The sequence below is a fragment of the Nuphar pumila genome, chromosome 5 (assembly GCF_984573655.1).
Source record: "Nuphar pumila chromosome 5, dmNupPumi1.hap1.1, whole genome shotgun sequence".
Lineage (NCBI taxonomy): Eukaryota > Viridiplantae > Streptophyta > Magnoliopsida > Nymphaeales > Nymphaeaceae > Nuphar > Nuphar pumila.
In genome coordinates this window covers 50,720,618-50,788,899 of record NC_143253.1, presented here as the reverse complement: position 1 = coordinate 50,788,899, position 68,282 = coordinate 50,720,618, and the positions used below count along the sequence as shown (strand labels likewise).

General features: G+C 36.5%; 3 protein-coding genes and 1 pseudogene across 4 annotated transcripts in view; 2 read left to right on the top strand and 2 right to left on the bottom strand.

Annotated features, from left to right (window-relative positions):
• The window catches only part of LOC149837575 (putative membrane protein At3g27390), a 17,485-nt pseudogene extending 3,602 nt beyond the window's left edge, over nt 1–13,883 (top strand). Inside the window, exons 6-12 of the transcript XR_016432234.1 lie at nt 4,288–4,573; nt 4,760–4,866; nt 5,085–5,260; nt 5,306–5,467; nt 9,911–9,970; nt 10,087–10,310; nt 11,844–13,883. The product of XR_016432234.1 is annotated as a putative membrane protein At3g27390 (transcript). The remainder of the gene's footprint in view (nt 1–4,287; nt 4,574–4,759; nt 4,867–5,084; nt 5,261–5,305; nt 5,468–9,910; nt 9,971–10,086; nt 10,311–11,843) is intronic.
• Nucleotides 13,414–14,784, bottom strand: CPSUFE (chloroplast sulfur E). Its single transcript, XM_090006130.1, has one exon. The coding sequence runs from the start codon at nt 14,607–14,609 to the stop codon at nt 13,578–13,580; it is 1,032 nt and encodes a 343-aa protein (XP_089862256.1). The 5' UTR covers nt 14,610–14,784; the 3' UTR covers nt 13,414–13,577.
• Nucleotides 14,785–41,453: 26,669 nt separating this feature from the next.
• On the top strand, nt 41,454–44,400 carry LOC149837573 (fructose-bisphosphate aldolase, cytoplasmic isozyme 1). The gene is made up of 2 exons (XM_090006129.1): nt 41,454–41,554; nt 43,190–44,400. The coding sequence occupies exons 1-2, from the start codon at nt 41,527–41,529 to the stop codon at nt 44,233–44,235; spliced, it is 1,074 nt and encodes a 357-aa protein (XP_089862255.1). The 5' UTR covers nt 41,454–41,526; the 3' UTR covers nt 44,236–44,400.
• A 3,156-nt stretch (nt 44,401–47,556) lies between these two features.
• On the bottom strand, nt 47,557–48,015 carry LOC149837572 (uncharacterized). The gene has a single exon (XM_090008065.1). The coding sequence runs from the start codon at nt 48,013–48,015 to the stop codon at nt 47,557–47,559; it is 459 nt and encodes a 152-aa protein (XP_089864191.1).
• Nucleotides 48,016–68,282: the final 20,267 nt, after the last annotated feature.

Genomic DNA, 68,282 nt, shown 5'->3' with positions numbered 1-68,282 from the left:
GCTCAAGTAGACTAGCTTATCATTTGTATGACATGTTGGGTTAGGAGAAGCTAATATAGGACTTGCAACTACCTTTCCATGTACTAGGGTTCCTCTTAAGTTTCTCTATACGAAGGCCTATGCTTGAGGCAATTCAAGTACCTGAAACCTTGTCATTGCTAGGACCTTGATCTGTATGTCTCAGCTGTGGTTGAAGCCATGTGCAAACAAGCTGCACCAAAGGTCAAGAAAATGCAATAGAGGTCTTAATTCAACAATTCTCAATCTCATATTTGTTGATCATATCACCTAGTATAAGAAGGATTTGTAAGAAAATTGATATGTAAATGTTTTGGATCGGGTCTGGACAGACCCGGTCCATTTTGTAAAAATTATGTAAGATGTATTTGTATTAAGGGTATTCTGGTAAAATACCGAACCCTAATGTTTCATATAAATACTAATGAAATAGGAGGCAGCTACACACAGCAAAATTGGGGATTGCTCCTTTATTCCAACTGTGTCTTCTTCCTCTTCTCACACCTTACTGCAGGTTTTCAGAAGGGTCCAGTTTTCTTACATAGTGTCAGAGCCATCAGGTTCTTCATCCAGTTAAATCCTAATCAGGTCTGATATTCCTTCTAATCCCCTTTTTCTCGATCCCTCTCCTTTCTTTTAGTCTTTCTGAAAAAGGATCTAAAAAAAAAGGATCCACTCTTTTGATATTTTCCCCAAGAACCCATGTTTTCTCCGTTCTTGTTACCTTCTTCCGTAAAAGATCCATTCCTTTGCGTCTTTCTCTCTTTGATCTCTCTATCCTGAAATCTATTTCTCTTTAGATCTTTCTGAAAAAGATTCATTCTTTTAGATCTCTTTATTCTGCCCTTTTCATATCTTTTTGAAAATGCCTTCTCCTTGGAACTTCCATATCCACGTTCCCTTTCTGTTTCTATATTCAAAGAGGGAAAAGCTTTAATCTTTCAAATCCCTGCTCTTCTTTATTTTCCTTAATATTTTCCTTTGTATCAAGAAAGAGACATACATATTTTCTAAAATCGTGCAAAAACGTGATCTTGAGAATCATGCCCTCTCTTGGATATTTAGAGTAGCTTGGGTGCTGTTCATCCTCTGAATCTCAGTTTACAACCCTACCTGATTAAAAAAAATGCGTGGGCTTGGTTTCGAAGCTCTTTTATTCATAGAATGAAAAAGAATTACATGACTCTTGCAAACTTGACAACTGGAACACAATGTCTTATTTAAATCATGACTCAAACTTTTTCTCTGGAATCAACTTGCTAGCGGCAAGGTGTTCAATAAATTTGATGTTACAATGACCCAATCTACTGTGCTAAAGATTGACATTATTGACAAGACTAACTGTATAAGCAAAGGACTTTTTCAGAACTGATGTTGAAGAAAAAGAGACACTTTTGCAATGAATTTTCTTGGAAGACGTACATGTTCCCACGTCGCTCCCCTTCAGTGTACGTTGTCTTCATGCGAAGATCCTTCACATACACAGAGGAAGGAGTGAAAACAACGCAAGAATTAGTATCATCAACAAGTTTGAAAACAGAAACAAAATTTTTCTTGATGTTGGGTGCACAAAGAACGTTAAAAAGTTTAATAGCTTTAGACTTAGAGAAAGGAATAAAAACATTTCTAACATATGTGATGGGGTGTTTAGCACCGTCTCCTGTGATGACTTGCCCTTCCCAGAATATGTAACTGGTCTAGAAAGCTTACCTGCATCTCCAGTGATGTGACTAGCTGATCCAGAGTCAACGTACCAAACTCCTTGATCGTTTTGTTTCATATTTAAGGAATTTATTGCAGCAACTAATGCATTCAAATCACTCAAGTTTTTCTCTCCTCCAGCATGCGGCTGATTCATATTTTGTCCAACTGCATGCCCTTTATGATAAGTAAAGTTATCCTCAGTATTATAGGCCGGATCATCTTTGTGATAACAATTAGCTTTCACATGGCTAGGCTTTCTACATATGAAGCAAACTGGAACACGCCTGCCCCCAATGTTAACACTATTTGAATTTGGAGCATTAGGAGAGGGCAAAATACCTCTGCCTCCCTGATTTTCTGCTCTTTCTCGGGCACGGCCTGCTCAGTAACCTCCTCTTCCTCTTTCTTTATTTGCCCCCATAAACAACACCTCATGAGAATCTTGTGACCACCTAGAGTCTCTGGTAGAATTCTTGAGATTCATCTCATACTGAAGTAACCATGGTTTGAGATCTTCAAACGACAGGAGAATAGGAAATCACTGTAATGTCGTAGAAATAATATGATATTCCTGCCCCAAGCCAGCTAGGGTCTGTTGAACCTTGTCACGATAAAAAACAATCTCCCCAACCAATGCTAATTGATCAGTGATCTCTTTCACTCTGTTTAAATACTCCAAAATAGTTGAGGAACCTTTCTTGAGACTCTGAAACTCTTTCCTTAGATACATAACTCTAGATTCTGAGATTTGAGAATATGTCTTGGCTAAACTATCCCATAGTTCTTTAGCTGTGCAATCATCTGGAATTCCAATGAGAACCTCTTGTGAAAGGGTAGATCTTAGATAGGCTACAACCGCTTGATCCCTTTTTACCCATGACACATACTCAGAAGTTTTAACATAAACTACGTTCACTGTCCCTTTGTCATCTCTTTGCTCCTGCATAATCAACTCAGATGACATTTTAATCAAACCATCAAGATGATCAGACAAATCATGTCTCCTGATAAAAGGGATAATTTGCCTTTTCCAGATCAGAAAATTATTGTTGTTTAATTTTTCTGAAACAAGCTGGGTTAAGAAACTAGAGGACAACATGGACTGTGAAGTATTGATATCCATTAGAAAGAGACGAAATTACAGCAATATATGATGAACAAATATTATGTTCAGCAAACAAAAATGATCAAAGGTAAAGGCCGACCCAACAACAATATATGATAGACAAATATTACCCAGGACCAAAAAAAATGATCAAAGGTAGACTGGTAATGATAGACACACCCTGAGATATGGACAACAATGATTAACTCATAAAATTTTCAGCAGAATTTCTGTTACAGTCCAGATCACGACTCAAAACAGTTTCTCGATACCAAAGAATACCGAGGATCCTGAAACACAACACAGGACTGATAACGAATCAATTTCAGTCCAGCCAAAACAGATTTAAGAATGCAACCAGTTTCCAAATAGTAGATGACACAAGAAATTCAGATTCACGACACAAAAAATGATTGCAACACAAAATCGAATTCACGACAACGACACTAGAAATATAAAGGGGGAAAAGATCTGAAAGTCAGATTCACGACAAAGACACAGGAAAATTATAAGAGGGAAAGATCTGATTCACTACACACCAAAAACAACTACCCAACCAGTTATAATCACGTTACACAGCTTGCATAATGATGATCAGCCCAATCGAACACGTCGAATCATGCCCAATCACACACCAGGCTCTGATACCATATTAGAGTTTCAAGTATTACCAGATCAGACCTGCAGTCGCTCGTTGATCAGCCTTGCAGAGGTTCCTTTTTCTTTTCAGCAGTGTCTTGTTGGTTCCTCTTTTAACGAGAGAGAGAGAGAGGTCCAGAATGTGTTGTGCTGCAGCCAGGCCCTTCACGTGTAATGTCCTTTTATGTTACAATCAGATTAGGGCTGCAATCCAATGACTAAACAACCCTCAATAATATAACTTAATTACATGGTATGTTTGGATTTTGGATCCATATCCGATCCAAACCCGAAGCCATAAAATGACGTCTTAACAAAAACACTATTATCATTTAAAGCAGTTCTCAGATTGCTTTTCATGCAAGTTCAACAATTGTGTTCTTGAACTTGCAATAAATATGTTGGTGATGTTTTCCATGCTCTTTTGCATTTATGTATCTATTCCAGGCTTCCAGCAACTTAAGCATCGGTCTTCGCATGAAGACCATATTTGATTCAGAATTCCATCCCTAAAATAAATGCTCTCAGCTTTTGGTGGATCAGAGTTTTTTTTCCACAATTTTGATGTTCTCAGGTGCTGTTTGTCATTGGATGTTAGCATATTTTGTTGGGGTTTTCTGCCACATCTGATTCTTGTCAGTCACTATTTTGTGTTATCTGAATATATAGTCATATGATGGTAATGAAGGGCATTTTGAGCATGACCATATGATGATCGTGAAGCATTTTGAGCATAACTATCTCCTTTTAACACAATTTTCATACTGGATTTGTTTGTCTTTCGTCTATTGGCAACTGAATTATTTTCATCTCCTTTGAAGATTGCCACGGCTACCAGGTATTTTTCTGGTTAGTCTGCTTGCTTTGATCATAGATGTCCCAATGATAACACTTGTAGCACTGTCCAAAAGTCCATACATGCTCCTGAAAGGGTGGCTGCGGCTATTGCAAGACTTGATGGGCAGAGGACCTTTTCTGGAAACTTTTTGTGTACCATTTGCTGGTCTTGCTATCATACTCTGGCCAATAGCAGTATTGTGTGCATTCATTGGAGCTGTCCTTGCTAGCTTCTTCATAGGACTTTATGGGGGAATTGTTGTTCATCAGGTATATTCCATCTCAAGTCTGCTGCTATTATAATTCCATCTGATACCTTGTTTCCTGCTTCAGTTTTATTTGCCTATTTGATTTAGTCACTCTTAGTGCATCTTGAATTGCCTGTTCATCTGTACGTCATCACATTTAAATGTATTCAACTTGTTCTTATTGCAGTGATAAATTATTGGACTTCAGGAGAATTCACTAAGGATGGGGATGTCATACATTGTGTCAGCAGTAGCACTGTTTGACGAGTATACCAATGATCTGCTCTACTTGAGGGAGGGATCTTGTCTGCCCAGGTACTTTTTCATAGTATAATTTCAATAGTTCTCTGTTATTTTGCCGCTAAAAGCAAACATTAGTTAACAGATGACAAGGACCTTAGCTTGCAACATATGGTAAACAGGAAGATCATATCCTTTATTGTCTATTTCCTATCGCTTGAAAATATCTACCTTGATATGACCAAGATACGTCTATATGCCTGATGCTGTTAGTCAATGCTTGTGACAGCCAGGCCTAAATATCAGAAAAATGTGGCACGTCATTCTGGATTACTTGAAAGAAGTATGTCTCTTGACAAGAATGGGAATGAAACTAAGAATGAAAAATGTTCTCATGGAGAAAAGTTGGCTTCACTGCGATCGAGAACTCTCAGGGATGTTGAACTGACACCCATGCAGGTAATTGCTGGCACACAACTTGGTTAATTTGCATCTATTATATATCAATACTCAGCAAACTGTATTGTTTTGAATGCTCAGTTGTGGGATTGGCTTTTTCAATCTTGTGAGACGAATGGTAGATTGCTGGTCCAAAATGGTTTGATCACTATGCAAGATATCGAGGAGTGTTTTCGCAAGGGAAGGTGCAAGAAACTGACAATTAGGCTCCTTGCTTACTGCTGTAATGAAATGGTGGTCTTCAACAAATGCACGAATAACTCACAAACAAGTGTCTATTGGAGACACTACAAGCATGACCCTTGAAAGGGTATAAAAGGAAGAACACTTGAAAAATAAATAATACTTTATTCAAGAACAAAATGCTTAAGAAGCGTAGTAATTTACATTGAAGGGGTTCACCCCTATATATACAAAAAAAGTGGAAGAGAGAGGAGAGCTCATTTTGAGCTCTCCAAAAGAGACGTTGGACTCTAGTCCAACGTCTCTTATTATAGCTGCTGGACTACAGTCCAACAACATTTATTATAGTTGTTGGACTACAGTCCAACAGCTATGAACTTGACTGGATCAAATATCTAGTTTCTATTGAACTAGATGCTAAAAAAGAAAATAAAGAAAAATAGAAAAAGAAAATAATAAAAGAAAATATAATAATATTAAATATATATATATATATATATATATATATATATTACAATTTACATTTTAACACTCCCCCTTAAACTTACGGTACAATGAGCGAAAGTTTGTCTAAGAGGAAGTGAAATCTGGGAGCAGCGAGAGGCTTGGTGAAGAAGTCTGCTAATTGTTATTCTGATGTAACATATGGCAGATCAATGGTTCCATGTAAGTATTCCTCTCTGACATAGTGACATTCCATCTCAATGTGTTTAGTGCGCTTATGAAATGTTCGGTTGCTTGCAATATAGATCGCACTTTTGTTGTCACAGCACATCTTTGAAGCTTGCGTTGCTTTAGCTCCCATATCCGCTAGCAAGCGTCTGATCCAAACAACCTCCATAGTGGTGGTTGCCATGACTCTGTATTCAGCTTCGGTGGAGGAAAGAGAGACTTTCTGCTGCTTCTTGCACCTCCACGAAATTAAGGCTTCACCTAGGAACACACAAAAACCAGTAGTTGAGTGTCTATTATTGGGATCACCTCCCCAGTCAGCATCAGTATATGCAATTAAATTTAATGAAGATGAAGCAGGCAAGAAGAGTCCTCGTGAAAGAGAGGATTTTAAGTATATAATAATACGCAAAATCGCTCCCATGTGCACGGAGGTGGGAGCATGCTGAAACTGACTGACTGTATGAACCACATGAGTTATATCTGGCCTAGTAATGGAAAGATAAGAAAGAGCTCCAACAAGCTGTCTATAAGGAGTAGGATCATCAAGAAGTTCTCCATCATCAATTTTCATTTTAACATTGACAACTTCTGGAGTGTCTATTTTCTTATCATTTGTAATTCAAGACCTGAAAACGATATCAAGAGCAAATTTAGATTGAGATATCAAATACCTCCGAGGGGAATAAGCAACTTCAATGCCTAAAAAATATCTTAATAAACCTAAGTCAGTCATTTCAAAGTGAGTTTTAAGAAGAGATTTGATATTTGCAACTCCCTGTTTGTCGCCTCCGGTGATGATCATATCGACCACATAGAGAGAAGAAGAATAATGATGCCTGCATCAGATTTCTTAACAAACAAAGCAGTGTCAATTAAAAAAGGTTGAAAACCAATATCAAGCATAACATGACTAAATCGGTCATACCAGGCTTTTGGAGCCTGTTTAAGACCATAAAGAGCTTTTTCTAGACGAAGAGCTTTACCTTTAGGGATACTAATACCAGGTGGGGCTTCTATGTATACTTCTTCAACGAGATTCTCATTCAGGAAAGTATTTTTGACATCTAATTGAAAGATAGACCATGTTCTAATGGAGGCCAAGGCTATTAAAGTTCTAACAGTGGTCATACGGGCCACATGAGCAAATGTTTCTTCATATTCGATGCCATACTCTTGGGCATATCCTTTTGCTACTAAATGAGCCTTATATCTTTCCAGGGTCCCATCACTTTTGGTTTTGACTTTGTATACCCACCTATAACCTATAGGTTTCTTACCTGGAGGGATATCTTGGATCGTCCAAGTATTGGCCTTTTCTAGTGCATCCAATTCTATTTTCATGGCTTCTATCCATTCTATATGATTTTTGGCTTGAGAATAGGATGATGGTTCAACATATGATTGTATTAATGTAATGGCGGCCCTATACGTGGGTGAAAAAGATTCATAAGACACAAATTTTTCTGGAGGTCTAGAGATTCTAGGTGTTCTTCTAGATGAGACTTCAGAGTATTTTTGTAATGCACATGGAAGATTTTGCTCTCTACATCTTGAATATTGTAGACTAACATCCCTATGGATTTGCTCTTCATTATCATCATTTTCAACAACAATAGGACTTTGATCATTGTCAAGGTCACATCCAACATTACATTCATTGGATTTTGAAGTTGGATCAATTAAAAACGAGTATTCAGTGACATCCTTGGATTTTTCAAATTCAAAGAAGCTTTCTTTTTCCAAAAAAGATACATTTCTTGACACATATAATTTGTCATTTTGAAAATCGAAATACCTGTAGCCTTTTTTATTATCAGCATATCCTAAAAAGGCACATGGGATTGCACGAGAAGAGAGTTTGTCATTTTTGTTGGTGAAAACAAAACATTTGCATCCAAAGACTCTTAATCTAGAATAAACTGGAGTTAAATTAACAAGCTTTTCTATTGGAGTTGTATTCTTTAATGAGGAAGATGGCATCCTATTAATGAGGTAGGTGGCAGTTAGGACCGCTTCAGCTGAGGTTCGGTTGAGGAGGATACCCCTTTGAGAAGAGGTTGAAGGATTTCCATCAGTTGAGCCATAGACACAGGTGCATCTTGATCTTTTGACTCGGATTCAACAGATGCAACTCTTTTTTCTTCTCTTCTTTTTAACTTTGGACATTGAGGCCTATAGTGCCCCGGTTCATGACAATGATGACAAATAACTTTTCTTTTATCAAAGTCGTCGTTTTGCCTTCCAAAATGAGGCGGCTTGTAAGTACGAGTATGATTACCCGGTCTAGATACAACTAAAACTGAGTCATCATCAACTTTTGGAGTACTTTTTCTAAGTCTATTTTCCTCCATAGTGAGCTCTTCTATAGTATCAACAATAGAAGGAATTTTTCCACGATGTAATAGGGCCGATTTGGTGGATTCAAACTCCGGCCTTAGACCATTCACAAATTGATAGAAATGTTCCATATCGAGTTGCTTTTGGCGAAGCTCGATATCTTCGGCACAATGCCATTTGGGCTCAAGAAGAGCCAACTCTTCCCAAAGTTCGGACAACTCATTATAATATTCTCGAATAGTTTTCTCTTTTTGAGTCATTGTCCGAACTTTGTCTTGTAAATTGCATACATGTGCAATATCTTTAAGGGAATACATGTTTTTGAGGTATTTCCAAGCCTTATCGGCATGCTCAAACTTAGCTAGACTAGAGCATTTTTTAATGTCTATGCTATTGATGAGCCATGACATAATTTTTTCATGCCCTATCCTCCACTCTTTTCATTTCTTTTCATAAGTGGTTAACGCCTTACTCTTCTCTTCTTCTGTTAGAGGAACCTCTTTATCACTCTCTTTCTTGGTAAGAGATAGTTTAGGTTCTAAATCGGAACCATCCACTATACCCTATAAACCTTTTCCCCAAATGTGGTGCTTCATAATCGAAGCCCACATTACATAGTTAGTATCATTTAGTTTCATAGGAATGATGGTGATCTTATCATTGTCATCCATCTTTTACAAGGGTAAGAGAGGAATAAATAGGAGGAGAGAGAGAGAGAGAAAAAAAAATAAAAAGAAAAGAAAAATAGTAGACAAGGGAACAAGAGAGGATACAAAACCAAAACTTTTTGTAGCACAAGTTCGCCTTTCTTCAAACAAATCTTCTTGAGCCAAGAACAAGGTGATGAAACACCTTTTGTAAATGTGGCACGAAAATCGAGGCAGAAGCACTTCAAGATCTAAGGATTTCGTAGCTCTGATACCATGTAATGAAATGGTGGTCTTCAACAAATGCACGAATAACTCACAAACAAGTGTCTATTGGAGACACTACAAGCATGACCCTTGAAAGGGTATAGAAGGAAGAACACTTGAAAAATAAATAATACTTTATTCAAGAACAAAATGCTTAAGAAGCATAGTAATTTACATTGAAGGGGTTCACCCCTATATATACAAAAAAGTGGAAGAGAGAGGAGAGCTCATTTTGAGCTCTCCAAAAGAGACGTTGGACTCTAGTCCAACGTCTCTTATTATAGCTGTTGGACTACAGTCCAACAACATTTATTATAGCTGTTCGACTAAAGTCCAACAGCTATTTGCACAGTCAAGTTCCAACAGGAACTTGACTGGATCAAATATCTAGTTTCTATTGAACTAGATGCTAAAAAAGAAAATAAAGAAAAATAGAAAAAGAAAATAATAAAAGAAAATAATAAAAGAAAATATAATAATATTAAATTATATATATATATATATATATATATATATATATATATATATATATTACAGTTTACATTTTAACAACTGCATCCTGCAGTGCCTTCTTCGATCAGTAAAGTCTGATGCATCAGGCTTGCTTCTCTGTATGACATCCTTTCGCTGGCTGAAAGACTTTAAATTGTAGTCTTGCTTTATTTTATTATATATATGCTTCAAGTTGCTAGTAATATAAATTTAATGAAAAAATGTATTGTGACAGCTGATGACATGGAATTGACTCTATTTAACTCCTCAAGGGATAGGTTCTTGAATGATTGGTTTCTGAGGCCGTTACTTATTATGAAGGACCAGATCGAAGGACTCCATCTTGATGACAATGAGATAATGAATTGCAACAGTGAAAAGCTCGAGGATTGGAGCCAGGAGTGTTTTCCAATCTGATGACAATGTGAGGAAGGCCCAACTACAGGCGATAGTAAGGCGGTAAGCAAGTTATGAATGTTTTGTTTTGACATTAGGTAATGGACATATTCTTCTTTTCTGATGAGGTGATAGATAGCGACATTCAATGAGCATTCAGAATTTTAATCCTTAAATAAAACTTGGCATATGTTCACATGAACTAGAATTATGTACATATGAAATTCAAAATATGACTTATGAAATAATGAGTATTCATTGGCAACGTTGAGGAACAAAGAAGCATGTCATCTACCATATCGTTGTACATGTCTATTTTAGTTGGGGATTCTGCGTACAAGTGATCTACAACTATTATATATACTATGTGTAATCATGTAAGTGATAAATAGAGGAGGATGACTTTCAACTTCACTCCCAAATGAATACTTACCTGAGTATATGAACATTTTTTGCTATTTTTGGTTTTAAATTATTTGTTTGTGATCTAATTTAATGACATACGGAGAACAATAGATAATGTTTTTATAGATGGTTTTGGTCATATTTATGTTGCATGATGGTGGTACATAAAAAAAATTCACTGAGTTTTCTGTTGTAGCAGAATTTCTGCACAGAAGTGAGTTGATGGTTTGCACACTCTGCTGTCTAAGATCCAGAACTTCAACGCTTCAAATGTTTGTAGGAGACTGACGTTCAAAATAACCATTTAATTTTGTTGTTTGATTATTAAGCGGAAGAAAGTTGCGTATGATGGGAAATTTCAATGATTGCCAACCTAAGCATATTTTAAATGCGTCTGCCAACAACTATTTTATAAGTGTATCTCACGGAAAAAAATTCCCCCATAATTTTGATAACCAGATACTGAAACAGTCCAAACAAGAAATAGCTTGCCAGTAGTGATTTCCTATGAGGTTGAAGCAAATACCATCAATGGCATTTGAGAGAGAACCTTTTTCTCCTGGGCAGGCATTTCAGGTCTTACAGGGATTTATCTGGATCAGCATTTGTAGCTTCTCACTTTCCATCTTGATGCAAAGCAGGAACAGCACGTGATCTTGTCTACGGGATCCATCTGTATGTATTTTCAGTGTGTATTTTTTCTGTATTTAGGTCTTTGTAGTGGATGTTGGATCTATACATAGCTCCAATATTCGAATTTAGAAACATGTTAGATCTAGGATTGTTTCCAGCTAGATGTTTATCCAGATAGGAAGACTGAATTGCTTAAGATTATGATTTTTTTCATCTATAAATTGATGAAAAATCTAGGGGTTTAAGAGTGAATTTGGGAATTGAATTGTAAGTTAATTTTCTTTTATTTATTATTTTTTCTAGAATTTCCAGTTAATTTCTTGAATTTTCATCTTTTCTAGATAAGCTAATTTTCATAGCAGTGCTTGAGTACCAGATCTGCAGGTTTTCAAGAACGACCTTCCTCAAATCCCTGCTCACATCTCTATGTATTTCTTTATGAACATGCATGATCTGTCGGCCCTGAAATCTTCTTGGAAAGCATACTTTTCTTTTTTTTTGTGCAATAATTACATCACCATATGCAGTTCTTCTCTTAAAAAGTAGTGCTCTCTCTAGATTGCAGGGAAGAGTTGGTTCTTTATCAAGAATGCCAACCTTCAGGCGCGGCTTCCACGATTTTGTTAGAACACCATACCTAGAGGTCAGTGGAGGTTCAAGTCTCAAACACGAGCCCTGTAAAACCTCAACCAAGAACGAGGAGCAAGAGAGTGGGGCTGGCCCAGAGAACAACAGACCTAAGGGTGTTGATGCAATTGTGTAGTTTACATTTGTTGTAGATTTGTCTTTTTTTTTTGCTGCAAACAGTTTGGGGCCAATGCCATGGGCATCAGCTGCGATGTTTTGGCTTAATGAAAATTTCGGTACTGTGCTATTTCTTACACGTGCATGACATAATGTCATTAGAGGGTTGTGCAGCTTTATAGTTGATACAGGAATATTGGTAAACTAGGGACTCTTAGGCTCTTAGTTCCCCAGCATCTACTGGGTCAGAATCTGTAGGTAGAACCCGGGATGGCATTTGGCTTTTTTTTCCCTCTTTACTTTGAAAAGAAAATAAACACCCGACATGGGTCAGGGGCCAGTCATCCTTTATTGTCATACCACCTAAGTTGTTTTGGTCAGATCTGACCTTGTAAATGTTTAAATACAAGATTCGTTTAGTGAATCTTGATATTTGAATTGTCAGAATTTAACCTGTGTGTGTGCAGGGTTTTCTGGCAATTCAAAAATCATTAAAAAAAAAACTCGTTTTTCCTTTGTTGAAAAAACACAAGTGAAGGTTGGACCTATTATGTCATCGATGTTAAATTCTTTTAAGAGGCCAGATTTGATCAAAACAACTGGCAAATTTGATAAAAAAAACAACTTGCAACAATGAGATCCCATGATGGATACGTTGATATAGTATGAGTTTAGCGATGTCTGGATCCAACCACGGGGTGCTGGGGGAGGAATGGGTTGGAGGCGGTTGTACAGTTTGAAAGAGCCTAGCTGCTTTCAGGACTTTGAATTCTCATCTTTAGTGGTACTTTTTATCATTGCACCAATCAATGGCTCTTCATATATTACTTTGGAGAAGGTGGCCTTTAATGTGGGATAGAATCTTTCAGTGTGATGGAAAGGAGAAAAAGCCCATTTCCTTCGATGCAGAGAACCAGCTGCCAGGAATACTTCCAGTAGAAGAAGGTTGTAGGTATTAAATCTAGTTCTTAGTGAAAGTACAAAGGGGGAGACGGTCTCACCTCCTTTCCTAAGTGCACAAACAACCTACCTCCTCGACATCATTTATCCAAACCATGACCAAGATAGATAGTTTGATCAAGCTTTTACCAATCTCAGCTACCAGTGACTATTTACATAGGCTCAGCATGGCCAATTTCACCCCGTGACACTAGAATTCATTGTGGACGATTTCCCACGATTGAAAGAAACCATATCAAGAAGCTGGGGTTACAGAATTTGAGGAACAGCAAAGCACACTTCATGGCATAGCAGTGATATTAAATGAATAAACAGAAGCATGTTAGCCGATGGGATCTCAATCAATAGCAGCCACATAAAATCATAGAAGAAAGAAACGAGTTTCTCGTAGTACCAAAAATTTGCTCTCTGTTCCACAGCACCATTGCACAAGTACCAAACTCGAAATTCTTACCATATATGCTTTTCGATTAACCACTATACAGCTCTTCATAATAAATAAGAACAAATGCAAAGGTAATCAAAGCAAGGGAAAAAGAAAAGGGTTTCTGAATATCTTTTCATACTGATCTGCCAAAAATAATGTGTTCATCCTTCATCAATCTCAGATGGGGTCTTTGCTACAATCGACAGCGCGTGAAGCCCACTCCCCAGTTCGTCCTGCAGAAGGTCGTACACGATCCGGTGGCGCTTGATCAAACTCTTCCCTTGGAACTCCTTGGACACAATCTTCAGATTGAAATGGGTCTCCCTACTACCCCCAACTCGACTGCCCACATGGCCAGCGTGAAGATGAGAGCAATCTTCCACCTCCAACTCAACGGGATCAAGCCCTCTCATCAATTTCTCTCTGATCCTATCTGTTCTACCTAAGAAAGGACACGCTTCCCCCTCAGGCCCACCTTCATCCACCTCCGAATTCACGTCCTCCCCTTCATCACCCACCACCAAAGCTCCATTAGTCCCCGAATTCGCGGTCGCGCCGCTGCCTTCTTCGCGAGCCGAGAGCCCCTGGGACTCCATGAAGAGCTCCAATGCCTTCCTCTGCATCAGCTTCAGCATGTTCAGGAAACCGTTGTTCCTCGAAGGGGTGAGGCTCTGCTTCAGCCCGAGCATCTGGATGAAATCCGGCGATACCCTGACGATCTCCGACGGCGGGTTGCCGGAGAACGCCTCGACGAGGAGGGCGGCGAGCCCCTTGGTCAGGACGGAGTCGGAATCGGCCTCGAAGAGGACGTTGCGCCTCTCCTCGTCGAGGAAGGCCCTCACCCACACCTGGGAGACGCACCCCTGTACCTTGTTCTCCTGGGTCTTGAACTCCTCGCCCAGCGGGCTCAGCTTCTTTCCGTAGTAGAGCAGCTGCTCGTACTTCGCCCGAGGGTCTTTAACAGTCTCGAAGAGCCTGATGATGTTTTGGAGCTTCGGTGGGAGCTCTTCCACCGATTGGAGGCAAACGGGAGTTAATGGGGAGATAGGTTTTGCGGGGTTCTTTGGTGATGATGATGGCGAGTAATATGGGGTTATGGAGATGAATCTGCCGGTGAATTTGATGGGTTTTTTTAGAGAGAATTTGCCGGGGATGGTTGGGTGGAACACTCGGAAGGAAGCGTAAATCGACATCTTCTTCTTCTCTGTGTTTGGTTTATCTCGATTGTATCAGGAGAACTGGGATGATGGGGATCCTAAATTTGAAGATTCAAGATTGAATCAGAAGGGGCGAAATGGATGGGTTTATGGATGCAGAGGAGAGGAGTGGAGGGGAAATCGGTTGAAGGGAAGTGAATGGGGAAGCCTTAGCTTTAGGGGAGCCCTTTGTAAGTTGATGAAGGAAGGCGAGCCTAGTAGACCCACTTGGCCAGGGAAGCAGATCAGGTCATGCTGAACATGAGCGTTTTTGCTCATGCTGACATCGTGGCCATCCGATTTGCATTTTAAAAAACTCAAAAGTCAACAAAACCACGTGGCATTCATCCAAAATGCAAACAGACGGCCACGATGTTGGCATGAGCAAAAACGCTCATGTTCAGCATGACCTGATCTGCAAGGCAGCCAAGGCCATCCCTTGGTATTGTCAAGTAGCGATGTCAAATTTGGCTTTGAATCGCCACCTTAGTCTGACTTGATAAGCCTAAGTAGTCTGACAAACTTGGAGGTTGGGGTTGGATTAAATTCTCTTGGGTAAGAACCAGCTTTAGTTGGTTTAGATCTTGGTCTAACAAGACCAAAGCAGAACCTAGTATCAGACTGTGTTGTAGTGGATTGAGTCTGGTCAATTAGAGCACAGTCAGGGGAAGGACTAGTTTGCTGTTCCCAGCTGGGCAAGGGCTCGGTCTAATGGGTTTGGGGCTGCACATGCAGCTGAAACATTTAAGGCACGTTTGGAAGCAAGAAAAAATCTCACAGGAATTTTTTTTGCTTATGATAAGTTTTGATATGATAACTTTTCTACATGAGAAATTTTCATTTGTTTGTGTAGCATGAGAAAAACAGAATGAAAAATGTGAGAAAAATAAAAGGGGCGGTGTCAATCAGCCCAGAGAGAGAGAGAGAGAGAGAGAGAGAGAGAGAGAGAGAGAGAGAGAGAGAGAGTTGTGGATGAATGGTTGCTCTAATAAAAAAAAATTATAGATTTTTTTCTATAAAAAACCACACTTTTTAGAAAAACTTTCCTTTCAATTTTTTTTCCATTTGAAATGGTTGGAAAAGTTGTCATTTTTTTTTCTACTTGCATTTTTCTTATCATTTTCTAGCTTCCAATGCCCTTAAGGCAAAATCAAGTATGTATAAAGCTTAAGCTCACAAAGTTTCTGATTACCCCTTCAATTTTCTTCTTTAGTTCGATTGAATCAATTGACCATAACTTTGTTTTGTAAGAGAGGTTCTAAATTCATGATTTCATGAGGTAATTTGCTAGCTTTACTTAACCCTATTGTTTTAAAGTTTGCCCTAACAAAACTCATGAAATATAATATCTTGATTCAAACATGGATAGGTGCAAGGTGAACGAGACTCAAGTCATCCCCATACAACCAACGGGGGGGTTCTGCTTGTTTGGTAGGAGCAATTAGGGCACGTCACCTTGTGTTGGGACATTGAAAGTTCAAAACCCAATGGTACCTTGTATAACTGGTGGGGGTCTGCCTAACCCCAGCTTGCTTATCAAAAAAAAAAAGGTCATGCCTATACAAGTTCAAAGATGAAAACACTAAGGTGGTGTTTGCATCACAAGATAAACACTACACAAGCAGAACGCTAGGTGTTTGTATTGGACTTGTGGCGCACCCTGTGTAACACTTTATAAAGCGTCTGCACAGGACAAGCTTTGTCCTGTCCTAGATACCACACGCCCTGTGTATCAAATGTGAGACGGCACCCAGCAGGGACCTGTCAGTCCCTGCACATGTGTGTCCGGTGTATCAAACACGCTACAAGGGGCCCCATTTTTTTACTCTACTGGCATTGAGCACAATATAACATTGCAAACGGGTCGGATTCAGTAAGGGTTTTTCGCAAACTTTAGCTGTCCCATTCAATCCGACTCCCCAATGTATTTTGAGATCGGAAAACCCGAACCGTTTGCATCCCTAGGTGTTCTAAATACTGAAGAATAGGTGGGTGCAACATCCTAGGGGTACAACCAATCTTCAGCTCACACCATACACTGTGGATTGTCCATATCGAACCGCCGATAATTAGAGCTTTCTGTGGGAGCTCGTTTGGATGCAACCACTTATCCAGAGAAACTTGGATAAAGTGGAGCATCACATTGTGCACTAGAATGTAATATCCAGCTGTTTTGCAAATGGAACACTGGATTGCTCGCGCCCATAGGGTCTGACAACTTGAATTCTTGGAAATTGGCTCCTTGTTTGAGTTTCAAACACGGAGAAACCACCCCAAGCATGAGACCTAGCCGTGCTGGCTCTGCCTGCTGTACTTACAGTCACTGTCCTAACAGCATAAAACTCAGTGGGCCACGATTTGGCTTGCGCAAGGGGTAACACTTTCGTCCTTGTAAAGACAAAAAGCTAAGCTTTTCCACAGGTTGACCAACCTACAACCCAAATCAGGAAGAGACGTAGCAACTTCAAAGATTTGGAAATTGGAGTACAGTAACGGAGTTCACTTGAACCAAATAAGTTCTTAACTCAAGGAAAGTCCAATTGATTAATGCCTAACATAAAAATATTGGCAATAAATTGAGTTTATTTTTATAAATTCGATAGATCATGAAATTTTATCAACTAATATCGCCCTCCAATTGTGTTTCCAATAAAACACACCAACTTTTAACAATTTATGAATATTTTTGAAGCCAGCCAGTTTTTTGTTTTTCACATTTCATGTTTTGGATTTTTTGTTGTTATGGAGATTTTCTTTTTCCAAAACTTGTGAGATTTTCACGGCTAAAGGAATCTCATATTTTGACCATAATTTTAAAACCCATTGACTTGTCACTCGGCTCATCCATCGTGACTCTTTTGGATCATGTTAACCTTATATTTTATATAAAATATGTAAATATATGTATATACTATGTATATTTTATAAAATATTACTAATATAAAAAAGACCATACTATATGGGTAATTTGACATGTTTTCCTAAAGCTCTTTAATTTTCGATATTCTACCCATCTCCAAAATCACAAATATCTGGATGTAAAAAGTTTTTTTTACCCTTTGTAGATGCGAACTTTCTCCCAAATATGTGACTAGTTTTTGCAGATTAATCTATGTTCTCATAACTGTATTTTTTTGATCAGATGTCGAAAACTTGTATTTTTATAGTCATTGGACTGGAACTTTTATGTTTTGAGTTAGAACCAAAAACCTCTCTAGGATTCCCGTTTCTGAGTTTCAAAATTGGAATAGATGCACCCTCTAGGGTTGCACATTTTTTGTCTATTCTATGCTATAATCTGGCCATATGTACAAGAAATTCAGAAAAATAAAAGAGACAGCGTTAACTTTCTATTGCCACCAAGATCACCTTAATCTGATGAACAGTTGAAGAGAAACATCATCTGAAAGATAGATTGTTCTTTCTAAACATGCAAACAACGAACATAAGTGAGGATAAGGAAGTCCACATATTTTTTTTTGTGAACTTCATGAAGTTTGTATAAAATTTTATGCGAACTTTCTATTAAACTTGAATAAAATGAGAAAGTCTATATATATTTTATGCATGGATGAAGATGTCTATATATATTTTATACATAGATAAGGAAGTGTGCGTATATTTTATGCGAGTATTAGGAAGTTCAGATATATTTTATGTGTGGATGAGAAGATCCGTATATATTTTATACATGAATGAGGAGGTTCACATATATTTTATGCGAACGAGGAAGTCCACATATATTTTATACATGGATGAGAAAATCCACATATATTTTATGCGAGGATGAGAAAGTTTGCTTATATTTTATGCGAGGATGAGGCTGCATATATTTTATGTGAATATGAGGAGGTCCATATATATTTTATGAAAAAGACCACACGTAGTTCACATAAAATATATGTGTATCCTCATATTCATATAAAATATATGCAGACTTTCTCATCCTCATAAATATTGATTATTTTTTGCCTATATTTTATGTGAGCTTTGTGATGTCCACAAAAAAAAAAATCTGTGAATCTACCTTTTAGAGAGGGTGCAATGTAGTCGAAAAGTTTATCTTTCAGAGGACGTTTTATCTCAAACCGTTCATTAGATTAAGGTGATTTTGGTGGCGTTGGAAAGCTAACACATCGATCTATCTATTTTATTATTATTTTTTTAGATTTTTGGCACAAGTGATCAAAAAATAATATAGAATAACTGGGCTTGGCATAACCGTGCATGGTAATCTTCTTTTCTTGAAGCATTTTTGGGGATGTATCTCAACACTCGTTCATCATTTTTCAGCGATTTAGATGTCGTTGGAAAGGCATTTCTATCTAATTTCTTTGTTCTTTTTGTGTCTTTTTGGAATCCTTCATTTTTTGGATTGAAACATCCTTTGAAAGATACATTGTTTGGTTGTTTCAGTTTGTAGAGCATGCTTCTATTCTTGTGTTGAAACTTAAAAATGAGAACTCTAGAAGGGTTTTTGGTTCTGACTTAAAACAAAAAAGTTATAGGCCTGTGTCTCATCTTTATAATGACTATAAAAACTCAAGTTTTTGATATCTGATCGAAGTGATACATATATGAGAACAAAGACTATTTTACAAAAAAATAGTTACATATTTGAGAGAAAATTCACATATATTTAGGAAGTCGGCATGTGCAAGGGTAAACATGACTTTTAAAAACAAGATATTCATGATTTTGGGCATGAAGAGAATATTGAAAATCATGAGATATTTTAAAAAACATGTCATTTTTTCCATTACAGTACAATCATTTTCCATTACTAATATATTGTGTATAACATGCATTATATGATATTTTATAATATATTTAATACATAATTTTATTAATATATAGATAATATTTTTTATGTATTATATACATAATATTTATATTATATTTTATATAATATATATAATTATATATATAACTCAATCGAGTCAAGTCATGACAAAACTTGGCTGAGTCATGCTAAGCCAAGTCATCCCATGACTTGTCAAGTTTTGTTCATTTTCAGGTCATTTGTTGGTTTGACCCAATAAAGAACCGAGTCAAACTAAGTCAACCGAGTCACTAGGTTGACTCTATGAGTTTTTAAACAATGATTTTGACTGGGGTGCTCTACTTTGGCTAGAGAAGGATGTATAATAATAAACCTCCATGGCTACTAAAGGATGTATAAAAATAAACATTCATGTTTTGAATTCGAGTAGAGAGAGAGAGAGAGAGAGAGAGAGAGAGAGAGAGAGAGAGAGAGAGAGAGAGAGAGAGAGAGAGAGATGCGGGGCATCCTAAAGATCCGAACATTGAAGAGAAGTTAGATCCAAATCCAACTCACCAGACCCGATCCAAGATGTGATCTATTGCAGATCCAATCATGCAGGACTATTTGAGTCAAATTGGATCTCCGAGAACCCAAATCTATTTTGAATGTCATATTTCAATTTCTGAGATATTTTGCATTTATCTTCTCAGATATTGTATTTTTATTTTTTTGATTCTATTTTGTCAAATTAAGAAATCATATTAAATATTTTTTTAGGTGTCAAACTCTGTGAAATCAGATAGTTCTAGTGCCCTGTAGGATTTCTTTTGTGGTACTAGAGGGTGTATGGGGATCCAAGGTAGTTTTTATTTTTTATTTGCATTTTATTTTAATGCATTTCAATGTGGATCCAAATTTCAGCTTATTTGGATCTTGTCTAAGATCTAGATCGATAAATGAAACCCTTGGTTGGCACCACCCTAGTGTGGACAATTCTAAGCCCCATTAAAATTCTCTTTTGACCTTGAAAGTCAAATGTAGCTGTTGAAAGAGAATTCAATATGCAGCTCAAAAATAGGTGATTGGAGTTTAAGAGCCTAAGGAGGGGAGGGGGGCATCTAGCAGAGATTGATTTGAAAATTTTGAGAGAATTTTTTTTTGAAGAGTTTGGAAAGGTGCTAGACGTTGGGTGGTATTGCTGGTTCACAAGGAAAGCCTTGTTGTGGCTCGTTGGAGCTGTTGTATGAGAACAAGGTGTGAAGTCTTTGCTTTTGTTGTGTGGACGTTCGAATCTTCATCCTCTGCTGCTCAAGCTCATCGTGAACGACCTGTATTGTTGCGGAAGATCGAGTTTGCTGGCTGCAAAAATTAGATATACCATTTTGGTATCAGAGTGAGGGTTGCAAGATTTCTTAATTCGACACAGTTCAGGTGTTGTTAGCATTTATCAAAAAACTTTTTTTAGGGCTTTGTCGTCATGGCTTGGTGATAAGGAGAGTGCGATCACAATGATAGGAATCAATTTTTGAGATCTCATTGGTCTCAAAGAGTGAGTCCGTTTGATTCTGATGATGAATATGGCATTCTACATACCCATATTTGAGTAGGACATGTGTCACCCCTAGAAGAACAAATTGGGAAATGCCTGAATTTGCAGGAACAAGTGATCTCAAAGATTTTTTAGAATGGTTAAGCAGGGTCAAGGCGAATCTGGTATTCTGGGTAGTTTCTGAACACAAGAAGGTAGGATTAGTTGGCCTTAAATTGAAGGGTTGAGCTGTCATTTGGTGGAGACGGCTCAAGCAATCTCATGTTCATCTATGTAAAGATCCCATTGTTCATTGGGAATACATGGAGCAAAAATTACGCACATAATTTTTACCTCTAAAGTCTCATAGTAACTCATATTCAAAATATTTAGAGTCAAGTTATGCAAAATTTTTGCATAAGGATACGAGTCGGTATACTTGTAAGTTTTCTTCACCATCTATTCTCCAACCCAACTCCACCTCATTTAAATCTGCAACTTCTAGGGTTAGATTTGAAGTTATCTCATATGATAGTTGTGAAGTTGAAGAAAACACCAATTTCTATGACTTAAAACTTCCAACAATCGAAGAAGTTCTAAGAGAAAGTAAAAATTTAGGAAAGGGCATGAATCTCGAGGAGGAGTCCCAATGCCAAGTGGTTGACTCTATATTGGATATCTTCACGAAAGAATCTCTAGAGGAGCCTTTTGTGAAATCATTGGAGATTCCATATTCGATGAGATTGATAAGAAGAATGAAGAGGAACCCTCCTCTAAAATTGAGGATGTTCCTATGCAAGAGATCAATGGTGAACCTAACTTCTATGAGGATCACAAAGATCGTCTATTCTTGTTCGAGGATAAATTCATCTTTGATAATCCACTCTATGAAGATATTGATAAAAACATCCAAGATGAAGGGCATTTGTACGTGAGGATGTCGTCAATGACTTCACACATGTCATTAATAACCCCATATTCAAGCAAAATGTAAGAAATAAAAAATGAATTCTAATATGGAGGATCATCAAGAAATGTGTGTCAATGAGCGCTTAGAAGTTGAAACTTCTTCTATTGAATTGAGTAAGAATTTAGAGACTCATTGTAGTCTTGAAAATGAGTCCAACATATTAGGACTGGAATGCATAAGATCCCCAAAAACTTTTTGTGTCCATCAAGAATTTACTGATAATCTTGCTTACACCTCATTGATCAATTCTAATAGTAAGTTTGCTCTATTGTTATATTGCGTTGCTTATGAATTATCATGTAATTGCCAACAATTTTATGCCAAATTTGATATATTGACTAACATGATACATAGACAATTGTTATCTCTGGCTGATCCAAATTTTGTTACAATCAATAGAGCTTTGATGCAAGGTAAAGTTGTTAAATACAATGTCTTAGATGCTTTTATACTTCAATCATATTATTCTGAATTACATTTTATAAAGCATATTGAATTGCACTGCATAAATTATTATTCTCATTTTTATATGAAGTTAACTACCTTGCTCAGTTTATTTCTTATCTCTGTGGACAAATGTTGCGTTGATTTTATTTTAAATTTATGTAGGGATTATAGAGTTTTGCATGACAAAAACAAGGCTCCGAGAATGAAGCCTTTCAATTCAAAGGAGAATGATGCAGGGCATCCAGAAGATCCGAACATTGAAGAGAAGTTGGATCCAAACCCAACTCACCAAACCCGATCCAGGATGCGATCCGTTACAGATCCAATCATGCAGGACTATCTAAGTCCAATTGGATTTCCAAGAACCCAAATCCATTTTGAATGTCGTATTTCAATTTTTGAGATATTTTGCATTTATCCTCTTAGAGATTGTATTTTTATTTTTTGATTCTATTTTGTCAAATCATATTAAGTATTTTTTTAGGTGTTTGATTCTACGGATCCAGTTAGTTCTAATGCTCTGTAGGATTTCTTTTGTGGCACTAAAGGGTGTATAGGGATCTAGGGTAGTTTTTATTTTCTATTTGCATTTTATTTTAATGCATTTTAGTGTGGGTTCGATTTTTAGCTTATTTGGATCTTGCTAAAGATCCAGATCCATAAATGGACCCCCTAGTTAGTGCCACCCTAGTGTGAACAATTCTAAGACCCATTTGAATTCTCCTTTGACCATGAAAGTCAAATGCAGCTATTGAAAGAGAATTCAATATGCAGCTCAAAAATAGGTGATTCAAACCTTGGAATGGAGGAAGCCTTAGAAAGGCCCTCCCTCTCTTTATGACACTCCTTATTTGGAGTTTAAGAGCCCAAGGGGGGGGGGGGGGCAGGAGCGTCTAGAAGAGATTGATTTGAAAATTTTGAGAGAAAAAAAATTCTGAAGAGTTTGGAAAGGTGCTATGCGTTGGGTGGTATTGTTGGTTCACAAGGGAAACCTTGTTATGGCTCGTTGGAGTTGTTGTGTGAGAACAAGGCGTGAAACCTTTGCTTCTGTTGTGTGGATGTTCAAATCTTAATCCTCTACTGTACAAGCTCATCGTGAACGACCTGTATTACTGCGGAAGATCAAGTTTGCTGGCTGCCAAAATTAGATACACCATTCTACTTCATATTCTTTGCATTTATGCAAGTTTATGACTGATTGCGATATTTATCTTTAACTTGTTAATTTGGGCTGTAGATTTTGATTAAGCAACTGTTATTTTGATATTGTGTTGAAATCAAGTTTCTTAACTTGTTGAATTCGTGTTGAAGTTCATCTTTTCTAAATCAAAGTTTTCATTTCTGTGAATCGGGTTCTACATTCGTGAGTGTCTGATACTGTCCCAATGTTTTGACCGTATCTCTCTAGATACTGGTCCAAATCGAGTGATTTTTAGCTTGTTGGAAATCTAAGATCCTACCCTATAACTTTGTTGTTTACTAGTTTTTCTTAGTCATCTGCATTAGGCTATGAAAATTTCTAGAAAGTATATAATGTTTGGATAAGACCAGAGTACTATCTTGTTCATTGCATCTCTGCTATTGTTCTGTGTTTTCATTGTATCTCCTTATTTGTTGCATAAACATTTATGTTCCATAGCTTATTGGAAAGGTAACATCATGCTTTACAAGTTCTATGTTTAACGTTTTGGCTGATTCAATTTTGTTTGGTGTTAAAAATCACTGGCAAAGTTACTCAATTGCATGTAGTCTAAGTTAGACTCTTTGTTTGAAGTCTCTGACAAAGTTTTGTATTTCTGTCATAACTTATACATTTCAACGTTGTTTGTTGATCTGATTGAATTTCTGTAATTGTTACATCTTGAAGCATAACTTTATGTTTTGAAGTTTTGCTAAATCGACCATCTACTACTTCGAATAGTTGCTTGATTGTCTGCATGCTCCATATCCTGTTCTGCAATTCATATATTTTAGAATAGAAAATACAACGACATAAATCGAATGTAAATTCCAGAATATTGTTCATAAAATTGCAACTTTTAATTTTTTAGAAATATAAGAAAATCCTAAACAACTTTTCTATTAGGAGTTTTCCCAGACTCTGTCGTTTGACGGTCTGAAACCCCTCTCAAGGTCGTCGAACTGGTCATCAATCGAGTGTTGAGTGTCATGTCTGTCCATCCCAGAGATTATGTCATAACTCGATCATCATAGATCCATATTTGTGATCTTGGATCCATTGAAAAGGCGTGTCTATTGCACATATTGCTTGCGTTGGCCACCTCTATCAAAACAGAGTGCTCAGACCTCAAATCATACTTTGTTTGAGTCCTTTTTCAGACTCACCTGCTAACTTTAGCTTCCACGTGTAGAGATCCATTTGGCTCTTGGATGATGGATCTTGAATTGAATCATACATCAATTTTACATCAGAGAAAGAGGGAGAGGAACATCTCTAATCTTGAGAGCAAGAAAGATTAACATTTTTTTTAAAGAGCTGCTCTAATTCGAATCCATGCAAGTATGCAACCATATCTATTTTGATTCGATTGATACTTTCAGTCTTGTATGTACAACCTGGATAACTTTTTTCCTTGCATTTAGAACCACAATAATTAGTCTTGGATAGCTTATTGAAAAAAATAACAAACATGTCCATTAAAAGCTCTTGTCAAGAGGTTGGCTGGTCCACCTCAAGTTGAAGAGATGTCACAAGTTTCATATTTGGAAGATGTCCCTTGTCGAGAGGCTGAAGTTGAGCGGCTCCACAAGGTGGGTATGCGTTCTTAGACAATAATTATGAAAATAACCGTATTACCTTTAAGAATATTGCTATTAACGTCAATGTATTGCAATATTCTTCAAATACCTACCTGCTAGATTTTTGCTAAATATATGAGCATTTTTAATGATTTTACCCTTCTGCTAAAATATAAAACATCAAAATTCATATTTCAGCGAAAGTGAGATTCACGCCAACAAAATTGACATTCACCTATATAGTTTTAGTGAAACTCAACCACCAACAAATTTGAGTTTCACCTATAAGTTTTAGCGAAACTCAGTTGTAATAGAATAGCGAATAAAATGCATCTAAATTTTAAAATATCCAATAAATAAAGATAATATATGAAAAATAAAAGAAATTATCATATTAGGTAATTTGAGTGACTTTGATGCCCAAACTATACTATTTAGCTCTCAATTAATATCCAATGCAAAGAAGACTCAATGTTGGCAAGGAGCAGGTCATGAAACCATGCTTGCCCTCTTCTTAAAGTTGCGTGGCATAGGAAAAATCTAAGTATTATTGATATCAAATAAGAACTAAAAAGTCTGATGTACAATTTTTACTTGTTGGTTTCTTTAAAAAAGAACTTTTAAAAACTAAATTTATTAAATGTGTCAACTCGAATGATTTAGGCTGAGTTTGACCGATTTAAGGAAAGTTGGTTGGTTCAAGTAGAGTTGAAGGTGCTTTTTAGAAAAAAATCATTCTCAATTGGAGACTCGTTTGATACCTATTTTGAAAGAATCAACTAAGTTGACTTGATGAGTTTGCCAACCTTGGCAGTGGTAGTAATAATGGTGGTGGTGGTAATAATGGTGGATAAGTGGTGGTGATGGTGGTGGTGATGAGGAGATGGTAGGGAAGTGTTGGTGGTAGTGATGGTGGAGAAATGGTAGTGGTGATGGGAATGATGAGGTGAAGTGAAGTTATAAAAAAAAGTTTCACAGCTAAGATTTGTTAGTTTATTGGCAACTAAACTGAGTTTCGTTATTTCAATGTATATGCAAATCTCATATTGAGTTTCCCTTAAATGATGAGTTTTGCTACAACTGTATAAGCAAATTTCAGTTTTGCTAGATAAGGGTTTCAGTAAAACTATATAGGTAAATCTTAGTTTTAGGAGAGACGAATTTCGCTAAAATACTGAGTTTCGCTAAAACTGAATAGGTTAATCTCAATTTTGTTGAAATAGTGGGTTTCATTGTTTCAATTTTAGCATAAGGGCAAAATCATTAGAAATCTCTCATATTCGACAAAAATAGAGTAGGGTGGGTATTTTAGAAAATTGTGATACCTTGCGGTTATTCTGTGAAATAACATTATTCTTAGGAGTAGTACGATATGATGGCCACAAATTTGAGGGGTTTTTTTCTCATTATTTAAAAACAAACAAACAAACGAACATGGCAAATCTTGTCAAAGTCATAAGTTTGTGTAACTCCAGGATGTGATCCATTGCAGATCCAATCATGTAGGATTATCTGAGTCTAATTGAATCTTCGAGAACCCAAATCCATTTTGAATGTTATATTTTAATTTTTGAGATATTTTGCATTTATATTCTTAGAGATTATATTTTTATTTTTCAATTTTATTTTGTCAAATTAAGGAATCATATTAAATATATTTTTTTATTTCTTTATGTATCTAATTCTACGGATCCGGTTAGTTCTAATGCCTTGTAGGATTTATTTTGTGGTACTAGAGGGTGTATGGGAATTCATGGTAGTTTTTATTTTTTATTTACATTTTATTTTGATGCATTTCAGTGTGGGTCCGAATTTTAGCTTATTTGGATCTTGCCTAACATCCAGATCCATAAATAGACCCCCTAGTTGGCGCCACCCTAGTGTGAACAATTATAAGCCCTATTTGAATTCTCTTTTAATCTTGAAAGTCAAATGTAGTTGTTGAAAGAGAATTCAATATGCAACTCAAAAAACCTTGGAAATGCCCTCCCTCTCTTTATAACACTCCTCTTTTGGAGTTCAAGAGCCCAAGGGGGGGGGGGGGGGGGGAGGGGTGAAACATATATTGATTTGAAAATTTTGAGAGAAAAAAAATTATGAAGAGTTTGGAAAGGTGCTAGACGTTGGGTGGTATTACTGGTTCACAAGGGAAACCTTGTTGTGGCTCGTTGGAGCTATTGTGTAAGAACAAAGCATGAAATCTTTGCTTCTGTTGTGTGGACGTTCGAATCTTCATCCTGCACTGTTCAAGCTCATCGTGAATGGTTGTATTACTGTGAAAAATTGAGTTTGCTCGCTGCAAAAATTAGATACTCCATTCTACTTTTTGTTCTTTGCATTTCTGAAAGTTTATGACTAATTGCGATATTTATTTGAAACTTGTTAATCCGGACTGTGGATTTTGATTAAGCAACTGTTATTTTGATATTGTGTTGAAATCAAATTTCTTAACTTGTTGAATTCTTGTTGAAGTTCATCTTTGCCAAATCAAAGTTTTCATTTTCGTGAATCGGGTTATGCATTCTGGAGTGTCTGACACTGTCCTAGTGTTTTGATCGTATATTCTTAGATACTGGTCTAAATCGAGTGATCTTTGGCTTGTTGGAAAGCTAAGATCTTACCCTACAACTTTTCTGTTTACTATTATCCCTGAATCATCTGTGTCAGGCCGTGAAATTTTTTGAAAATGTTCTGACGTTTGGATAAGACTAGAGATCTGTTTTGTCTATTGCATCTCTGCTACTGATCTGTGTTTTTATTATATCTCCTTATCTATTGCATGCAAATTTATGTGCCATAGCTTGTTGGAAAGCCAACATCTGGGTCTATAAGTTCATGTGTTTAACGTTTTGGCTGATTTAATTTTGTTTGGTTTCTAAAAGCTCTGGCAAAGTTACTCTATTGCATGTAGTCTAAGTTAGACTTTGTTGTTTGAAGTCTTTGACAAACTTTTGTATTTCTATCACAACTTATTCATTTCAGCATCATTTGTTGATCTGATTGAATCTCTGAAATTTTTACAACTTGAAGCATATCTTTCATGTTATGATGTTTTGCTGAATCAACAATCTACTACTTCAAATAGTTTCTTGATTGTCTGTGTGCTCTATATCATGTTCTGCATTTCATATATTTTAGAACAGAAAATATGACATAAATCTAACGTAAATTCTAGAATATTGTTCAGAAAATTACAAAGTTTAATTTTTTGGAAAGATAAGAAAATCCTAAACAACTTTTCTATTTTGACTTTTTCGAGACTCTACAGTCTGATGGTTCGAAACCCCTCTCAAAGTCATCAAACTGGTCATCGATCGGGTGTTGAGTGTCCTGTTTGTCTGTCCCATGGATTTCATCATAAATTGATCATCACAGATCCAAATTTTGTGATCTTGGTTCCATTGAAAAGGCTTGTCTGTCGCACATATTTGTCGTGTTGGCCACCTCTATCAAAACAGAGTGCTCAAACCTCAAATCATAGTTTGTTTGAGTCCTTTTCAGACTCACCTGCTAACTTTAGCTTTTGCATGTGGAGATCCATTTGATTCCTGGATCATGTATCATACATCGATTTTACATTAGAAAAAGCAGGAGACATCTCTAATCCTGAGAGAAAGAAAGATTAGCATTTTTTTGAAAGAGCTTCTCTAATTCAAATCCATGCAAGTATGCAACCATATCTATTTTGATTAGATTGATACTTTCAGTCTTGTATGTACAACCTGGATAACTTTTTTCCTTGCATTTAGAACCACAATAATTAGTCTTGGATAACTTATTCAAAAAAATAACAAACATGTCCATAAAAATCTCTTTTCAAGAGGTTGGCTGGTCCACCTCAAGTTGAAGAGATGTCACAAGTTTCATATTTGGAAGATGTCCCTTGTCGAGAGGCTGAAGTTGAGCGGCTCCACAAGGTGGGTATGCGTTCTTAGACAATAATTATGAAAATAACCGTATTACCTTTAAGAATATTGCTATTAACGTCAAGGTATTGCAATATTCTTCAAATACCTACCTGCTAGATTTTTGCTAAATATATGAGCATTTTTAATGATTTTACCCTTCTGCTAAAATATGAAACATCAAAATTCATATTTCAGCGAAAGTGAGATTCACGCCAACAAAATTGACATTCACCTATATAGTTTTAGTGAAACTCAACCACCAACAAATTTGAGTTTCACCTATAAGTTTTAGCGAAACTCAGTTGTAATAGAATAGCGAATAAAATGCATCTAAATTTTAAAATATCCAATAAATAAAGATAATATATGAAAAATAAAAGAAATTATCATATTAGGTAATTTGAGTGACTTTGATGCCCAAACTATACTATTTAGCTCTCAATTAATATCCAATGCAATGAAGACTCAATGTTGGCAAGTAGCAGGTCATGAAACCATGCTTGCCCTCTTCTTAAAGTTGCATGGCATAAAAAAAACCTATGTATTATTGATATGAAATAAGAACTAAAAAGTTAAGAACTAAAAAGTTTGATGTACAATTTTTACTTGTTGGTTTCTTTAAAAAAAAACTTTTAAAAAAAAACTTTTAAAAACTAGATTTATTAAATGTGTCAACTTGAATGATTTAGGCTGAGTTTGACCGATTTAAGAAAAGTTGGCTGGTTCAAGTAGAGTTGACGGTGATTTTAGGAAAAAAAACATTCTCAATTGGAGACTCGTTTGATACCTATTTTGAAAGAATCAACCGAGTTGACTTGATGAGTTTGCCAACCTTGGTAGTGGCAGTAATAATGGTGGTGGTGGTAATAATGGTGGATAAGTGGTGGTGATGGTGGTGGTGATGACGGAGATGGTAGAGAAGTGTTGGTGGAGTAGTGGTAGTGGTGGTGGGAATGATAGGTGAAGTGAAGTTATAAAAAAAAAGTTCCACAGCTAAGATTTGTTAGTTTATTGACAACTAAACTGAGTTTCGTTATTTCGATGTATACGCAAATCTCATAATGAGTTTCCCTTAAATGGTGAGTTTTGCTACAACTGTATAAGCAAATTTTAGTTTTGCTAGCTAAGGGTTTCAGTAAAACTATATAGACAAATCTCAGTTTTGCGAGCGACGAATTTCGCTGAAATACTGAGTTTCACTAAAACTGTATAGGTTAATCTCATTTTTGTTGAAATAGTGAGTTTCGTTGTTTCAAATTTAGCATAAGGGTAAAATCATCAGAAATCTCTCATATTCGACAAAAATAGATTAGGGTGGGTATTTGAGAAAATTGTGATACCTTGCAGTTATTCTGTGAAGTAACATTATTCTTAGGAGTAGTACAATCTGATGACCACAAATTTGAGGTTTTTTTCTCATTATTTCAAAAAAACAAACAAACATGGCGAATCTTGTCAAAGTCATAAGTTTATGTAACTTCAGGATGTGATCCATTGCAAATCCAATCGTGTAGGATTATCTGAGTCCAATTGAATCTTCGAGAACCCAAATCAATTTTGAATGTCGTATTTTAATTTCTGAGATATTTTGCATTTATATTCTTAGAGATTGTATTTTTATTTTTCGATTTCATTTTGTCAAATTAAGGAATCATATTAAATATGTTTTTTTATTTCTTTAGGTATCTAATTCTACAGATCCGGTTAGTTCTAATGCCTTGTAGGATTTCTTTTATGGTACTAGAGGGTGTATGGGGATTCATGGTAGTTTTAATTTTTTATTTACATTTTATTTTGATGCATTTCAGTGTGGGTCTGGATTTTAGCTTATTTGGATCTTGCTTAAGATCCAGATCCATAAATAGACCCCCCCTAGTTGGCGCCACCCTAGTGTGAACAATTCTAAGCCCCATTTGAATTCTCTTTTAATCTTGAAAGTCAAATGTAGCTGTTGAAAGAGAATTCAATATACAACTCAAAAATAGGTGATTCAAACCTTGGAATGGAGGAAGCCTTGGAAATACCCTCCCTCTCTTTATAACACTCCTCTTTTGGAGTTTAAGAGCCCAAGGGGGGGGTTGAAACAGATATTGATTTGAAAATTTTAAGAGAAAAAAATTTATGAAGAGTTTGGAAAGATACTAGACGTTGGGTGGTATTGCTGGTTCACAAGGGAAACCTTGTTGTGGCTCGTTGGAGCTGTTGTGTGAGAACAAAGCATGAAAATCTTTGCTTCTGTTGTGTGGACGTTCGAATCTTCATCCTGCGCTGTTCAAGCTCATCGTGAATGGCTATATTACTGTGAAAAATCGAGTTTCCTTGCTGCAAAAATTAGATACTCTATTCTACTTTTTGTTCTTTGCATTTCTGGAAGTTTATGACTGATTGCGATATTTATTTGAAACTTGTTAATCCGGACTGTGGATTTTGATTAAGCAACTGTTATTTTGATATTGTGTTGAAATCAAATTTCTTAGCTTGTTGAATTCTTGCTGAAGTTCATCTTTGCTAAATCAAAGTTTTCATTTCCGTGAATCGGGTTATGCATTCTGGAGTGTTTGACACTGTCCTAGTGTTTTGATCGTATATTCTTAGATACTAGTCCAAATTGAGTGATCTTTGGCTTTTTGGAAAGCTAAGATCTTACCCTACAACTTTTTTGTTTACTATTATCCCTGAATCATCTGTGTCAGGCTGTGAAAATTTTTGAAAATGTTCTGACGTTTGGATAAGACCAGAGATCTGTTTTGTCTATTGCATCTCTGCTACTGATCTGTGTTTTTATCATATCTCCTTATCTGTTGCATGCAAATTTATGCGCCATAGCTTGTTGGAAAGCCAACATCTGGGTCTATAAGTTCATGTGTTTAACGTTTTGGCTGATTTAATTTTGTTTGGTGTTAAAAATCTCTGGCAAAGTTACTCTATTGCATGTAGTCTAAGTTAGACTCTGTTGTTTGAAGTCTCTGACAAAGTTTTGTATTTCTGTCATAACTTATTCATTTCAGTGTTGTTTATTGTTTTGATTGAATTTCTGGAATTGTTACATCTTGAAGCATACCTTTCATGTTATGATGTTTTGCTGAATCAACCATCTACTACTTCGAATAGTTGCTTGATTGTCTTTATGTTCCATATCATGTTCTGCAATTCATATATTTTAGAACAGAAAATACAGTGACATAAATTGAACATAAATTCTAGAATATTGTTCAAAAAATTGCAAATTTTATTTTTTTGGAAGGATAAGAAAATCCTAAACAACTTTTCTATTGGGAGTTTTCCCAGACTTTGTCATCTAATGGTCCGAAACCCCTCTCAAATTCGTCGAACTGGTCATCGATTGGGTGTTGAGTGTCCTGTGTGTCCGTCCCAGAGATTCTGACATAACTCGATCATCACAGATCCAAATTTGTGATCTTGGTTTCATTGAAAAGGTTTGTCTGTCGCACATATTTCCCATGTTGGCCGCCTCTATCAAAACAGAGTGCTCAGACCTCAAATCATAGTTTGTTTGAGTCATGTTCAGACTCACCTGCTAACTTTAGCTTTCGCGTGTGGAGATCCATTTGGGTCTTGGATCATGAATCGACTCATACATCGATTTTATATTAGAGAAAGAGGGAGAGGAACATCTCTAATCTTGAGAGCAAGAAAGATTAACATTTTTTTTGATGAGCTTCTCTAATTCTAATCCATGCAAGTATGCAACCTTATCTATTTTGATTAGATTGATACTTTCAGTCTTGTATGTACAACCTGGATAACTTTTTTCCTTGCATTTAGAACCACAATAATTAGTCTTGGATAGCTTATTGAAAAAAATAACAAACATGTCCATAAAAAGCTCTTTTTAAGAGGTTGGTTGGTCCACCTCAGGTTGAAGAGATGTCGCAAGTTGCAGATTTGGAGGATGTCCCTTGTAGAGAGGCTGAAGTTGAGCGGCTCCACAAGGTGGGCATGAGTTCTTAGACAATAATTATGAAAATAACCGTATTACCTTTAAGAATAATGCTATTAACATCAAGGTATCACAATATTCTTCAAATACCTACCTGCTAGATTTTTGCTAAATATATAAGCATTTTTAATGATTTTACCCTTCTGCTAAAATATGAAACATCGAAATTCATATTTCAGCGAAAGTGTGATTCATGCCAACAAAATTGACATTCACCTATATAGTTTTAGTGAAACTTAACCACCAACAAATTTGAGTTTGACCTATAAGTTTTAGCGAAACTCAGTTGTAATAGAATAGCGAATAAAATGCATCTAAATTTTAAAATATCCAATAAATAAAGATAATATATGAAAAATAAAAGAAATTATCATATTAGGTAATTTGAGTGACTTTGATGCCCAACCTTTACTGTTTAACTCTCAATTAATATCCAATGCAATAAAGACTCAATGTTGGCAAGGAGCAGGTCATGAAACCATGCTTGCCCTCTTCTTAAAATTGCATGGCATAGGAAGAACCTAAGTATTATTGATATGAAATAAGAACTAAAAAGTCTGATGTATAATTTTTACTTGTTGGTTTCTTTTAAAAAAAACCTTTAGAAACTAGATTTATTAAATGTGCCAACTCGAATGATTTAGGCTGAGTTTGACCGTTTTAAGGAAAGTTGGCTGGTTCAAGCAAAGTTGACGGTGAGTTTAGGAAAAAAATCATTCTCAATTGGTGACTCATTTGATACCTATTTTGAAAGAATCAATCGAGTTGACTCGATGAGTTTGCCAACCTTGATAGTAGTAGTGATAATGGTGGTGATGGTGGTGGTGGTGTTAATAATGGTGGATAAGTGGAGGTGTTGGTGGTGGTGATGATGGTGATGGTAGATAAGTGTTGGTGGTAGTGATGGTGGAGAAGTGGTTGTGGTGATGGGAATGATGAGGTGAAGTGAAAGAAAAAAAGTAGTTATAAAAAAAAGTTTCACAACTAAGATTTGTTAGTTCATTGACAACTAAACTGAGTTTAGTTATTTCGATGTATATGCAAATCTCAGATTGAGTTTCTCATAAAATGGTGAGTTTTGCTAAAACTGTATAAGCAAATTTCAGTTTTGCTAGCTAAGAGTTTCGGTAAAACTATATAGGCAAATCTCTGTTTTGCGAGCGTCAAATTTCACTGAAATAGTGAGTTTTGCTAAAACTGTATAGGTTAATCTCAGTTTTGCTGAAAGAGTGAGTTTCGTTGTTTCATTTTTAGCGTAAGCGTAAAATCATCATAAATTTCTCATATTCGGCAAAAATCGAGTGGGGGTGGGTATTCGAAAAAATTGTGATATCTTGTAGTTATTCTGTGAAATAACATTATTCTTAGGAGTAGTATGATCTGATGACCACAAAATTGAGGTTTTTTTTCTCATTATTTCAAGAGAAAAAAACAAACAAACAAACATGGCAAATCTTGTCGAAGTCATAAGTTTGTGTAACTCTTTCGCATTGAGACCGACTAAACTTGATTTGGCCACCCTGAGGTAGTGACTGTTTGTTTGCATTTACATTTGAATAGTGGTGAGTGGATGATTCCCGTCGCGGCCTTTAATCAGAGAGAGAATTGTTGCAAAGTCTCGTGCTTTTATCATTTTGCTCAGAAAAGGTTGGGTCGGGTTTGATTAAGACTCAATTAAGACCAAACCCAAATATGATTTGAGATATTTTTACCGAGTCCAGACTTGAGTTTAATCGGGCCTTGCATAAAAGAAAACATACTTGGATCTTATAAGAATTACTCGGTAAGATAATATTTTTTAGTTTTTCCTCAAAAAAGATTTTTTATTTTTTATATTAAAAAATTACGAATCTTAATCAGAATTGAGGTCGAGCCCAGGTCTAATATGAAATTTTGAAAACCATACTTGAGTTTAATCGGACCTTTTGAGTTTGACAGAGATTCTAATTGGACCTCCTTGTTTATCACCAAACCTTGATGCTTGTTGAAAGAAGTGGTCCTGCTCCAGCAACCTCTACAACGACCAGACCTGACATTCAGAATTTTATTTTTAGCAACTATCTATTTCATCTTTCCATAAGTCTAATCTAAACTTATATAGACTTGACTTATTAAAAATCTTCCTCTGCTGTATTCCTCAACCTACTTGACCTGCCTCTTAAAAAAACCTTTGTCTTCCCATTCTAAAATGACTCCATCTTTTGATGTTGTAATATATACGAGTGCATATCGCACTCTCTGCAAAATCTGAATAAGAGCTAAAGGGTTGAGGTTGCAGTGGATGTAGGCTCATCAAAGCCGAACCACATAAAACTGTTTGAGTGGTGGTATGTTTCTCTCTTGTATGATTTTTTACATGGTATCAAAGCAGGAGCAAATATCCTGAGACAAAAGAGAAGCTTTCTTCAATGGCGGACGAACAAGGCACCAACAATGACAGTACATCCACAAATTCCACTTCCAATATGATGCATAAAATAATGATTCAAGAGCATGTCAGTCCAAATCTTAGAATCACCAATTTTTGCTCAATGGATCAAACTATTTGGCTTGGTCTAAAGCCGCCACACTTTATTTAAGTGAAAAATCCAAACTTGGTTTTATAAATGGTCAAAAACCAAAACCGAGTAGCGATGATCCATCTTTTGAAGAATGGGAATCAAACAACCATCTTGTAATGTCTTGGTTACTCAATTCCATGGAAGCAAAAATAGCCGAAGGGTTCCTGTTCTTAGACTCTGCTGAGTCTATATGGAAGGCAACAAAACAACTGTATAGTGAGCACTATAACACTGCCCGTATGTATCAACTTACTCAAGATATTTATGAACTTAAGAAAGGTGAATCATCAGTAAGCGAGTATCTTGGAAATTTGAAATCCAAATGGGATGAGTTAGATTCATACACCACACCTATAGTCGATCCTCAAGGCATCGCAAAAATGAAAGAGCAAAGCAAAATCTTTCAATTTCTATCCGGCTTGGGTGAAGGCTATGAGCAGTTACGTAGCCAGATTTTGATGAATTCTGAGTTGCCGAATCTTGACAATGTGTGTGCTATTGTTATGAGGGAAGAGACTCATAGACGAATAATGAATCAAAGCAAGAAGTCCTCTATTGAGTCAGACGTTGAACAATCAGCCTATATTGCTAATAAAAATGACTCAAGAATGAGCAAGAATCAAAATTTCAAACAAAAAGGCAGATTATTGAAGTGTTCGCATTGTAAAAAGTCTGGTCATGAATGTGATACATGCTGGTTCATTCATGGCAAACCAGATCGGTTCAAGAAGGATTGGACCAAACAAGGTAATACTCAAGACCATGAGAAATCTAAACAGGCGAACATGTGTGCATCAAAGGCAGCTATTGAAACTCAAACTAGCCTTAATACTCAAGCTTCGATTCTTGAAAAAATTCAAGAACTACTTCAGAATGTGGGACGAGTAGGTGTAGCAATGACCTTTACATCAGATTTGAAATCTCCATCAGGTAATCTCGTGCCTTATTCAAAACAGGTTTAGGTGGTAGACTCGGGTGCTACCGACCACATAACCAATGATCTTACAATGCAATATGACTTCAAAATTTTTAAAGGGAGACCTGTTACAAGTGCAAATGGGTCTCCCATGGCTGTCAAAGGGATAGACAAAACCAAGTTTTTTGATTTAAAACATGATAACAATATTTTTTATATACCCACCTTAACTTCTAATCTTATGTCGGTTGCAAAAATTACCAAGACTTATGATTGCAATGTAGTTTTCTCTTCTTATAATGTGATTTTTCAGGATCGGACGACAGGAGCGACGATTGGTGAAGGGCGACTTGTGAACGACTTATATTTATTTGAACAACCGAATAAGGCTTTGGTGGCCTCCAAAGATGATGACTCTTTGGCATAAACAGATGGGTCATCCATCCGATCGTGTCTTAAAAAAACTTATGCCTTGTTTATCTTTTGAATCTCTTATGTGTGATGCTTGCAGATTGGCTAAATTTTCTAGAGTTCCTTTTCCATTATCTGAAAGTGTTACTTGTAAATCGTTTGAATTGATTCATTCTGATATTTGAGGACAGGCTCCTGAAACCTCATATTCTGGATATCGTTATTACATTACATTTATAAATGATTTTTCAAAACATACTTGCTTGTATCTCATAAAAAACAAAGATGAGGTTTTATCAATTTTTAAGAATTTCTTTAACATGGTTAAAAATCAGTTTAATTGTTCGATTAAATCTATTCGAACCGATAATGGGTCTGAATACAAAAACCATGTTTTTGAAAATTTTAATAAATCCGTTGGGATTGATCATCAAAGCACATGTGTTGATACTCCACAACAAAACAGAGTAGCAGAAAGGAAAAATAGGCATTTACTTGAAGTTACTCATTCTATCATGTTTCAAATGAATGTTCCTAAATCAGATTAGAGTGATGCAGTGTCCACAACTTGCTATCTCATAAATAGAACTCCTAGTAAATTTTTGCATGGAAAATCACCAATAGAAGTTCTCAAACAAAAAAAGGCTTCTTTAAAATATATCAGAACCTTTGGATGTGTTGTATACACTTATAACTTTTCTTGACAAAAGGACAAACTTAGTCCTAAAGCCATTAGGTGCTTATTTTTATGATACTCCTTGTCAAAAAAGGGTTATAAATGTTACAATGTAGAAAATAGAAACTTATAACTTTTCTTGACATAAGGACAAACTTAGTCCTAAAGCCATTAGGTGCTTATTTTTATGATACTCCTTGTCAAAAAAGGGTTATAAATGTTACAATGTAGAAAATAGAAAATTATATATTTCTCGTGATGTTAAGTTTGAAGAAAATAGACCTTATTTTTCTTGCTATACTGACAAGGATATTCTTCAGGGGGAGACACAATTAAGTAAGTTCGAATATGTCTTGCCTAATCTAGATGATTATGAACATTTCTTTACCATTTTTGTATCTCATGAAAATCAACAGGTCAATGAAACTCTCAACGAAACCATTGGCAATGACACGGTTAGAGAAGAACCAAGTGAACCATCAGATGTAAGGAGATCAAAAAGAATTTCTCGTCAACCGACTCACCTAAAAGATTATGTCACATATAAGGCCATTTAATATCCTATTGAAAAACAAGTTTCCTATGACCACCTTTCAAAAGGATACATAGCCTTCTTGAGCAATATTTCATCTCATCAAGAACCAACGACTTACCAAGAAGCCATCAACGATCCGAAATGGGTCAAAGCCATGGAAGAAGAACTCAATGCTCTAAACAAAAACAACACTTGGGAAATTACTCAACTTCCACAAGGCAGGAAAGTTGTTGGTTGCAGATGGGTATATCAGATTAAGTACAAAAGTGATGGGAGCATCGAAAGATACAAAGCCCGATTAGTGGCAAAGGGGTTCACTCAAACACAGGGAGTAGATTACTTTGAAACCTTCGCTCCTGTAGCAAAAATGAATACATTTCATATCTTAATTTCTGTTACCTGTAATTATGATTGAAAAATATATCAATTAGATGTTAAAAATGCTTTTTTGCAGGGAGACCTAAAAGAAGAAGTATACATGTATATTCTCACCTGGGGACCCTAATGAAGGACATCACAACAAAGTTTGTAGGTTGAAGAAGGCCATATATGGCCTCAAACAATCTCCACGAGCATGGTACTCCAAACTTAGCATGGCTTTGACACAAAAAGGATTCAAAATTAGTTCAACCGACAACTCCCTATTCATGAAACAAAATGAGAACGATATCACTATCATTCTCATATATGTCGATGATATAGTTATTACAGGAAATAACATCAAAATGATTGATGACATCAAGAGCTATCTTAACAAGGTTTTCGACATCAAAGATCTTGGAAGACTTCGTTATTTTCTCAGCATAGAAATCGCCTCTTCAACAAAAGGAATAGTACTATCACAAAGAAAATATGCTTTGGATATTTTAAAAGAAACTGAAAAATTAGGGTGTAAGCCAGTCAACACCTCCATTGAGCCTCATCTTAAATTTGCTGAATCTCAAGATCTTGTGGACGTCCAATCATATCAGCTTTTGGTCGAAAGACTTATTTATCTCACCATTACACGACCAGATATCACCTTTGCGGTAAGTAAAGTGAGTCAATTCAAGCATGCACCAACACAAGAACACAAGTCAGCAGTTGACAGAATCCTTTGATATTTAAAGAAGTCTCCAGGATAGGGAATTCTTATGAAAAAACATGGTCACACTGAAATTGAGGGATATTCGAACGCAGATTGGGCAGGAGACACTACTGATAGAAAATGTCTTCGTTGGAGGAAATTTGACATCTTGGAAAAGCAAAAAGCAAAATGTGATAGCTAGATCAAGCGCCGAAACTGAATATCGTGCTATGGCATCCACATCATGTGAACTCACTTGGACAAAAAATCTCTTGAAAGACTTGGGTCTTGAAAGCAAAGAGCTCGTGAAAATGTATTGTGATAATCAAACCGCTATACATATCGCAGCAAATCCGGTATTTTATGAATGAACCAAACACATCGAAGTTGATTGTCACTATGTTAGAGAAAAGGTTTAAAAAGGAGAGATCTGCACTCCATATATACACAACTTAGATCAATTGGGGGATGCTTTGACCAAAGGACTTTCAAAGGAACAATTTTATTATATCTTAAGCAAGTGGGGATGTCACGATATATACATCACCCACTTGAGGGGGAGTGTTGAAAGAAGTGGTCCACCTCCAGCAACCTCTACAACGGCCAGACCCAATGTTCAGAATTTTATTTTTAGCAACTATCTATTTCATCTTTTCATAAGTCCAATCTAAACTTATATAGACTTGACTTATTAAAAATCTTCCTCTGCTGTATTCCTCAATCTACGTAACCTGTCTCTTAAAAAAACCTTTGTCTTCCCATTCTTAAATGACTCCATCTTTTGATGTTGTAATATTTACGAGTGCATACAATCGTATATTAAATTTATTTATAAAAAAAAAACAGATTGTGCGCATCACAAAAACCTGTCCCCAGAAATTACGACATCCCAGTCTTCACCTTTCCCACCTATACATCTTGCGAATGAGCCGTTGTTTTAATATCCCAAGTTTCACTCTCTCCATCCAAAAAAACAAAAAAGTTTGATAATTACATATACGTTACTGAAAAACGGTCAAAATGTATCAACCAAAAAAATAATATCCAGTCCATATGAAAATTAAAAAAAAAAAAAAAATTGTCGAGACATACAAAGTGATGTGGACAAAGAACAAATGAAGTCCCATCTACCCATCATATCTTTGAAAGAGTCAGGATAAGATGCAATGACATGGCACAAAATTTGTGCATTAAGCACCTGATCGCCCTCCATCAATCCTTAGACAGTCCTGTACTCAAGATGGAGGGTCATCAGGTGCTTAATGCATAAATATTTGTGCAATCATATTGCACCTGATCTTTTCACTCTTTGAAAGGAATTCCTTCTCCTTTGGCGGAATTCAAAATTTCAAAGTGTACAAAAAAAAATCTAAGTGTCCCTTTGTTTTTTTTTCCCCCCCCCCCCCTCAAATTGCAATGTTGTCAGTTTCGGTACTGAATAGTTTGGCCAACTATTCAAGTGAATGGGTCGATACCGATTCTCAAGCCTATACCCATTTTCAAACTCAAGAAATTATATCGCAAGAAATTGCTCGAAAGTTTAAAATGATAGTTTTTGGCAAGATTTTCAAACTACGACAAATATCATGATATTTTATATTTTTAATTATCATGAAAACTCTCAAGATTTTTATTTTTAAATGTGTTTTATTTATATTTTCTTATAAAAATTATTTTTTATTCTCAAGATTTTGCTGAAAAATACGAGATTTATGAAAAATTTTAAAATCTCCCTAGTTTTTGCCTGCTCAGATTTTGCAGTTTTTAACTTTTGTCACCATGGTACAAAACTTTAATAGGATTCAAGGCCAAAACCATCACGATTAGCTGTCACAATCACAACTTATACTTATTTTTTCCATGTTTGACTAACCTTGGAAAAGTGTTGTCATTGTGATACAGAATGTTGAAAAATAAAAAAAAAGAAATCCCAGCATGACGAGGCATTGCAAACATGGGGCAAAAAAAAGGTTGGAAGGCCTAAAACAGCGATCGAATGGCAAACAGGGGTGTCCATCAGTCGAGAAAAACGTCAGATGTTTTAGAAACTTTTAATTTCTCGCGATTTTTTGACTATCATATTTTGCCGTTTTTAACGTGTCCCATCAGCCGAGATAAAGAGAGAGGGAGAAACCGCGAGTCACCAAAACTGTGAGCGGCGGAAAAACCACGTGGAGGAAGAGGAGGGGATCGCCTGCAAGCCTATCCGACGACGGATAACGCTTCAAGGGCTCAACGGTAGACACGTGGCGGTGAGCGACCGGAGATTCCAAGGGAATATGCCGATGCGGCTCCACGTTCTCCTATAAATATGAGTCGGGGAGGGTCCGATCCGAACCCTCCTCATTTCCCAAACTCACTCTCTCTCTTTTTCTCTCGCTCTGTATTCTGCTTCTCTAGGGTTTCGAAGATGTCGGCCTTCGTCGGGAAATACGCAGGTAAAGCGAGGGCTTCTCCTTCCTCTAGAAATGGTTTCAGTTTCAGTGCAGGGTTTCCCTCATTTGATGGTTCTGGTCGCCCTTTCAGAGTCTATCTCCTCTCTCTCTCTCTCTCACACACACACACACACAGAGTGAGTGGTGAAAGATCCGTCTTTTTCTTTTTCTAAATTTTGAAAGTTCTGCGATGTTTATGGAGAAAGACTCAGCCTTTTCTTTGAGGTTGCTTCGGTTTTGTCTATTTCCCTTTCTCCGCCTTTTTTCGTTAAATTTGATGTATTTTTTGATAATATTCTTCGTCTTCTTGGTTCACTGCTGTTTTTATGAACTCTATTGATGTACTTGTTTCTGCGGGGACTCCATTGTGAAAAGAGTTTCATCTTGCCGTCATAAGGTTGAGATTTTTGTGTAGTTACTCCGAACTTTTGAAAGATTTTTTTTTCTTTGTCAGAATGGAGGAGATCAGAAGATCGTCAATTTTCTTCTGGACCTGTATGAAATATTTTTGTTGCTTTCTTTTACATTGTTACGGTTTATAGCGAACAGGAAAAAAATAGGAAGAACCTATCGTTATTCCAAACGTAGTTAAGGTTCTTTGCTTCTATGTAGTCACTGCGACGAAACGTGATTCTTTCTTGTTGTGGAAATGTAACCTCAGTTTTTTTCTGATTTGGCGCTCCCGGAATGTTGGGGTTGTAGCAGTTTTTTTGGTTTTGTATCGATTTGTGTAGTCATCGATAATAATAGACCCTTTTCTGCGTTTGGTTCATGAGTTATTTTGCGTTTGTATGGAAGGGAAGGTTTCATATTGACATTCTGTCGTGTATTTGGTAAACTATGCACCTTAGAAGATTCTTTGTAATATTGGCAAGGGGGGCTTTTTTTTATCTCTTAAGAGTCGATTGAAATCCTGATATAAACTTAGATGCTTTCCTGTTCACGAGGGTCTCGTACTCTTTTAACTTTAGATGATACTATCATGCGCTTGTGTGATGGAGATTCACCATTTTATAAATTATCTTAATACGCCTTCCATCTATAGTTTGTGGTGTCAAGGATGTATGGGGTTTCCTAGTTTTTTTTTTTGCCTCAAGGTCTGCAATTTTTTCAAAATAGCATACTTCTTCCCATCAACAATGTTTGTTGGTTTGTTTTCTTTCACACCTAATGCTTGATTTTATGGGAGCGGGAACTTTGTGATTTCCCTTGATGTTTACCTACCTCTTCGCCCCAGCTAGCAGCTTCAAAATGATGTGTTTTCTTCAATGTGTTCTTTCAACAATATTGAACTCGTGAAAGACGGTTTCACTTATTGTAGTTCATTGCTTTTTTTGGTTGGTGTTCAATTGGAGATGCACAGAAGACATCATTTTTTTATCGGTTGAAGCCGTCTTTTGCACGTTACTGTGATTGAAAATTCTCTTTTTGACATTAGTTCAGTTTGTTTAATAGTTAAAAATGTCCGTGGTAGGAAGTTTAGTTTACTTGTTGATCCTTATGTGACCGTATTCGACATCGTCGTAATTTTGGGGTTTCAATTTCCAACTTTTACTTCATGGCTTTCTGTTCATCAATTGGCCAATGGTTTCTTCTTTCCTCACTGCGTTCTTGTTCTACATTTGTGCTAATGAGCAGAGGAACTCATCAAGAATGCCAAGTACATTGCCACTCCCGGCAAGGGTATCCTTGCTGCTGATGAAAGCACTGGCACCATAGGCAAGCGTCTTGCCAGCATCAATGTGGAAAATGTAGAGTCCAATCGCCAAGCCCTCCGCCAACTCCTCTTCACTGCCCCTGGTGCTCTCCAGTATATCTCGGGTGTCATTCTCTTTGAAGAGACCCTCTACCAGAAGACCTCTGATGGAAAGCCCTTTGTCGATGTCCTGCTTGAAGCCGGTGTTCTCCCTGGCATCAAGGTAGACAAGGGTACCGTTGATCTCGCCGGCACCAATGGAGAGACAACCACTCAGGGGTTGGATGGCCTTGGCACCCGGTGCCAGCAGTACTACAAGGCCGGTGCCCGCTTTGCAAAATGGCGTGCGGTGCTTAAGATTGGACCAACCGAACCATCGGAGCTCTCTATCCAGGAGAATGCTCGAGGCCTAGCCCGATACGCCATCATCTGCCAAGAGAATGGCCTCGTCCCCATTGTCGAGCCGGAGATCCTAACCGACGGTAGCCATGATATCCACAAATGTGCAGCTGTGACAGAGAAGGTGTTGGCTGCTGTATACAAGGCCCTCAATGATCACCATGTTCTTCTCGAGGGCACCCTTCTCAAGCCCAACATGGTGACTCCTGGTTCAGACAGCCCCAAGACAACGCCCCAGGAGATTGCTGAATTGACGGTGAGGGCCCTACGGCGAACAGTTCCTGCTGCCGTTCCCGGCATTGTGTTTCTGTCTGGAGGGCAGAGTGAGGAGGAGGCAACACTTAATCTGAACGCCATGAACAAGTTGGACGTGTTGAAGCCATGGACTCTGTCCTTCTCATTTGGCCGCGCCCTTCAGCAGAGTACCCTCAAAACATGGAAGGGGAAGGAGGAGAACCTGCAGGCTGCCCAGGAGGCCTTCTTGGTCAGGTGCAAGGCCAACTCTGAGGCCACTCTTGGCAAATATGCTGGTGGTAACGCCGGTGGGTTGGCCTCCGAGAGCCTTCATGTGAAGGGATACAAGTACTAAGTTGGCTCTCCTATCGACCGTTTGCTTCCTTAGTTTGATCTATGTGCGGTTTCTTTTACAAAAGTATTTTTATATTCCGAATTGTTAGTCTTTTTTTTTAACTTCATGAACAGATACCTTGTCTCTGGACCGCTAACAGATGTCAATGACTGTCATGGTTTATTACTTGTTGTCATCTCTCTAGACTCTCTCTATCTCTCTCGGGTCCGTTTGGGTTGGACAAGCAATCAATTGTCCGGCTTGGCCCGTATCGGTCATGCGGGGGGATTCCAGGACTAGAGAGCAACTTGGTGTATTGCTTTGCTTTTGTGCGGATTCTTTTACTCGAGTTGCGGATAATGTTTTGCGCGCCAAGTGTTTGAAGCGATAATGACATGAAATAAAAAGATTTAACATTTGCAGAAATGTGCGGTAGTCCTTGCATTCTTTTGCTTAAGTAGTTATGATAGGCCTTAACTTTGTCGATTTAAAAACATGATCAACAAGTCAAGTTTATTAGGAAGATTGGCCAGTCTTCTTAGCAGGAGCTCGCTCTGAAACACGCATGTATATTCTCACAAATTTTGCAAATTTTTTTCTCAAAAAAGATTTGACTTTTTGGAAAGTGTGTTTGATGGATCCAGATGCGTACAATTGGGCACCACTAGCATCTGACCAGGCAATTCGTGACTGACATTAGCTACTATGAATTCCAAAAACGCTGCGTTGATTTGAGGAAGCTATACGTGGGCCTCGATACAAGTTTCCACCAAGATCCGCAAATTTTAAATGTAAAAAAAAAAATATTTCATTGGGCATGGTCAGGGTCTGGTTCATGTAATCCTTATAGGATCTGGTTATGGTTTTTCTTATAGTAGGTTCCGATTGAACCTGAGTCCAGACCTGGTACCAAGATCTCAAATTAAAAGTAGGTTTGATCTCACCTGAGTCTGCACCAAACCCAACCTGTTGACACCCCTAGTTAAGATATTGAGACGGTATCAGGTCAGGGGCACCTCTTGGATGCCATTCATCCATGAGATGAACGGCAACCCAAACACCACTAATTTTTCTTGTTTTTCAGCTGTTCAGTTTTTGTGCTTTAGATGCCGTTTGTTCATATCATGAACGTCTGAAAATTTGTGAGATCCATCTGCAAAGTAAACTATTCAATCATGGTGTTTGGGTTGCCATTCATCACATGGACAATCGACATCCAAAGCATCTTCACCAACGGGGGCTCCACTTGTCTAGTAGGAACAGTTAGTACACCTCACCTTGTGTTGGAACGTTGCAAGTTCAAAACCCAATTGTATAACTGGTAGGGGTCTGCCTAACCCCAGCTTGCCTTTAAAAAAAAAAAAAAAGACATCCAAAGCACCTTCAGTGGTAATCCGTCAGAGATGCCTCTGACCTATCCTGTCTCTAAGATATTGAACTACTGATCCTTGTTAATGATTTGACTGACTGAACAAGATTCGGATGACACTCTAACTACCATTCGATCCATGCATTTACTCAACCTTACACATTTCCTTTCTTGTGATATTTAACCAGCTTGATGGGGCTTGAAAGAGAATGATGCCATAGCATATGACTCACACCCAAGTGGTTAAAACCTTTTGGTTGCCCCACTTACTCACTACGGAGCCTGTTGCTTTGGTCTTATAGGACTGTCACGAGTTTATTGTGAGCACCATGCAGCACCTGCTGATCCCGACCAAGTCAGCTTGACGAGCCTAAGAAAATTAACGCAAACACATGGCAAAGCAAGCAGATCGCAATGAGGATGTGCAGACAATCTCACAAGCACGCACACACACAGTCACGTAAAGAAAGCTATAAGCCAGAAACAAGAATGCAAGAGAGCATAAATTTTACAGTAAACATAATGTACAAAAAGAGAGAGAGGGAGGAAAGACTCCTATCACTTCATATATAGGGGAACTTAGGGCAAAGCCCAATTACAACACTTAGAGTGGGTGAAGGGGTATTACATCAGGTAAAATAAAGTGAAAAACATGGTGGTCCGGAACACGCTCTCCCGTTTAAGATGCCATTTTTGGCGCTATTCATTGGTGTTAGTCTTCAATATGCTGTTGAAATTAATGGATGTGGTGTGAAGTCTCCCAACTGGCATCACTATCTGGTAATACTATCCACTTCACGAGGTACTTATTCACTTATTCGAGGTAGTTGTTGACATAGTCCATTATAAACTTGACTTCTTGGGAGGTTAGAGCTAGTGTTGATGAAGACTCTTGCTGCGGGATGAGAGCTCGTTTAAGTAGGCTGTAGCTAGGATCTTCCTCATCTTTATTAAATATCTTGAATTTGCACACATGAAAAACTGAACTTGAAAACCGGTGGGAAGGTCTAACTTATATGTCAAGTTGTCGATCCACTATGTGATGACAAAGGATCCATCATACTTTAGAATGAGTCCACGATAGTGTCTATAAAAGATAACTATCTTTTCAGAGTATAACTTGACTAGCACCTTGTCCCCTACTCGAAATTCAACTGATTGACGATTCTGATCTGCCCACTTCTTCATTCGTTTGACAGTTTTGTGTGGAAATGCTCTCGTTAATTCAGTTTGATCATACTAGTTCTTAACAAATGGATAGGTAAAGGGCATCTTTCTTTAACCCTGGGCGGCTATGGAATGGGGGCATCTGTAGTTGTCGCTCAGTAGTAATCTCGAAGGGTCTGTGACTTGAGGTTTTGCTCTGAAGATTGTAGCAGGATTGATTGATATCAAGCAACTCTGTTCAATGCTTCTTATTAGAGTTAACGAAATGTCGTAAGTACTCTTCCAACATCCTATTGTTGCACTCAGTCTGGCCATACGTTTGGGGATAAAAGCTAGTAAAAAATGCAATTTGAACCCTAATAGCCAAAAAACTTCTCTCCAAAACTTACCCTTGAAATGAGCATCATGATCACTGATAATGGTTTCTGGGATGCCCCAATGCTTGACTACATGCTTCACAAATAGTTTGGACGTGTCTTTGACTGAGCAAGTAGAAAGAATAGATGCAAATGCGGCATACTTAAGAGAATTGATCAACCATAACGAGTATAGAGTTGTACCCCTTTGTCTTCGGCAAGCTCATGATGAAATCCATTAATATGCTCTCCAACGATCGACTTCGGATGGATGGCTCTATAGTCTCGTGGGCTTCTGATTGATAGCTTTATCTTGCAGACAAATCAAGCAAGTGCACACCTACTCGTTTAAATTAGTACACATCTAGAACCAATAATATACTCACTCGATCAACACCAAAGTCCTCTCTTGTCCAGGGTGCCCTGCCCATAAAGAATCATGGCAATTCTTCAATACTTCTCATCGTAAGGATCCCATCGAGGTACATATACCCAACTTTCTATTGTCATCAAAAGGCCATCTTCTTGCCAAAACCATATTGTCTTTCCTTCATTCACAAGAGAAAGGAGGTGTGTTTCTAGATCTTCTTGTTGGCCCTCACGAATCCTACCAAGGAGGTCACTGTGAGGTTTTGTGGCTGTGGTGTCTCCTCCAACTAAGGCCACCAACTCAACCTTTCTACTTAAGGCATCTACCACAATAATGGTTCTGCCAGACTTGTACTCTAAGATCATATCAAATTTTGCCAAGAACTCTTGCCATTGAGCTTGCTTAGGACTAAGCTTTTTCTGGGTCTCAAAATAGCTTATGACAATGTTGTTCATGTAGATGATGAACAACGATCTTAACATATAGTGCCTCCAAATGCGTAGGTAGTGAACAATAGCGATCATCTCCCTTGCATGCATTGTATATCATCGCTCGAGACTATTCAACTTTCGACTCTCATAGGTGATTGGATGTCCATATTGCATCAAAGCACCTATGATGGCATAACCAGAGACATCTGTGTACACTTCAAATGACTTCACGTGGTTAGGCAACTACAATGCTGATTCTTTCGCCATGACTTCTTTCAATGTTTCGAATGCCTTTCGATACTCTCCTTGTGATTTTCATTTTTTATCCTTCTTTAACAGTTCAATTAGTGGTGCCATAATAACATAGTACCCTTTGATGGACTGAAGATAGTAGTTAGTTGATCCCCAAAAGGATCGAAGTTTAAGAACCTTGGTCGGTACCTCTCAATCCTGAATGACCTTCACCTTTTGGCAGTCCATCATCAAACAACCATCATCAACTATATGGCCTAGGAAATTGATCTTTCTCTAGCTGAATAAACACTTCTCCTGCTTCACGTACAAGTCATTGTCCATCAAGGTCTGAAACACCATGCACAAATGTTACACATGATCCTACAAATTGTCATTGTAGATGATGATGTCGTCTAAGTAAAGGACCACAAATCAATCTAGATATGGGTAGAAGATATGATTCATAAGAGATGAGACAATTGCAGGAGCATTCATCAAGCTGAAAGGCATTACCAAGAAGTCGAAGAAACCATATCACATGACAAAGGTGATCCTTGCCTCGTCTCTATGCACAATCTTGACTTTTCAATACCCTGAACGCAAATCCAATTTTGAGAAAACTTATGCCTTTTTCAACTGATTGAACAAATCAACAATTAATGACAAGGGGTACTTGTTCTTAATGATCAACTTGTTGAGTGCCCTATAATTCACACATAGCTGCTTGGACCATCATGTTTGGTCTGAAACAATACAGAAGCACCGAAGGGCGCTTTTGATGGTCGAACAATCCCAACCTCCATCATCTCATCAAGTTACTTTCGAAGCTCCTCCAACTTGGGCATGGCCATTCTGTATGGCACCATGGTTGAGAGTCTAGTCACTGGCACCAATTTTATCCAATGATCAACTTCCTTTTGGAGTGGTAATTTTATTGGCAATTATAGAGGTATTACATCTTGAAACTCTTCTAAGACAAACATAACTACTGATGTGATGTCCTCATAAGGCTTCATCACCTTATTGGAGGCTTCTCTTAATTTGTAGAGCATAAATCATATGGGTGTCTACCAAGGCAAGATTGATGCGGGGCTCATGCACAGGGACTCTTCACCTATAAAACATTAAGACGTGGCATTGGCACAACTTCGTTTGCTTGTAAGAACTCCATGCCTAGGATTATCTTGAAATTGTCTAGAGGAGCAATTGAGAAATTGATTTTACAAGTCCAATTCTCAGTCCTAACTATCATGTCTCAAGATACACCTAGGATGGGTTGCACGATTGAGTTCACCACCTTCATGTGACTTACCTCCTTGCCCATCGCAAACCAAACCTTTCTGCTTCTTTCTGAGGGATAAAATTGTGTGACCCTTGTGTCAACCATCTTATGAGTAACATTACCATTGATGGTAACTTCTAAGTACATTAACTCTTTGTTGACCACAAGCACCGTGAAAGTAGATCAATCTAACATGTTCACCCTCTGCAGTGCTCCCATCTTGATTTCTTCTTATACGGGTTTATCTTCAACTTTGATGGCATTAGCAGCCCTGTTCCCTAGATTCTAAGTAGGACATTCCCGAGCGAAGTGGATTTTATTGCAGTACCAACACAAAATATTCTGATTTCTCTAAAATTAATTCTATGGTGCTGGTCTATTCCCTTGTGGCACCTCTAGTCAACGTAATTCTGGTTCTCTTGATCTTGAGAAGGTGCTCAATATTGATTTTCACCCTAGCCACTTGCTGCATTGCCTTGATCATCCCCACGGTTTGGCCTTCTCTAAGGTCCACCACATGTGTTGTGTTCAATCATCTGTTGTATCATTAGCAAAGCACTGATCAAATCAATCAACTTCTACTTAGTCAGCTCTTGTTGGGACCAGAACTTCAATCCCTTTTTGAAGTATACACAGTCCTTCTCAGCCATATCTTCAATATCAAGCATTATGGATGAATAGGTTGAGAAGTCATCATATGCTTTAATGTCATCAACTTGTCTTGAGCCATTTCCTCGACATTTTGGGGAAGAAAATATTCTCTCATTTTCCTCTTAAAGTCATCCCACAACTCTATCATAATTTTTTCCATTCATGTTCTGACACTATGATTCCCACATACTATGGCATGGTCAGTTAGATACTTGGTCACAATGCATATTCATTCAACATCATTTTTTATCTCACCTTGATCAAAGAATTACTCCACATCCCATATCCAATTTTCAAAAGCCCTTGCCTCCCTTTCTCCTTTGAATTTTGCTGGCTCGATCAACTTTAATTTAGGATTCTCATGTTAGATTACCATCACGTTCTCACAATTTCTAGCAATTTCAAAATTCTTTGTATTACCTATGCCACCAATTCTATTTTCTAATAACTTTTTCAAGACTTCATATCTCTTTCGAATTTTATGCATCTTAGACTCTTGGGTACTTAGCCGGTTCATCAACTCTTCGACCTCAACCCTCACATCACCATCTAACTTCATGAATTCTTCTTGTTCCCTCTCAATGACATTAAAACTTGCATTAACATTTGTTGATAACTCTACCAACTTTTTCTCAACCTTTGGTACCTGTCTATCTAATGTGCTAATTGTTTTCTATAGGCGAAACACTTTCATCACTTCCACAACAACTTTTTACTTGTCTACCTTCTTTTCCTTATGGGATTTCCCAAGGAGGTCACTTACTTTCAAGTCTATACCGAACTAAAACAATCACCAAGGGTTTCGATACAGATCCCTTTTTTCCTTTTATAATTCTCAAATAGGCTATTATACCAATTGTGACATGCTTGTTGTGTGCACCATGCAACACCTAACAATCTCAACCAGGTAAGCCAGACAAGCCTAAAAACACTAACGCAAATACACGCTAAAGAGTGAAAGATCACAATGGTGGAATCCCCACCTTCTTCTTTGATGGTTGTCTCATTGACAATCTGTAGGGGTGGAAGGACACCATTATCGATGAAAACCCGGATCATAGCAGCTTCCGACAGTCTGTTGATGAAGAGCGTGTTCCCACCCAACTTGTGAAGAATATGGTTTACATTTTTTTTTTAAAGTGAGGCATTCTCCCCATTTCCCCCCACCCTGATGCTTGGACACATGGCACACAAGTATATGCCAAGGCATATACCGTTCCTTAGAACCGCTATTTGAGTGATGCATTTTTTCTTTGTTCTTTGACCATGACCAAATCACAGACATTGTATGACTTTATTTTTTTAAATTTGCCTGAATTACCAGACATGTGAGCAAAGCCTCCAATGTCAGAAACCATTCTCGGTCATCGTTATAGCCACAAGAGCTTGTGGGTTATCATCAAGCTAAAAATCATGATTAAACTTGTTGAAACACTTAAGAGTAGAGTGATTTTTCTTGTTACAAATCTACTATATGATCCCTTCTTCTTTTGAGCATCATTTTCTTGTTTCTTGGCTTGATTTTGGAATTTCAATGGCCTTCCTATTATCACTATCTGATTTTGATCATACTCATGACCTCTTCAATTGTATTAGTATTGATTGCCTTCTCTCATCTTATTTTGGACATGTTGAGTAGAAAAGGTCAATTATGACAATGTTCGAGTCGATCTGATATATTTTGTTGCTCTATTCATGGTTTTGAAGAAAAGTAATAACATCTTTGTATAAAGGGATTGATAGTTTAAACATACTTGTCACAAAATCATACTCTTTTGTCAAGACACTAGAGAACCCTTTAAGATAATGGCTCTCAACATGAGCCATTATTTGCGTCTTCTAGAAGAGAATTTTTTATTGGTTTAGTTTAAAAATAGACAAGTTTGACACGTTAAGTGGATGAATACGAGCATGGATAAGGCTGGACATAGATCAAAGTTGCGGCAGCCATATGGAAAGTTGAAGCAAACCATAGTGAACTAAAGAGCTTCACTCGCGAGGCTCTAATACCATAAAACAAAACTAATAAAAGAAAAGAGCACCATGATATATATGGTTCAATTCTACATAACTTATGTCCACAAAAAAACTCAGACCAAGATGATTTTAATTGACAACAATTAGAAGATATATACAATAGTCAAAGAAAGAGAGAGGGAGGAAAAGAAAGGTGATGCAACTTTTAGATAAAGTATTTTTTAAAAGATATTTTCAATAAAATCTCTCGTATAAACTGTGCATCAAATTATAAAAACCAGCTCAGACTAGGATGAGTTTTGGGTCAAACTCAAAGAATAAGATAAAAAACTTTGTATTCCACAGTAATGCAGTCTTTATTGCCTTAAAAAAAATAAAAATAACTAACTAATTACAATGAGTTATCCTCTTGAAGATGACTCAAAAATAATAAACAAGCCTTATTACAAACTCAATTAAAAATAAATGGCCCTAAAACTAAAAGAAAAGAAAAAGAGTGGGTCTTCTATTGCTTGAGCTCTAGCCCCTTGATATGCTGTTGCGTCCCTCTGAATCAAAGAGCTACTAGTATTTGATATGTAGGCTCTTGTACTCTTTGCTCACTTGATGAGGGCTCTCTTGAGGGGCCTTCAGAGGACCTTTTAGGAACCTCTAAGGGCTCAAAAGTCTTTTCTGAAGGGCCTTTCTGAGGGCTTATCACACAAGCAAACGCTTCCCTGCAACACAAGAAGCACAAAAATAAAACAAAACAAGAAAAAAAATTATCCCTAAAACTAATGTTAGTCAAATCCAAAACAAGAAACAAGAATCTAACAAACTTGTAACAAATAAACTAACATGTAATAAACTAAGTAACAATTATGAAACTAACTAACTAACTAGAAACAAATTAAAACAAACTGACTAACTCAATTCAAGAAAAATGTGAATAACACTAATTAACTTAACAACTTAATTAAATCTAACTAAGTATCAAATAAATTAAAACAACTTTTGACTAACTAAAATCAAGAAACCATTAGATCAAAACTAAATAACTTTAACAATTAACTAGAACTTGACTAATTATGAAATATGCTACAGTAAATTCTAAATAACTAAACCTGGAACATGTAGATTCAAAAACTAACTAAACAAAGTTTATGAAATAGGCAAATCTAATCTAATTGATCCAACTTAAACTGATTTTAACAATTCTAATTAACTTTATCTAATTAACAAAATAAGCTAAACTAATTCTAAGTAAAGGAAGATGTCAATTCAAGTATAGCGACAAAAAGAAAAGATTAACAATTAAATTTAATCTAACTAATCCAAATATTAATTTAACTATGTTAATTAACTAATGTTGGATTATTGTATTAACTAAGTGATGGGCAAAATGAAAGAAAATGTAAACCAAACAATAAACTAACTAGGCTTAACATTAAAATCTAAAACAATTAATGAGAAAAAAAAATGTTGAATCAAACGACCTAATCTAAATAGTATATAAAAAAATCTAAATCATGCTAACTAATTAATGCTATAGGCCATGAGTGACCAATCAAGCTGGTGTGTGTGATTGACCATGGGTTCTGATAAAGTACGCAGAACCAGGCCTGCGTGATCTTGGTTGACAACCGATTTATGCTAGTGAAAAAAATGAATTAATCACACTAGAACGTGGTTCTGTGTGGTCTGAATCACACACAAGCCATTTAGTTCTCTTGATCAAAAAATGGAGAACACAATCTGCACTATATAGTTAATGCTCGCTTGAAGATCACATGATCTATAAATCACGCAGGTCAACGTTCTTGCATATCACATTATTCTTTGATTTATTTAATACATATCATGTCAACCAATTCTATGGCATAAAAAATATGAATCTTCAACACTGCTTTTCTACCAAAACTAGCTAAAGTAAAGCAACGACTACTATATGATGCAATGAGAAAAAAATATATCTAATGTGCAAAAATAATTAATGAAATCAAACTATGCTGGCTAGAACAATAACACTGAAAATAAAGTATGATGCATATAGTAACTTTAAACTGACTACAAAGATAGAAGAGAAGAAACATACTTCACAGCCGCTTTTGATGGAGTGGTTAAGAAGAAGAACGACCACTTCTGTGGTTAAACATGTACTCCGAAGACAAGGCAAGAAGCATCGAGATAGCAAAGGTTCAAAAAAAGATGAAATCGAGATTGAAGAAGGGAAGAGAAAAGGGAGAACCGGTAATCGAATGAAGCAAAGAGGAAAGAAACAAAAAGGAGAAGGAGAGAAGAGCACCTGCATTTTTCCCAAAGGGAGGACAACCCCCTCTTTCTCAAAAATTGTATTTATACTAAAACTTTAGGTCAAAATTTGATTTTTTCTAAAAACCACAATTAATTTTCCAAAATTCTAAAAATACACTACTAAAAATGTATTTTAGAATTAATTACTTCTAAACTAATCAGGACACTAATTAGAAAAACTCCTAAAATGACTGAAATACTGAAAGCGCGCAAAAGAGGGTTTGATATGCATTTTTCCCTTACTTTAAATTTTAAAGCAGTTTCTCAAAAACATTGACAATAATGGGTTTTTGATGCATTTTTTTATGAATCATGCATAATATATATATATATATATATATATATATATATATATATATATATATAATAGAATTTATGCATGATCAAAAGGTTCCAAAGATGACAATAAGGAAAACGTCAAAAGTTGTTACAAATTCAATCACAAGAAAATATGGGATCATAGTGATCTATCGTAATCATCTTGCCAATCTTTATTTCATTATCCTCATTGATTTCAACACTTCCAGACTCAGAGATTTTCTTCTCTTACCATTAGGAGATAGAGCTTGACAATTCAGCCGAACAAGATTTCTGCCATTACACTCTTCATGTTGATTGTGTTGCTCATGGTAAGTTATTCAGATGGATTTACCTTTGTTACTGTCCTCATACAACTTGTTTTCATCAAATAGTTTACATCTTCACAAGCAGGTTAGACCTTTGGGGGAGATGGGATTCAAGCGTCATCACTCAATTCATGTAAGGACAAACTTGTGTGCAATACTTGGCTACTACTCATTGGTGGGTCTATGACAGTCTCATCCTAGTGGTAATTGGAAGCATGCAACAAGGAAGCAACATAGGGAGTCATTTATTTAGTAATTTCTTGTAGAGATGGCCTAGAAAATATACTAACAACCCCTAGCTAACTGTATTTTAATCAATTGTATTTCGCAATGTAGACCTTGTGTTGAAAACACACTTGATCTCATTACTTTATTAGATTGTAGTAGCCCTACGAACAAATAAGTCATCAAACAATTCTAGTTCTGAGATTGATCAAAGTACTCACTTTGAACTATAAACCATCTATAGACACCACCACCATTGTGGAATAGGGGTACTTAGCCTTTGCCGGGCAATAGCATTGCAACATAAAAAAACAAGAAAAGATAAAGTTAGAAGAGAATGAAACATGTATGTTTTGGAATTGCAAGTTGGGGTTAGGCGGACCCCTACCAGATGAGGTCGATATCAAATCACATATTATAAGGAAAGGGAAACTAGTTCAAAAGTCTATCCTTCCAATAACGAGAAATGCTATCAAGGAACTGTTGCACAAGAAACACTATAAGTAAATGCATTCTTTGTTGTGAGGATACAACAAAAATCTGACAATGACAAAGCCACCACAAATATATATCATAGATTAAATTATGGTAACATTTAATAGCACAACCATAAATGCCACACAACCCACCAAAAGAATGATTAAAGCACCAATCAAACAATTACCCTTAATAAGATTGAATGCCATGCGAAAGTAAGAAAGAATCAACTCTAATAACAACAATTAACTCCTTCCTCTAACCAATTCAATGTATTCTACATAAAGGTAATTATATTCTGTAGCACATCTCTTCTTTCTGCTTATTACAAATTTGTTCTCATTTGAATCACATATGTGTTTTTTTTGTAATTGGTTGAGCTGGGTTTAGATAGACCCCTACTAGGTTAGAAAAGATATTACATTAGCTTGCATAGTATAAGGATCCGAGAATCACTTGGATGGGTTGTCCATCCAAATTCTGTCAAAGGCCAAGAAGCATAACCTCACTAGGATGCCATAGTAAAATTGTGCTCTTTATCAACCCTACAACCTTTGAATCGTGCAATAAGATCACCTATAACATGGTTCTTCTGAAAATGAAACATAAAGAAATGATATCATAAATCTTAAGGCACACAAGCGAAGCAAAATATACATGGTTCGACCAAGGTGCCTACATCCATGAAAATTTCTTTTCCTTTTCTTCACTTTTTTTTCTCACACTATACACGATCTTTTATGGATCCTATTTTACATACTGAACTACATGTCATAACCTTACATTTTGGCAAGGCTCATATTAAACAAGGTAAACCAAAATTTAGGATTGTAAGTGCAGAGATTCTTCTCTTCTGGTAATCTAGATGTTTTCCTTTGAGTTGCCAAACTTGACATGCCATCTTTGTGTGCTACCTTATTTATCTTTTCAGATTTCTCTTTTGTTTGACTTGCCAAACATTCATTGTTGCATTCATATATGTTCTTTCTTTCACTCATTGCCTTGCTTGGTTTGCTTACCAATCTCAACAACTCATCTTGGTAAGCCTTCCTGATTTCTTGATCTTCTTTCTTGTTTAGTATAACAAAGTTGCCTTGGTAAGGAGATTCAACACATTCCTTACTTTGCAGACCTTCCTCAACATGCTCCTTCCAATCAAAGGTGTGATGTGGATAGGGAGAAGTCTGAGCACCTTCCTTAATATGTCCATCAAGCCAATCACTAGATCTTAGAGATTGAGCTTGTCTCTTAACTTACAAAACCTAGGTTTGGCTATGGCCTAAAGATATTTGCAGGCTGCTCTTTAGAAAGAATGAACTTGACAAAAATCTCTTGCTTGGCAACTTTTTCTCTGACAAAATGATAGTCAATTTCAATATGTTTAGTCTTGGCATGGAACACAAGATTAGTAGCAAAATAAGTGGTACCTAAATTGTCACTCCACAGTGTGAGATGACCAATTTAGTGAATTTCCAATTTAGTGCTAGACCTAACAATAATATGCTGTTTAGTGGATCTCTAAGAGATGATGTTGGCCCTAGACAAGTTAGATATCTATCGGTGGACTTTCGATCATCAGAGCACCCTACCCAATCTACATCAGAATAGGTACATAACTCCAAAGAATTAAATTTGATGAATTTAAGACCAAAATTGATAGTCCTTTTCAAGTACTGCAATATTCTTTTAACATAATGCCAATGGTCTTGAGTAGGCTTATGCATGAATTGGCAGAATTTATTAACAACAAAAGTAGCATCAAGATGCGAAAAAGTCCCATATTGCAAAGCCCCAACAAAACTACAATATTGAGTAGCATCTTGCATAAGATCACCACTGAATTTTGTCAAAGTCACATTAGGAGCAGTGGGCATTACCATAGACATGAAATCAGTCATTTATGTTTTGACCAATAAATTGTAAATATATTTTTTCTTGAGCTAACATGATATTCTACCTTGCCAAATTCATTACCTAAGAAAAAAAGCAATTCTTCAAGATCCTTGATACAAAACTCACAACATAAATTATTAATGAAAGCTTGAAGTTCTTTTTGAGAGCTTCCAGTGATTATGATGTCATCTACATACATGAGAACACATATGACCAGCTCCTTGGAGGACTTGATCAACAAAGTTGAGTCAACTTTAGACTCAATAAAAACAAGATGAAGAAGGTAACTGTGAAGCCATTCAAACCAAGTCATGGGTGCTTGCCTTAACCCATAAAGAACCTTTGTGAGCTTGCATATGTGATGAGAAAACTTCTTATTCTCAAAATCATGAAGTTGTGCCATGTACACTTTCTCTTTCAAAACCCCATGTAAAAAAGCATTGTTTACATCCAATTGTCGAATTTTTCATCCTTGACCACATGCAATGGATAAAACCATTTGAATGATAGTAGGTTTCAAACTAGCCAATTCCCTCTTGTTGAGTATACCCCTTGGCCAAAAGTTTGGCCTTGTAGCGAGCAATACTTCCATCAACAAGGCGTTTAACATGATATATCCATTTGCATCCTACGATATTTGGATGCTCATTTGGAGGAACTAAAATCTAGGTATGATTTTTGTAAAGAGTATTTATTTTATCTCTCATAGCTTGGACCCACTTAGGATCTTGCAAGGCCTCTCTAAGTTTTCACACTTCATTCTCTACCTAGGATATCTCACTAATGAGAGCTTCTGAAATGGGATAGAGACTGAAAACAAAGGTTTTGGGCTTTCTTGTACCATCTTGTGATTGTGTAGTCATGTGATGGGTCCAGATAGAAAATTGGAAAGAGCGACGAACTATAATATTTAACTCATCATCAAAATTTGGTATATTTGACTCAGGTTGTGAAGACGGTTCAACAGGTTCAATTTGAATAATGGGTTCAGCTAGTTCGGTTTTAACTAGAGACTCATGATAGATGACTTCAAATCTAAGATTGATTTGAGTAGTTGAGGTTTGAACCAAGCTTTTAGAATTTTCATAACTTGAATATGTTTAGGACTAACATTGTGAATCAATCGTAGGAGAGTTGGGCCTATAGACAACATGATTTATTGGAGTTTGGTTAATAAGTCATGCTTTGACTCCCACAACAGTAGTGAGTTCCTTGGTTCCAGTATATAAGAAACTTTTCTCATCAAAACTGACATGTCGAGATATAAAGACTCTCTTGGATACAAGATCATAGCAAATGAACCCATTATGACAAGAACCATATCCAATGAAAATGCAAGGTTTAGACTTAGGACTTAATTTAGTCTGATTGTAGGGAGCAAGATGGGGGACAATATATATGTGCAACCACACACTTTAAAGTAGTTACAACGAGAAGATTTTTTAAACCTTATCTCAAAAGGAAATTTGTTTTCTATGGTTGCACTTGGAAATCTATTTATAATATGAACCAATCATACGAAAAATATCAACCCAAAAATTCATTTTCATAGAAGCATGGATCATTAGACTCATACCTATTTCTACCACATGATGATGAATCCTTTAAACAACTTTGTTTTGTTGCGTAGTATGAGGACAAGACAACCATATTTTAATACCATTTTTCATAAAAAATTCAAAGAACCATTTGCTTAAAAATTCACCTCTACCATATCACTGTGAAAAATCATGATTTTATACCCAAGTTGTTTTTCAACAACAGTTTTAAAGTTTTCAAAACATTCTTGGGGTTTAAGATTTTCTTGAGAACGTAAAAATATAAGAAAAACATGTGTGATTATCAACCAAGAGAAGATAATATCGGAATCCTTCTAGAGACGAACTTGGAGATGGACCCAATAAATCCACATGAATCAACTCAAGAGGTTTAGAGGCATTAAATTCAACATGATCAAAAGGACATCTATGCATTTTGGCAACCACACACATAGAACAAAAATTAAATAAATGATATTTTTCATGGTCTAAATTATTATTATTCTTGAGCACTTCAACCACTTTATTTTTGGGGCACCCTAAACGATAATGCCATAAATCAGCCAAAAAAAATTCCAACAAAATGAGCCGCTTTTCGCTTGTTATCCATATTTTTTTGAAAAGCTCCACTCCACACGTACAAGCCGCCCCTACTCAGTCCTCTTTTGAGTATGGTTTTTGTATGCAAATCCTTCACAGTTAACCCATGAGCAGAAACTTCAAAAACACAATTGTTATCATGGGTTAACTTGGTTACAAACATCAAATTCTTTATAATGTTTATAACTTGAAGAACATTATTTAAAACAAAAGAACTTGAGTCTGATTTGAGAATGATTTTACCGATGTTAGAGATAGGTAAACTTGGACCATTTCCAACAACGATGAACTCGTTTCCTTGGTACTCTGTCAACTATACCTTGAACATCAGATGTCATGTGATTGGTATCACCAGAGTCAAGCTATCACATGTCATTTTGGGATGGGCTATAATGACCATAGCAACAAATTTCTTAGGAATGTCATAACATTGTCGGGCCATGTGATTTTTACGACCACAGAATTGGCATACCACATGCTCATCATGCGAAGTGTTGGGGCCTTGATTAAATCCATTTTTTAAAGCATGAAAATTGTTTTGATACCTGAAATTTCTTCTAGGGAAACAACCACTTTCACCATGGCCTCAACAAATTATTTCTGTGACCCTGACCTCTTTGTGAAAAGAATGAAGTAGAGGTGAATTCAACTTGATGTTGATGCCTAGGAGCAAACATTTTCAATCTCCTCTCTTAAGTAATAAGCACATCAAATATTTTAACAAATGAAGGTAAACTCTCTTGATAAGCAGAAACCGTGGTGATGAAACTCTCATACTTTGCACGAAGACCATTGAAAGTGAAGAGAACAAGGTCCCCATCTTTAACTTCTTCTTTCATAGCACTTAATGAATCAATAACAAATTTTACGTGGTTGAGATATTCAACCACGAATTTATCATCCTTCTTAACATTTTGAAGATCCCCTTTTAGCTACAGGATCCTCAATTTTGATTGGGATGAGTATGAACACTCAAAAGCTATCCACACCTTACGAGTAGTGGAGAAACAAATTAGTTGCCCAAGAACAGGCTTGGGCTCAGAAACAATAGCTTTAATCTAGCTTAAAGCCAACTAGTCGACTCTTTTCCACAAATAAAAATCTAGATTAGGAGATGACTGCTCACCTTGAGTAGAAAATTGGCTCGGTAGAGGAGATAAATCATTGACATACTTGATCAAATCTTGGCTGTACATGACATATTCTATCTGTGAATGCCACATCAAATAGTTAGATCGATCCAATTTGATATACACAAGACTTGAGAAGGAGTTCCATTGAACTACAAAGCTCGAAGACAACGAGAGGCTAGAGGACAAGCTTGAACTGGATGATAGACTTGAATCAGTCATGAAAACACATGAGCACCACCAATGAACAAGATAGAACTAAGGATGCTCTGATACCACAAAAATGAAACACAAAGAAACAATATCACAAATCTTAAGGCACACAAGCAAAGCACTATATACGTGGTTCGGCCAAGGTGCCTACATGCCCATTTTTTTTATCATGTTTCTTTTTGTTTTTTTTTTTCACTTTTTTTTCTCTCACACTACATGTTCTTTAATGGATCCTCTCTTACATACTAAAATACAAGTCATAACCTTACATTTTGGTAAGGCTCATATTAAGCAAGGTAAACCAAAATTTAGGAATGTAAGCATAGAGATTCTTCTCTTTTGGTAATCTGAATGTTTTTTTTTTTGCGTTTGGTTTATGAGTTATTTTGTATTTATATGGAAGGGAAGCTTTCATATTGACATTTTTTTCATGTATTTGGTAATTGGCAAGGAAGGCTTTTTTATTCTTGAAGAGTCGATTGCGATCCTGATATAAATTTAGATGTTTTCCCATTCACAAGGGTCTTATACTCTTTAACTTTAGATGATACTATCATGCACTTGTGTGATGGAGAATCACCATTTTAAAATTATCTTAATATGCCTTTCATCCATAGTTTGTGGTGTCTAGGATGTATGAGGTTTCCAAGTTTTTTTTTGCCTCAAGGTCTCCAATTTTTTCAAAATAGCATGCTTCTTCCCATCAACAATGTTTGTTGGTTTGTTTTCTTTCACACCTGATGCTTGATTTTATGGGAATGAAAACTTTATGATTTCACTTGATGTTTACCTACCTCTTTGCTCAAGCTAGAAGCTTCAAAATGATGTGTTTTCTTAAATATGTTCTTTCAACAATATTGAACTCGTGAAAGACAATTTCACTTTACTTTCTTGTAGTTCGTTGCTTTTTTTGTTGGTGTTCAATTGGAGAAGCACATAAGGCATACTTTTTTATCGGTTGAAGTCATCTTTTGCACGTTACTATGATTGAAAATTTTCTTTTCGACATTAGTTTAGTTTGTTTAATAGTTAAAAATGTCCATGGTAGGAAGTTTAGTTTAATTGTTGATCATTATGTGACCATATTCAACATTATCGTAATTTTAAGGTTTCAATTTCCAACTGTTACTTCATGACTTTCTGTTCATCAATTGGCCAATAGTTTCTTCTTTCCTCATTGCATTCTTGTTCTACATTTGTGCTAATGAGCAAAGGAACTCGTCAAGAACGCCAAGTACATTGCCACTCCCGATAAGGGTATCCTTGCTGCAGAAGAGAGAACTGACGCCATAGGCAAGCGTCTTGCCAACATCAATGTGAAAAATGTCACACTCTACACATTTTTTTATGGATCCTCTCTTACATACAAAAATACATGTCATAACCTTACATTTTGGTAAGGCTCATACTAAACAAGGTAAACCGGAATTTAGGAATGTACATAAGTGTAGAGATTTTTCTCTTTTGGTAATCTGGATGTTTTCCTTTGAGTTGCCAAACTTGACAAGTCATCTTGGTGTGATACCCTATTCATCTTTATATATATTTTTTTGATTGACTTGCCAAACATTCATTGTTGCATTGATATATGTTTTTTCCTTCACTCGTTGCCTTGCTTGGTTTGCTTACCAATCTCAACAACTCATCTTGCTAAGCCTTCCTAATTTCTTGATCTTTTTTCTTGTTTAGTAAAGCAGAGTTGCCTTGGTAAGGAGATTCAATACATTCCTTACTTTGCACACCTTCCTCAACATGCTCCTTCCAATCAAAGGTGTGATGTGGACATGGAGAGGTATGAGCACCTTCCTTAGTATCTCCCTCAAGCCAATCGCCGGATCTTAGAGATTGAGCATGTCTCTTAACTTACAAAACCTATGTTTGCCTATGACCTAAAGGTATTTGCAGGTTGCTCTTTAGAAGGAATGAACTTTACAAAAATCTCTTGCTTGGCAACTTTTTCTTTGACAAAATGATAGTCAATTTTAATATGTTTAGTCTTGGCATGGAACACAGGATTAGCAACAAGATAAGTGGCACCTAAATTGTCACTCCACAGTGTGAGATGACCAATTTAGTGAATTCTCAATTCAGATAAAAGACTTTTTAACCACACTAATTCAGACGCAGCTCATGCCAAAGCCTTATAGCTTCAATGCTAGACCTGACAATAATATGTTGCTTAGTGGAGCTCTAAGAGATGATGTTGAGCCCTAGACAAGTTAGATATCTACTGGTGGACTTTCGATCATCAGGGAACCATACCCAATCTACATCAAAATAGGTACATAACTCTAAAAAATTGAATTTGATGAATTTAAGACCAAAACTGATAGTCCCTTTCAAGTATTGCAATATTTTTTGACAAAATGCCAATGGTTCAGAGTTGGCTTATACATGAATTGGCATACTTTATTAACAATAAAAGTAACATCAAGATGCAAAAGAGTCACGTATTATAAAGCCCCAAAAAAACTACGATATTGAGTAGCATCTTGCATAAGATCACCACTGAATTTTGTCAAAGTCACATTAAGAGCACCGAGCATTACGATAGGCTTGGACTCAGTCATTTATGTTTTGATCAAGAGATCGTAAATATAATTTTTTTGAGATAACATGAGATTCTACCTTGCAAACCTCAATACCTAAGAAAAAAATGCAATTCTCTAAGATCCTTGATACAAAACTCGCAACATAAATTATTAAAAAGACCTTGAAGTTTTTTTTTATAGCATCCAGTGATTATGATGTCATCTGCATACATGAGAACATATATGACAAGCTCCTTGGAGGACTTGATCAATAGAGATGAGTCAACTTTAGACTCAATAAAAACAAGATGAAGAAGGTAATTGTGAAGCCATTCAAACCAAGCCCTGGTGCTTGCTTTAACCCATAAAGAACCTTTGCGAGCTTGCATGTGTGATGAGGAAACTTTTTATTCTCAAAATCAAGAGGTTGTGCCATGTACACTTTCTCTTTCAAAATCCCATGTAAAAAGGCATTGTTTACATCCAATTGTCAGATTTTTTATCCTTGACCACATGTAATGGATAAAATAGTTTGAATGGTAGTAGGTTTAATCACAAGTCTAAAGGTTTCAAACTAGTAAATTCCCTCTTTTTGACTATACCTCTTGGCCACAAGTTTGGCCTTGCAGCGAACAATACTCCCATCAACATGGCATTTAACATGATATATCCATTTCATCCTACAACATTTTTATGCTTATTTGGGGGAACTAAAATCCAGGTATGATTTTTGTAAAGGGAATTTATTTTATCTCTCATAGCTTGGACCCACTTAGGATCTTGCATGGCTTCTCTAAGATTTTCTTTTGGAATGGGATAAAGTCTAGAAACAAAGGTTTTGGGTTTTCTTGTACCATCTTATGATTGTGTAGTCATGTGATGGGTCCATATAGGAAATTGGGAAGAGAGACCAACTACAATATTTAACCCATCATCAAAATTTGGTATATTTGACTCAGGTTGGGAAGATAGTTCATTAGGTTCAATTTGAATAATGGGTTCAACTGGTTCAGTTTCAACAGGAGACTCATGATGGATGGCTTCAAATCTAGGATTGATTTGAGCAGCTGGGGCTTGAACCAAGTTTTCAAAAGTTTCAAATCTTGAATGGGTTTAGGGCTAACATTGTGAATCATAGGAGAATTGATCCCATAGACAACATGATTTTTAGGACTTTGGTTAATAAGTCATGCTTTGACTTCTACAACAGTAGTGGGTTCCTTGGTTCCAATATATAAGAAACTTTGCTCATCAAAAGTGACATGTCGAGAGATAAAGACTCTCTTGGATATGAGATCATAGCAATTGAACCCCTTATGACAAGAACTGTATCCAATGAAAATGCAAGGTTTAGACTTAGGACTTAATTTAGTCTGATCGTAGGGAACAAGATAGGGATACTATGGGCAACCAAAGACTTTAAAGTAGTTATAATGAGAAGATTTTTTAAACATTAACTCAAAATAAGATTCATTTTCTAAGGTTGCACTTGGCAATCTATTTATGATACAAACAATCATACGAAAAACATCAACCCAAAAATTCATCTTCATAGAAGCATGAATCATTAGACTCATAATTGTTTCTACCACATGACGATGCTTCCTCTAAACAACTCCGTTTTGCTCCGTAGTATGAGGGCAAGACAACTATCTTTTAATACAATTTTTCATCAAAAAATTAGAGAACCCTTTGCTTAAAATTTCACCTCCACCATCACTTTGATTTTTTTTTAATTTCACACCCAAGTTGTTTTTCAGCAATAGTTTTAAAGTTTTTAAAACATTCTTGGGTTTTAGATTTTCTCTACAACGAAAAAATCCAAGAAAAACATGTGTGATCATCAACCAGGAGAAGATAATATCAAAATCCTTCTAGATTCAAACTAGGAGATGGACCCCATAAATCAACATAAATCAACTCAATAGGTTTAGAGGCATTAAAGTCAACATGATCAAAAGGAAATCTATGCATTTTGGCAACCACACACATAGAACAATAAATAAATAAATGATCCTTTCCAAGGTCTAAATTATTATTCTTTATGAGCACTTCAACCACTTTATTTTTGGGGTGCCCTAAATGATAATGCCATAAATCAGCCAAAATTTCCTTTCCAACAAAATGAGCCTCTTTTTGCTTGTTATTCACATTTCTTAGAAGCTCCAATCCACACATATAATCTGCCCCTACTCGGCCCTCTTTTGAGTATGGTTCTTTTCTGCAAATCCTTCGTAGTGAACCCATGAGCAAAAAATTCAAAAATGCAATTTTTATCATTGGTTAACTTGGCCACAAACATCAAATTATTTTTAATGTTTATAACTTGAAGAACATTATTTAAAACAAAAGAACTTGAATCAGATTTGAGAATGATTTTACCGATGTTAGAGATAGGTAAACTTGCACCATTTCCAACAGTGATGAACTTGTTGCCTTGGTACTCCTTGTCAACTATACCTTGAATATCAGATGTCATGTGATTGGTAGCACCAGAGTCAAGCTATCACACATCATCTTGGGATGGGCTAACAATGACCATAGCATCAAATGCCTTAGGAATGTCATAACATTGTTGGGCCGTGTGATATCTACGATCACAAAATTGGCATACCACATGCCCATCATGAGAAGTGTTGGGGCCTTGATTAAATCCATTTTTTTAGCTTAAAGATTGTTTTGATAGCTGAAATTTCTTTCAAGGCTACAGCCTCTTTCACTACAACCTCAAAAATTATTTATGCAGCCCCCGACGTCATTGAGAAAAGAATGCAGCAGAGGTCGATTCAACTTGATGTTGATGCTTAGTAGCAAACATTTCCAATCTCCTCTCTTGAGTAATAAGCATTTCAAATATTTCAACAAACGAAGATAAAGTCTCTTGATAAGCATAAATTGTTATAATAAAACTCTCATACTCCACAGGAAGACCACCGAAAGTGAAGAGAACAAGGTCCACATCTTTAAATTCTTCACTTATAGCACTTAATGAATCAACAATAAATTTTACGTGGTTGAGATATTCAACCATGGATTTATCATCCTTAACATTTTAAAGATCCCTTTTTAACTGGAGGAAACTCAATTTTGATTGGGATGAGTATGAACACTCAAGAGTTATCCATGCCTCAAGAGTAGTGGAAAAATGAATTAGTTGCCCAAGAACGAGATCAGAAACAATAGCTTTAATCTAGCTTAGATCCAACTGGTCAACTCTTTTCCACAAATAAAAATATGGATTAGGAGATGACTGCCGACCTTGAGTAGAAAATTGACTCGGGGGAGGAGATAAATCATCAATATACTTGATCAAATCTTGAATGTAGACAACAAATTCTATCTGCAAACGTCACATCAGATAGTTAAATCAATCCAAATTGATATACACAAGACTTGAGAAGGCGTTCCATTGAATTGCGGAGCCCGAAGACAACGAGAGGCTATAGGATAAGCTTGAACTAGATGAGACTTGAAAAAGGATGCTTTGATACCATGGAAATGAAACACAAAGAAACCATATCACAAATCTTAAGGCACACAAGCAAAGCACAATATACGTAGTTCGGCCAAGGTGTCTATATCCACAAAAAATTCTTTTTCTTGTTTCTTTTTTACTTTTTTTTCCTCACACTCTACACGTTCTTTTATGGATCCTCTCACATACTAAAATACAAGTCATAACCTTACATTTTGGTAAGGCTCATATTAAGCAAGGTAAACCAGAATTTATGAATGTAAGTTCAGAGATTCTTCTCTTTTGGTAATCTGAATGTTTTCCTTTGAGTTGCCAAACTTGACATGCCATCTTGGTGTGATACCTTATTCATGTTTTCAGATTTCTCTTTTGATTGACTTGCCAAACATTCATTGTTGCATTGATATATTTTCTTTCCTCCATTGGTTGCCTTGCTTGGTTTGCTTACCAATCTCAACAACTAATCTTGGTAAGCCTTGCTGATTTCTTGATCTTCTTTCTTGTTTAGTATAACAAAGTTGCCTTGGTAAGGAGATTCAACACATTCCTTACTTTGCAGACCTTCCTCAACATGCTCCTTCCAATCCAGCGTGTGATCTGGATAGAGGGAGGTCTGACCACCTTCCTTAACATCTTCCACTTCAGTTACCCCCAGTTCGTGCTATTCCATGATCGAAGGTGGTCTGATGTACGTTAGTGAGTGTATATTTAAAGCAGGCCCCTTTGAGGGAGGGAAAGCAAACATCTAGGCGGCTTTCTTGCTCCCATTGCAAGTTCATTAGTCACCTGTTTTGTTAATGCATCTTTTGATGCAACTTTCTTCAAGCCAGGGTTTCTTAGTTGCAACCAAGCAAAGCGAGGTGAGCAAGTTTGAGCTGAGCATGGTCAACTAAAATCTGTATTATTTCATAGAAAAGATAATTCAATTAAGAAGATTTATCGGACCTGGGACTAAAAAAGAGACCTATCTGTTTTATTTAGTTATTCAATTAAACCAATGGTTCGTTATTGAAGAAGACAACAAACTATATGGTCCTTTTTATTGAAGAAGACAACAACAACCATTTCATAAGACATGCATATATTTGATTTTAGAAATATTTTATGTTTCATTAATTAAAGTTCTTTCATGTAGTGAGTAATAGGTTTTGGTTGTTCACCATTATGAATTTTTTATCCATATATATAAAGTGCTTTGATTTAAGATTTCAATTGTTTCATGCTTCAGTTG

What these genes read in the sequence shown, in the direction of transcription:
- CPSUFE (XM_090006130.1), bottom strand. Translation starts at nt 14,609, where the DNA reads ATGTCGATTTACGCTTCCTTCCGAGTGTTCCACCCAACCATCCCCGGC.
- LOC149837573 (XM_090006129.1), top strand. Translation starts at nt 41,527, where the DNA reads ATGTCGGCCTTCGTCGGGAAATACGCAG. An exon ending in CTTCGTCGGGAAATACGCAG is followed by an intron (nt 41,555 to 43,189) that starts GTAAAGCGAGGG and finishes GCTAATGAGCAG; the next exon opens with AGGAACTCATCAAGAATGCC.
- LOC149837572 (XM_090008065.1), bottom strand. Translation starts at nt 48,015, where the DNA reads ATGCATGCAAGGGAGATGATCGCTATTGTTCACTACCTACGCATTTGG.